Source organism: Amblyomma maculatum, chromosome 4 (assembly GCF_055883805.1).
Source record: "Amblyomma maculatum isolate TAMU_Amacu chromosome 4, ASM5588380v1, whole genome shotgun sequence".
Taxonomy (NCBI): Eukaryota; Metazoa; Arthropoda; class Arachnida; order Ixodida; family Ixodidae; genus Amblyomma; species Amblyomma maculatum.
Window position 1 is genome coordinate 172,904,671 of NC_139347.1, and position 72,089 is coordinate 172,976,759.

Genomic DNA, 72,089 nt, shown 5'->3' on the forward strand with positions numbered 1-72,089 from the left:
GCAACGGGTATACATCTTTCTTTGTCACATTATTCAATTTCCGATAGTCGACGCAAAATCGAAGAGTGCCGTCTTTCTTCTTGACCAGGACTACTGGTGAGGACCACGGGCTTTGTGAAGGCTGCACAACACCATCATCCAGCATCTCCTGAACCTGCGTCTGGATCACTTCTCGTTCTTTGGCAGACACACGATAAGGCTGCTGTCGTATAGGGCGAGCGTCTTCGTAAGTAATGATGCGATTTTGCGTGATTGGCGTTTGACGAACCTTCGAGGAAGAAGCAAAACAGTGCTTGAAGTCCAGCAACAGTAGCTCTAAGGCCCGCCGTTTCTCCTTCGACAAAAGGCAGTTAATGTCGATGTTGTCAAGAGATGGCTCATTAGTTTCGACTGCCGTGGATGTAAAACAGACCGGATCGTGCGTAACAGGGTCAGCGAAAGCGATAGCAGTTCCCGGAAACAAGTGCCGGTGCTCATTAGAAAAATTTGTGACAAGGAGTGCAGCCCGGCCATTGTGAAGCGACAATAAACTTCGAGCAGCGCAGATGCCTTGAGCAAGCAGGAGTGAATGGTTCGCTTCCGCTACAGCATCGCCGGCACGGAAATCGTCACAGGTGACTTCCACAAGAACACTGCTTCGCGGCGGCAGCGAGACGCTCTCGGCGGAAACGCGAAGTGCGGCACTGCAAGGACTGTTACTATCTCGTTCGGCAGATTGTCCCATCGAAAATGTGACACGTCTATTTCGCAGGTCGATAACTGCTCCGTATTCTCGCAGAAAGTCAATGCCGAGGATAAGGTCACGGGAACAGTCACTCAAAACGGCGCAACTAACGATGAACGTATATCTGTTAATCTGAATACGAGCCGTGCACATCCCCTTTGGGGTAACTATATGACCGCCGGCGGTTCGAAGGTACACATCTGGCCAAGCAGTGAGCACCTTCCTCAAAACAGTCGCCATGCGACCACTCAAAATCGGATAAGCCGCACCGGTGTCCACTAATGCATTGACTGGAGTGCGACCGTCTAAAATAACAGGAATGTCCAGAGAAACGCTTTTGGCTTCCCTAGGGGACGGTACCAGCAGCTCGCGGTCGGATCAAAGCGGCGACAACGGGAGGTCTTCAACGCAGCGACTACCAGCGGCCTCGCCCCCGAAGGTCGCTGTTTTCAGTTTTCCCGACCAGGGCTAGACGAGCGGCCTTGCCCCTCTCGCGAGGAGCCTTGGGTGGGCGTCGATGAGCGCCTTGGTGAAGGGGAGCGGGAGTGACGCTGCGAACGAGATGAACGCTGTTCCGCCAGGTACTCTTCAATAACGCGGGGTCGTTGACCAAACCGGGGAGGAGGCGAGTCGATGCGGAAGCCTTGAAGACCGAGGCGTCGATAAGGACAATCCCGGTAGAGATGGCCTGGTTCACCGCAGTGGAAGCAGAATGGACGGCGGTCAGGCGTGCGCCAAATGTCGGCTTTGCGTCGGGGCAGGGGACGTTCGTTGAAGTACTGCACTGGTTGCACCGAGGGCAACGGAACTGTAGGCAGCGCGGGAATGGGTGGCGGTGAAGGAGGAGCCTGACTCTGCAGAACTTCCGCATATGTGGGACGGTTTTCGGTCCCCGACAGCAATGGCGGGCTCGTAACTAGAGGCGAAAGAGGGCTCTTGAGCGCCTGTCGTACCTCCTCTTGCACTATAGCAGAAACGGAAGCTGGCGATTGCTGCAGGGGGTTCCAGAATTTTCTGAGTTCTTCGCGCACGACACTGCGAATTAGTTCGCGCAAAGCATCAGGATGCCGCTCGGAAGATGCAAATGAGTCCGCAGTTGTGCCAGTATGGAGAGGTCGGTTATAAGCCGCGGCACGTTGTTGGAGCACCCTTTCCATTGTGGCGGCCTCCGCAAGAAATTCATTTACAGTCGACGGTGGGTTGCGCACAAGTCCTGCGAACAGTTGCTCTTTCAAACCATGCATTAAGTGCCTGACCTTTTTGTCCTCGGACATGGCGGGATCGGCTCGCCTGAAGAGGCGCGTCATGTCCTCGACATATGCTTGGACACTCTCATTCGGTATCTGGATGCGGGAGTGAATGGCACGTTCTGCACGTTCGCGACGATCCGCGCTAGTGTAGGCCTCGACCAGTTGACGACGGAATTCCTGCCACGATGTTAACATTTGCTCTCGGTTCTCGAACCAGATCCGGGCGCCATCCTCAAGGCTGAAGTAGACGTTCCTCAGTTTGGCAGTATCGTCCCACTGGTTCAAAGCAGCGCCACGCTCCAACTGAAGGAACCAGTCCTCCACATCCTCAAAGAGGTCACCATGAAAAGGCTTCGGTACTCGAGGGGCCTGCAAGGTGTAGTTACAGGCCGGTGCGACGCCCGTTACCTGCTGAGCAGAAGCACTAGATGTCATGGCGGCGGGTGATGGCTGAAACTCCGGAGACAGTCCCTGGAGCCGTCGACTGCAGCGATGCACGGGGGTGTCCAATGGCACAGGGCTGGCGCGACGTCTTTCAGATGGAGACTCTTGCATAGGTGATCTTACCCAGCACCTCCACCAGAATGTCACGTACAAGGTGATTGAGGATATAAAGAATAGCAAAGGGGTTAGCTCCGATACAACAGCGGTGAGCAGCACAGACGCAAAACCCGCAAGCGACACTTCGTCGTTCTTCACTCAGTCATGCGCCACCTGGCAACGCTAGGTGGCAATATTTACATGCCAAATATGAGTGCTAATGCATTAGGAAGAAGATTTAGCACACTTATAGGCTCCACATCAGGCATGATTATTTACGTTTTTATTATTTGGCTGCCTAGCATGGGGGCGCCGGACTGCAGATAATGGCTACCGGTAGAACGGGTCATATTTACCTCCGTTGTACTGAATTGTCCTGGCTCCGAGTTCTCAGGTTTTTCTTCGAGATCCCGAAAGAGGCAGCCGAGAACGTTTCCATCACGAAAGACAATGATACAAAAACCACTGTTATAGAAAACCTCTGGCGCGAGGACCTAGAACGCAATGAGATTTTCACGTCTTCTGTGATGTCATAATTTGGCACTGTGTGAGTCGTTCACATTTGTCACCTGCCAGTGTCAGTGTGAGTACAGAAATCTCTTCAATCCGTTGAGCCTAGAAATATTTGTAAGTACGTGCGAGGACATAGCTAAGGGCGTAGAAAAATTAATGTTTAAAAGCTGCGAGCATGGCTTAGTTTTTGTTGCATAAATTATTTTGACCAGTTATGAGCGGGTGGTTTTCTAAAATCCCGAATTCGCCATGAGAGTAGTGATATTCTAAGAGCAATGGTAAAGTTTATGAACTTTAGTTTAGGGGAGTTACTATAAATTTTCTCCGAAGATATAAGCTCGACGTACTGAGAAGTATTAGGATCAGATAATTTATGATAGCCTAAGATAAATAAACAGAAAATCGAAGCAAATGTTCACCAAATAATTAGCACTCATAGGGCAATTTTAAAGCAAAATCAAGGCGTCTGCAGATAAGAAATTATTGCAATGTCAGCATAACTTTGACCACATGTAATTGCTTACAAATTCTATACTGTGCGAGCAGTTGCCTTGTTCGTTCTCCGATGAAAATGGTTAGCTTCATAGAGTTTAGGTCGTTTCAAGCTTTCGCAGTAGAAGTGCACGCATACGAGCATGCGCAGTGCGCCCATTTGTGTGTGCAGGTGTTTGTTAACTCCTACCTTCCGGAAGCGTCAATAAGTAAAACTGTACTTGACGCCTTGCTGTCCGTCAGCCTAAACGCGAGAATTCCAAAGCAGCACCAAGAACCATATGCAGGCCTCTTGCCCTGAAGAAACTTACACGTAAACACGAACACTTTCCGCCGACCCACTTGCATTCCTGAAAAATCCTTTACCGAATTTTTCAGCTTCTTTTTTCCCTCTTCACTTCAACTTCACTCATTCACGCAACAGAAAAAATAAAACGAAACTGCCATATTAAGTAAAAAAGGCAACGCAAAAGCTAGCGTAGTAAAAGCATCTTGAAAAAGAAGTACTACAAAAGCAGACAATTTGCGTCATACAGTAGCTTGCTAGTTCTTTTTCTAGTAATATTATTCAGACGGGGAAATTTATTCTGTTGCACATCACTTCGATCCGAAATTATCCCGTGTCTTCTACTCAAAACCTCTTCGATCGCATCGGCCGTCATGACTAAGAGGACATAATGTCAGTAAGGATACGAGGTCTCATTTAGAGCTCCTACTCTCAGCAATATAAGAAGGAACCACCATCCACGGAATTCATTATTATAAACAAAGGGTGCTATTTCCGCTTCTTCGTTAAAAATATTGTAAATGCACGTGCTTTGGAGCGTTTTATATATTGTATCGAATATCAAGTATTCTAAATATGTAATCTGCAGCTCGTTTTTTTTATCGTGAGCCCGTTTTAATACTTTTAGCTTTGAGGGGTAACATAAATAAACCGAGTGACACGAAAATATTTTCTTGACACTTCCAGACATCAAGATTGGCCACCTATATGTTATATTGCTTGGCAACCAACTAAATCGCCCAAGAGAAGGCACTGCAAAACTTCTTGGCACTGTCCAATAAAGGATCAAACAAGAACTACGCTTTATTATTTATTTATTTATGGCGCTGAGTTTACTACGTTTTACCTTTTGTTTCTACATGCATGAAAGAAACCCTCCGCTAAGCAGTTGAATCTCTCTAGCTAGAACACTTTGCGGCGACTTAAAGGGCGCTCTGCATAGTTTCTTCCTCGGTTTTATGTTGTTTTAAGGATTTCTGTGCCTAAACAGTTTTAGTCATAGACAATGCAGTCATAATTTAAGCTTACAAAGATAATTACTCACGTAATCTGTTTTTGCGAGAATCATTAACCTCATAATTCTGCAGTTACTAATGAAAGTATCCTGTTAACTCCTAATGTGATCTCTGTTGGAGCTCTTGGGGACGTTGCAAACATGTGATATGACCACTACATATTTCTGGTTCAGGAAGCACGCAACTGTTTCAGTTGCGTGCTTCCTGAGTTATGGTTTAGCTCTGGTTAACCCTAGTTGAATTGCCATAGCAACAGCGGAGGCGCCTTTTTCCTGCTACATTTTCCCCTATCACGCTCTATCAGTGCACAGTGCTACATTATTGGGGAAACGTAAGCTCATCCTCAAGGAAGGCGTAAGCTACACGAAAGCGTAAGCTACTAGCCCACATATAAAGTCACGTTTCAACCAAGCCGAATAAGCATGCCTGCGTGTCGTAGTGGTAACGAGAATGCAAACGGTCAGACAGGCTGATTCTGATATTAATCTCAAATATGAAAGGAGCGACCCGAGTTGGCAGCTCCTGCCTGGGCGTAGTGGTAACGTGAATTGAATTGTCATGGCAGGCTGATTTTTTATGGGGAGGCCATAGCTAAGCCTCTTCACAGCGTAGCTACGCCTCTTCACGGCGCCTCTTCACGGTGTAGCGGCGGCCCCACGAGGTCTCGTTTTGGTTGTTGTCAGATAAGCAGGCAGACGCTCGTGGTATCCTGACCAAGAATGACCCACATTTATTCTTTAGCCATCCAATACATATACAGCCAGGAGAGTCACATGACTTCTGTGAGAGCTGGGTGAGGTAAAGGGAAGGGAAAGGACGGGCGCGCATAGTGCGTCTCAGGATGACGCCACATTTTCCCTTGTTGACAAGCACTGTGTGTGCCCACAAGGAAGGAAAAAGTACTTTTCAATTTACTCATCAAAGCCGAGTATTTTCGGCGGTCGTACGACGCCCGTACCGCGTTGTTATTTGCACTTTGCCTGAAAGTGTCTTTTCGGATACGTTCGCTTCGTTGTTGGACAACTGCGTTGCCACGATTGTATTCCTAGGCGAATTCGAAACAGTTTGTTTCACAACATTGTCGGTTGTTTCTGTAGGCTGACTGGCTTGTTCACCCTGGTCGTCCGGTGATGGTCCGGTATCTTCTCCCTTTGGGAGGAGGAACAGATGTCGTCTATTTCAATGTAGGGCTCCCCCTTGACTCTGGATCCAGTAATACCTGGGTATCGAGGCAGGTCGAAGGACTGTACCTCCGTCACATCTCTCTCGCAGCTACACATGGTCCCCTCGGACAACTTGGGAAGAGTATTAGCAGCATGATGTCTGTCAAAATACTGCTTTTGCTTATGTCTGTATTTTTCGTCTTGCTTTTCCCGAGAGGCGCTTACTACTCGAGGTTTTTAGTGAAGCTGGCATGCATGGGACTCTTGATCGTAAGCGACGACTCATGAGCAGTTGAGCTAGGCTGTAGCCATTTGGGCCCGGTGAATTCCTATAGTTCAGCAGGACAATGCAAGGTTCCTGCGCCTTCTTAACGAACCTTGTGAGTGTCTCCACTATGCGCTAAACATCACCGTTAGCCTGTGGGTAACGAGGACTCGTTGTGACATGTTTTCAGCCGTAATGTCTTGAAAAATTAATCAAAGCAAGTGATACGAGCTGTGGTGCATTGTCTGATTGTCTGTTTGGGATCACGTGCCTAGCCAAGATGCGTTTCAGGTGTTGACCATTTCAGGTGACTTTTCAGGTGACCATGTACGACGATGTTCCTCGATCCAGCTGGGCCAGCTCAGGATGCCAAGAGTGATAATCGACAACGACAAGACAGACAGCACCTCTCATCTCGCATAAATCAACTCCAATTTTTCCCAAGAGAGCTCTGCTGCTTCAGACGGCATCATTGGTTCACAAAATTGGGTGCTCCTTGCGCGCACGCTTGGCAGTTTGGTACAGTTCTTGTAATTTCTTGGCTGATTCCTGGCCACCAGAACGACTCAGAACAGAAGATGCTGTATTGTGCTCGTCCATACAAAACAGTGGGCGAGCCCAATTCGGCTCGCCCACTGTTCCTTTATGGGCTTAATATCTATGGCTGCCAGCTGAAACTGGATACCTGAGAGCGATCATTTCTTGTGTGATATGTGTCTCTCTACTTCAGTGTTTAACTCTTGAATGGTGACGAAATTTTTTAATGCCTGTAGCTTATAGCAAAAGCAAGGACAGTTGGGTGAAAGCCTGAACTCTCAGTCAGGAAAGATACGCGATATGCAAAAATAGCTTACCGGTCAAGCTTCAAGTGAAGGCAGTGTGGGGTGTTTGCACGCTCTTTACTTCAATTAAGAAACTGACCATACAAATATTTCAACTTATCTCGGTGGCCTACAGCATATAGTAAATAAGCTAAAGCAACCAAGCTGCTCTTTCCATGCAGCATAATTATTATGCACTGCTGGTGGAAACTGCACAACATATATTCGTGGAGTTGCACGTGCTGCTTTCCTCAATGCATCTCGCGTGACGCAGCCTACAGTGACACTGAAAAATATGCCATCTTAAAGATATTTACTTGCAATATATGATGATTCAGCATATATGTGTATAGTATATGCTCTCGCAGAGCATCTGTTCACGCACTGGCTCCATGTGCTTCTACAAGCTCGCACAAACACGTGACCAGCTCATTCTCATTCAATATTTCACAGTGGCTGTGCGTGCTTCTGTGAGCTCGCTCATGGGCATATTCAATCTCACAAGAACTTGTACAATCTCATGCATTCCTGCACGGAGGCTCTACGTGCTCTCATAAATCCACGTTTAATCTTCCAAGAACTCACATATTCTTATACATTCTCATTCACTCTCACACTTTCTTGTACAGCTCACGTACAGTTTTTCAGTAGGGACCCCTTAAAGTAAGTAAAGTTTGTCTTCCTGTGGACGCCAGTTGTCACTAAGTAGAAATGCCCTCTCTACTGCAGAAGGAGAACGCTATCGCGGGCATGTTCAAATGAGATAACAGGCATATCAAACGAAACTAAATGAATCTATGTGTATCCTTTAAAGCTTAGATCCTATATGAGATGAAAACAAAAAAAAAGTTAAGAAAAGGTTTAACGCGCTTGAACCGCAGTAGAAACAGTTGTCTGTGGTTTAGCTCTGAGGAACCCTAGTTGAATTGCGAAAGAATGGCTACGATTGTGACCAAATGAAGAGTCGGATGCATAAGCCCGCTTACTGGTGGTAGATCATTTTTATGCCATAGCCGGTCGCACAGACAACACATACTTCCAAAGGAGCTATTCTTGAAGGGACGGCAAAGCTCCCGTGGCCTACCCGTGCTCGCCCTCTCTTTGTGCAAAGTCTGCTCGCCGACCACCTTTGACGTGTCAAGGCTCAAAAACTAAACCGACCAAAGCCCTCTTCATTTCTCTAGACGTGCAGCGCGCTCTTCACCCGTTACGTCTGCTCGCCGTCTTCTGGGGGTCTCGTTGTGCCTTCCAATTGTGGCTTACGGCATACAAGTGTGAGCGAAAGCTTAGGCTCCGGGCGACCGAATGTTTTATCGCACACAACCAGCGTTTCGTTGAATGCATCACAGTTCACCGGAGTTTTGGGTGCTGTTAGTAAAGACGCTTATTACATCGATATATGGAGGACACCTAAGCTCCGTCTTTAAGCGTATGACGGTATGAGGGTATATGAGGGTATGAGCCCACATATAAAGCCCAGCCTTAGCCAAGCCATATGAACAAGCCTTAGTGGCCTCTAGGAGTAAGGTGAATACCAGGACTCTGGCAGGCTGATTCTGACATAACCGTCCATGTGAAACCAGAGACCCATATAGGCAGCTCCTGCCATTTGGTGCTACGGCATACGAGCATACGCGACGAGCCGAGCTGGCTGGCGTAGTGTTGCTTTCGCAACAAGGTCGAAAAAGTGCGATTCCTTCGTGGATGTGTGCGAAACTCAACGGCACTACAATTGGGTCCAGACGACACAAAGGTGTCGACGGTATTTTGAACGAAGAAGTCCAAGGAGCCGAGTCAGATTGGAAGCTCGGTGCCCGTGGAAGGATAAAGGAGGCAGGGGACTGGATTGCTGTGTGCATTTGCGCCAGGCAATGCTGTTCAGGGTAGACAGGGGACTAGAAGAATGTGTGGCATTGTGTCAGACAATGTTTTATATTTGTGAATGTACCGATACGGTTGACGTTTGCCAGGTTTGTGAAGAAAAACTAGGTGCGTTATACAGAAGAAGAAACGGAGCAGCAGCTGAAGATGTGAGAGCTGCCGTCTCAAGCGCGACGCGTGCGAAGATGACACAGGCGGCTTAGCGGTGGTGGTAGAAACATTTTGTGTCAAAATTACAGAGGGTGGGGGTGCAGCCCCCTACATGACGTTTTAGAGCCCCCTCAATCTACAGAGGGCCCTCTTATAAAGGAAAGGAAAGGCCTTGAAGGGCTATCTTAGCGAGAGCGCTAGTAATAATCTTGCCCCGCTCCTAATCGAAGGTACTGGTGAGTAGGTGCCCCCAGTAATCTAGGGCCATCATCTGATGAAGGAGGGTGTGGATGAGGAACAGGTGAGAAATGTGTGTAGAAAGTCACCAGGTTTGTCACTGATCCTGCAGGAACAAGGAAATTGATCGGGAAAGCGGGCGTGGGGAAGGATGGGGTATGGGGTTGTGCGCGGTTGTAGCTTACGCCAATGGGCAGTTTGATGTATTGTGAGAGTCGGGGCAGGAGGTTCGTAAGTTTTTCTATTTTGGCATTTGTAGGTAAGGATGTTACAAAAGAGCAGTATGCACTCCCCGGCATCTAAGGAAGGCCGTTCTTCCCCAGCCTAGAAAAAGATCGCGGGCCTGGGAGTGAGCCTCCCCAGTACCAGGAATGCCCGCATATGCGGGCGTCCAAATAAGGGTGACGAATTGTCGAGGTTGGCAAAAACTGAAAATACGGTGGGTGTTGGGGGACAGTAAACCATTGGCAAAGTTCAGGATAGCCAATTTTGAATCCGAGATTATTTTAGTGGCGGGCGTAGAAGTCAAGGCTAGTGCAATGGCTGCCTCCTCCGCTTTTGTTATAGAATTGGAATGAACAGAGAAAGCAGAGAGATGTTTTGCATGGTTGTTTGTAACTGCTAGTAACTTACGATGGGCGTTTTCATAAGTGGCCGCTACTAAATATGCTACAATGGGGTCTTCTCCATAATGTCTGCGTAAGGCATGCGCCATGGCTGTTCTGCGCTTCCCGTCCAGTTGCGAGCTCATGCTTTATTGCGAAAGCAATACTACTCTAGGTTTCGAGCCTTCAGCGTAGCGCGGCGGTAGCCACGTACGTCTTACCCACGTGACGCTGTAACGTGACACCCAACGTAACACTAGGGTGAGAGCTCAGCTACCAACTCAAGCGTCGACGTAGCGCGGCGTTAGCAAGGTCTTAACCACGTGCCGCTGTGACGTCACAACCCACGTAGCACAAAAGCAAGAGATGGGCTCCCAACTCAAGCGCCGGCCTGATGCGGTTAGCAGGAGCTTCCCACTTGGGTCTCTCGTTTCACATGGGACGGTTATGTCAGAATCAGCCTCCTAGGACCCTGGTATTCACGTTACCCCTATAGGCCACTAAGGCACGCTCATACGGCTCGGTTAAAGTGGGGCTTGCTGAGGAAGAAGAAAATGAGAAGAAAAACGCTCGGTCACCCTCAGTTAATGCTTTCGCTCAATATTTGGTTCAGCAGCGTTGAACTCGTAATTTTTTAAGCAAGGGGGCACTAAAATTTTGGAACGAAATGAAGGAGGTAATGGGGTGCCTCCTGATGGGAGTCCCTTGGGGTTGTGTGCATAGACGAGAGCAGTGGGTAACCTGCTGGTGTACGCAGAAGGCGGGCCGTCTGGGCTGTGGCTTGGCTTCACGGTTGTCTGGAGCCAGATTTGCTAGGCACGTTCAAGGCCATATGAAACACGCGTCACTGTTACTACCGAAGTACATAGTAAAGCTTTCACTTTAAAAAGCACACTCGAAACACGCACAACACTATATGCTAAAGAATTCGTACTTGGCAGCGGTAAAACAGAGGACCAAAGCCAAAGAGGAGACGCAACAGGCTTGAACACTCTCATTGCACGCCACTGTCCTCTATGGTGCCACTCGAGCCATTGTGTGTTATTTCTCAATCTTCATTGTGGTGGTTCTGTGCACAAAATGACCACATAAGGGGCTTTTGCAGCGCGACGCGGACTTATTCGTTTCCAGTGGCGGAACGAAGCACTGTGCCATTGACGCAACGATTTGAAACCTATGACCCCTTTCCCAAGCATTTCGCCCCAAAACTTGCTCTTCATTCACTTTTGTCCTGCGTTGTTTGCGCTTCTAATTATGAATCCTCACAACTAGCCGTATTTTCGGTTCCTATTAGGTTAAAGAAAGGTGTTCATCAGATCATGTGCGTGCGAAGAAAAGCAGGAAGTTATTGCAGACAGCGCGAACACGGATAGATGAACTGCAAGGCGCCCCTGGCGTTGCTTCGAAGAACGCGGCAAGGAATCCAAGTTGTAGTAGGAGTGAAGATGACCACATGACGGCGCGGGTAGGCAAGCATAAGCAATGCCATCAAATTGACATCAGCCAGAAATGCGGACAAATGTGAAAGTGAGCTTAATGAAGCCGATCGAAGGGTATCTCGGCAGTGCTATACCACAGTACGTCGGCTGTAAACTCCACACTTCAATCCTTTGTACTCTTCGGCGCTCTCTCACATCAAACCTGAGTTTCCTGGCACTTCAACACCTCCTCGTGCTCGGCACTCTTCGTCGTCCTCACCCTGCGAGCATAATTTGTACGTGCGCCTGCAAAAAGCTGGATTGGTACGTGCAGTGCTCCGCTATCGATACACTACCATAAAATGGCTCCCGACGAATCATTTTGCAACTCACAGGGGCGCTTATAGCTGCTTCTGGTCCGACGGGGCTGAGACTGATAGGCCACTGCCGCTTGCGGCTTGGGCTAGCCTGTAACTGGAGTTGTGTCTGTTGTAGACCGTCAGTGCACACGCCACCGCTTCGGTGGAGGATGACGGCTGTTGCAACTCGCGTTTTTCTTTCACTCTTTCTCTTTCTTCTCTATTGTCTGTTCTGTCCCCACGAGGTAGTGGAGGTGGCTCAGCTTTAGAGAGTCCAAGCTCAAGTTTAGCGGCGCGACGCTAGCACCCCAGCGGCGAGCCGTGGAAAGTCGGGACATCGCCGGAGCAGACGCTCTGCTAATTTTGTGCGCACGTACGGTGGCAGAGTTGCGCGGGAGCAATATTCGCGATGACTGAAGTGGTCCCGCCAACGCGAAGTGGCGGTACAAGGTATTGTTGTGTCTTAGGCTGTCACAGTTCAGTAGACGGGACCATATAGATTCCCGGGGGTTACCGTGGGTTACCGCAGTAAGGAGATTCAAGTAAGTACTGCCGGTTTTATCTCGCTTAATGCTCTGGCTGTTGCAGCTTTTTGCTTTCTATGTCTGCACCCACTCAACTTAGTAACGGAGGGCATGAATGCAAGCCACGGCTGCGGTAACTGTTGTTCACATTACCTTCTTCCTGTAACAGTGTTGTGAAAGTGGAGTTAGGGTTGCGTGGATAGAACATCGAGTTTTGATAACACGTATTTTATAAGCCGTCGCTAACCTACTGAAAATATTGTACGAGGCTCTGCGTGGTTATCTGTGCGTGGTTATCGACCCGCACAGCGCGAGAATGTGCGAAAGAGAATGTGCGAACGAAAACGTACGAACGAAAACGTACGAACGAAAACGTACGAACGAGGATGTGCGATGAGAGGACGCGCAATGTGTGCACGGTGGGAGAACGTGCAACGTGCTCACAGCGCGAAGGCGTGCACACTGTGAGGACTTTTGTACCCGTGTGTGTGCGGCAAAATTTGTGCATAGCTATCAACATTCAGAGTGCATGGATGTGGGCACTCAAGGCCCCAATATAGTCCGACGTAACACGCGCGCGCACGTCGGCCTCCGCGACGTTACGTCAGCGAAAAACCGAGGTCTATAGTCCAACGGCACGGCGTGATGGATGTAGCGAGCGTGAGCAGACGCGGCCCAACGTCGCCGACGCGCAAATAGAATCTCGCCTATTTCTCGCCGACCGCTTCAGCCGCGTCGGCCACACATTCCAGCATTTCTCACCCGCAGTGAAGATGGCGGCTTGCATGTAGACAGAGACCGTGCTATAACCACGTGCGCATTTCAGACACCGTTGCGGAAAAGCTGCTAGAAGGAATTCGAGGGCGGCCCTGCATCTATGACTATACAGAGACGTTCAGAGGAAAGAAAAATGCCTGCGATGCAAACTGTCAGTAGTGCGGCTAGGCACAGCTGTGAGTTCTTCGCTGCGGTGCGTGTGCCATGCTCGTTTTAATGCATTGTTCTAAGTGGTGTAACGATGGTGTTATTTCACTTATCTGCAGTACATTCATAGGAAGAATACCAAAAACTGTGGAAGCGGCTTCGCATAGAGTTGTGACCGGTACACACCGGAATCGAAGGCCGTACTCGATTTGGCCTTACGGAACCTCAGTGGTTCAACAACCAGGGAATTCGCGAAATTTATGGAATTCTACAGGAACTGCGGCCAGCCGAGAAAGTGATCCTCATTACTGTGTAATCTTTAACTCCTCTGTAATCGTACATATACTTAAATTTTGATTAGTTTTCAGTAAAACACACACGTATACAATCATCGTTCCGTCTGTAGCCGTCGGCGGCGCGGGCTCTGGCCGTTGCTGGGCTGGACGTCTCCATGGCTGGCTGTAAATGCCTTGTGCCATTTGAACATTCGCAGTAAACACATCGCGTCATTGCCTTGATCACAACAGTAATTAGTGCCTTGATAGGCTGCAGCCAGGTCCCTGTAGGTGCCCTGTCGTCTGCTTGAAAATGAACCCCGAAAACGTACCAGCCCTTGAGGGCGTCTTGTGCGCATGCGCGCCGCGGCATCGGGCACGCCAGCCGCGCCAGACTGTCGAAGCGGCAGTTTTTTGACGCCCCCGTCGTAGCCGACGCGCCGTGGCTAACGTCGTAGACTTAGCCAGTCGCGTCGAAAACGTCGGACTATATTGGGGCCTTTAGTGCAAGGAATGAGTGCACTCTGAAGGTACAAGACATTAGTCAGATCTCAGATGATGAGACATTCAGCATAGGAATGCTACCATCCTATGGTGATACTCTGCATGGTTGCAAGGCTCCTACATCACACCTCATGTTTGTGTTGTGCATAGTACTAATATGCCAGCTTTAGGCCTTGTGCAAGGCCTCAATCAGTTTCTGCTACAGTTATGACACAAAATGTTTTGCAGAAATGATGCTCTCCATGAGATGAGTCTCAAGTGCAAAGAATGCAAGCTTCCAAAAGATACATGTGGTCACCTGGACTGGCTTTATTGGCTGATACACTGTGGTCACAAAACATCTGCTTTCGGTCCACCAGGTTCGAGCTTGGATGCAGGTTTCCTTCTTCAGCTGCTCTTGGCCTGTTGGATTCGAGCTTGGATACAGGTTTTCGCTGTGCGACATCTGCAAAATGCAAAAAAAAAGCAGGACTATATTCCAAAATCCGAAAATTCAGCTGTCTTTACAAAACATTCTGAGAAAGGGGTAATTAGGTGCTCTATTTTTAATTGATAACAATTCAGAAAGTTTCGATTCTGAACTACAGAAATATGACGAACTGACACAAGAATACAGGCGTTCAGCATCAGTCCATCACAAAGTCTAATACCTTAGTCGAACAGATATTTCAAGGGTCTTTGAACCATATCCTATCAATCAAAGACATCTGAGCACTGCTTCATGGAAAGCTACAATAACTAGAGTGACCAGAGCAGTCCAGAACTGGAGACTGGACTTTGAGAAATAGAAGTGTGCATTCTAGATATGGCTTAGCACACAGAGCTAGGAATAAAACCAAACCTGAAATGAAAGATTATGCAATTCTACATATATGGTCATAGAAGAAAAACAAAATTGCACACAGAACAGTACGGAAAGTATATCATCATTGCAACTTGTACAAAAACAGTTGATAACACATCTTCAAAAGTGCACGAGTATTACTTGAGCCCAGCAGCGAATTATCAATGGCAACAGCGGGGTACAAGAGCTTAGTGAGATGATGGAATCTTTCAATGGTGATCGAGAATGCCATGTAGAAGTGGCACAACTCTCCCCAAGTTTACTAAAAGCTTGGTTAGGATTCATGACGGCCCCTCAGCCTTCCTTCCAATAAGGTCGAGAAATACCCTAACCACCCGAGGCAGTGGAAACAGTGCATAGGGATCAGGTTAACTGATATTCACAAACATGCCTTGACTAACACCTTTACTCCAAGCGGTCCTCGAGGCCCCCCTTTTTTTTAAATGAAGCTCCACTTGAATTGCTCCTCGAGTGCATGAGAAAACAGAGCATCTATAAGTGGCAATGACACTACTACGGGGACACCTAGACTTCCACTTGCAAACATGGGGCATCGCAGCTTTCACACACTGTGCAGACTTTGTTCTACTGCATACCAAGCCTTTCATGAAAGTGGATACAATAAGGATTCACAGACCCACTCTCTGAAGCATTGGCTCCGAGAACCTCAATCTGACGCGAAAATACTGAAACATCGTTTCAAGTACGACCAAGAAAAGCCTCCCAAGTTTCTGCCGCTGACGTTGAGCATGGATAACTATCGTCAGTTGCAGATTTCAATGCTGTAGTTGATCATCGCATTATGCTACTGTGGTGTAAACACATTTCAAGTCATCACCTGATACCTTAGCAACATTTCAGAGCACGCCGCGTGCCAAGTTGCAGAAAGCATTTGATGGCTAACAGCAAATGAAACATGTGCAGTGGTTTCTGTGAACCACTGTGGACAGTGGTGCAATCGTGCGGAATGTCATATCGTAAATGGGAAAAGAGCGAGGTACCGGAGGTGCAGTTGTGCCATGGAACACCTGTGCTGCACACATCAATGGCTTTCTGATTGCCTCAAATATACTTGTATGTCTAGATGCAGTGCTGAAGGGGGGGGGGGGTCAATTCTGTCTTTTTAGCTGTGGAGAGATATTTGCAGTTGGTGGAAGGCATGGCTTTTCAAGTGCGCTTAAAATTAAAGCTCCTAGCTTGCTTGGACACAGAAGCGGCATTTGCTTCTGGAAAGACAAATTTGTTGGCTTGGGTGCATGCGCTATAACATGCTTCTTTGAACCTCACATGTGCTCAACGCTCGCCGCTGAGCACTCAGAGGGCAAATATGCAACCAGGTCACTAGAGTTCACAGCAGTTCGAGCAGTTCTCAATGCCTAAATCCTGTTCTACATCAGCCATATGTCACTGGCAGTGAATGTTGATAGATGTGAATTGTTTTCAGCCATTTTTCACAGCTGCCTTGTTCATGCAGTCTGCAAAACATATCTTACTAGGCTGTGACTTTTTTTTTAACGTCCAAAAGCGACTCGGGCTATGAGAAATGCTGTAGTGGAGGACTGAAGAAATTTCAACCACCTGGAGTTCTTTAACGTGCACTGATGTCGCACCGCACATGGGCGCCTTGCTTTTAGTCTCCATCGAAAAGCAGCCGCCACAGCCTACTAGCCTGTGACTCTTGAGGCAGCTTGTGGATGCTGTTCACAAGGACTTGGCATTAGAAAATGAGCATGTTACACGTAGTGGCATGCACTTTCCGGGCCAAATTTTGGCCTTATGGCCCATTCGTTTGGGGGGACGAGAGCAGAGGTGCCGAGCAGTACAGAGAAGTACAGGAGCACGCCGAGCGAGGGTGTAATTTTCCTCCCACGGGAACGCTCTCTGCGTGCCGAGAGCAGTACGCATCTCACGGAAGCATCTCGGCGGCGGCGATAGCAACAAATGTGCTCGGGATCGTCGAACAAAGAATGTTCGTCACACTCGTCAATGCTGAATTTAAAGGCTGCTCAGAACACTCTAGATAACGTCGCAAACTGCTACTAGAACAACCTAAAACATTGTAGAAACATACGCGAGTTATCGGAATCTTCGAGACGGATCTCTGCGTATCGTTCCCGACCAAGAAAATGATAACGCGTCGTATCGCGACAACGAGCATCAACAAACACGGGATACAGAATTTATACGCGCGCGAGGATCACAGTGATAAGCCCGCATGCCGGCGGCTGTTAAAAAAGAACAAATACACTTTTGAAGGTTTCGCGGCAACAGAATGAAATCACTGAATTATACCAAATAAATCAAAAGACCTACCCTACCCCCCCCCCCCCCCCCCCGGATCGGTCTCTAACAATGAGGGGCGAATGTGTAGGCGGTTACAAGCCGGATACCACACCAGCCCGTTCTAGATCTTCCCGACAAAGACCGGGGAGGAAGAATATTTGAAATGAAAAAAAAAATGCGGCCAAAACGGCTCACTATATCATATTATTTGCGCAGGCGCCGACTCCGCAGGCGCCGGCATGAACATTAGCAGTAGAGAAGACTAGGAGGTTTCGCTGCGGAGCGGTGACCGCACCTTTCAGCAGCAGGCCACCCGTCTGGCTGCTGAGGCCCTAAAGAACTCCTCTACCTTCACTTGTCCTTAGTCTACGGAGCTTCTGACACCCCCCCCCCCTCCCTCCCGGCCTGCGTGCTGGGGGCCGCTAACGGAGAGACCCTTTTTGATGGAAAATAAAAGTTTGCATTCATTGCTCTTGTCGAATACATCCAGTATTTCATTGAACGCATCAAAGTTAATCAGCGCTCTATAATTCCTTTACAGCAACTTGCAGCTTTGCAACGACTTCAGCAGGTCCTTCCCACTGTACTTCGAGCTTATTCTGCCTTGAACCTCTCAGCAACATCACCTGGTCCCCGATACGAAACGTCCTTTGACGGGCTGACTTATCATAGAACTTTAGAACTAGCCTGGGCTGACTTCATGCTGGCTTCAACGAGTTCCTTAGTGTTATGTAGGCAATTCAAGAGGTTCAGAATGAATTCTACTACTATTGGGTCTTCCCCGCGCCCCTCCCAGGCTTCGCGCACCATTCGCAAAGGTGAGTGCAGTAACCTTCCGTACACCAACTCGGCTGGGCTAAATCCAGTGGATTCGTGCGGCACTGACCGCAAAGCGGAAAGTGCTGCAGGCAGGCAGGTATCCCATTCGCGCTTGTTTTCATAGCACAGTCCCCTCAGGACTCGTTTGAGAACAGAATGCCATCTTTCTACGCTGTTGCTCTGCGGATGGTGGATCGAGCTGTGCACTGCCTTAATGCCGCATCGCTCGAGAAATGAGGTGGTGAGGACACTTGTGAAAACGCTACCCAGATCACTTTGGACCTCGGAAGGGAATTCAACTCGTGCAAACACTGACAGCAGCGAATCCACTACACTCTCGGACGTCACCTCGCGCAGCGGAGCAGCCTCTGAAAACTTTGTGGCTGGGCATAACATAGTGAGGTTTAACGGTACCCTGACTCTGTCACAGGAAGTGGCCCAACTACATCTATTACTAACCGGTGAAACGGCTCGGTAATGATTGGTACTAACACCATCACAGCTTTCCACTTATCTTGCGCCTTTCCAACCCGCTGGCACGTGTCGCATGACCGTACAAAACTTTCCGTGTCCTTAAAACATCCAGGCCAATAGAATTCTTGCAACAGCCTATGCTTTGTTTTCCTTATTTAAAGGTGACATGACCACGAGCTGCCATGGGAAAGTCGCAGTAAGTCTTCGCGGTACTTTTGGGGAACGACTAATTGGTCCCGCTCTACTCCGCGCTTATCCTTGAACAAACGATACCGCACTCTCTTCCTCATCTGGAAAGAAATATTCTTTGCTGTCTTAGTGGCGCGGTGGCGCTCCCTTATCTCCTGTATCTTGGGATCATTGGCTTGCTCCATAGCTAAGTCCTCTCGGGTTCCACTTAAAAGTCTCGTGAGATTACTAGACACTGGCGGCAAGAGGTTACTCTCAAGAACGTCCTCATTCCGCGTCTCATCAAGCTCACTTTCAAGTTGACTTATCTTCTCAAAGTTTTCTGACCCGCTATCTTCCGCTATTTTCTGAAAAAGGTATTAATGATTCGTAATTTATTGCATTCGGCAAACTCAACTAATAACTTCCCCTGCTTTAACTCCTTAACCTTCCATAAGAACTCCTTAACCCAATACCATAGTTGCCTCGGCCTAGTCTTCAGCTTGCTTACTGCCTACAATGGCATTGAAGACGCCAATAAGTATAGTATACTGTGATTTTATCTCTCCATTGGCGAATCTACATATTCATAGAAGGTTTGTACTGCATGGTCATCATGACTACATGTTGGCACGTAAGTTTGTACAATCTTCAATTTATAGGCTTATTAAGCTCATTACAATGCCGGCAACCCTCTCATTATTACTATAAAACTCATCTATATTACCAGATATATGCGTATTGACAATCAAACCTACTCCTAGTTCTCGTCTATCCGGTAAACCTCTATACACAGTACATGCCGCCCTTCAATACAGCGTATGCCTCATTTGGCCGCCTACCCTCACTAAGCCCCATGGTAGCCCATTTCATGCCCTCTAGTTCCTCTAACAGCACTACTAAACTAGCCTCACAAGTTGGTGTCCTGGCATTAAATGTTGCAGAAGCACTTTTCAAATGCGGCCTGTCTGGAGTCAGACACTTTTAGCACCCTTCACTGCCTCACAGGTCTGACGTCCACCGTTGTTAGTTTCTCCGCAGCCGCTGGCGACTGGCCGGAGGATTATTAGTCATTTACCAGCCCTTTTTGTCTCCATGGTGGTTTTCTGTACAAAAAGGCTTATTCAAACACTGGCACAGTTTTCTACTCGTGGTACCCGAGAGCCACCGCTTGTCCGTGCTGCGTGCCATTGAACTACGACCCCACTTCAGTCACCTGAGCGCTGCGCGAATGCTCCAACGTGCCTGCTGCCGATTTTATTGGCCGAAGATGCGCCAGACGGCTGAGTGTTATAGGGCGAACTGAAGTGTGGGCGAGCGGCACAAACCCCCTACGTTCATGCCACAGGGCCTGCTGCATCCTCTAACTCCACCACGGGGTGCATTCGAGAAAGTCAGCATTCACATTATGGGTCCATTCCAGAAGTATTGCGACAGAAATCATCGGATCGTGTTTTGTGCAGGCTACCTTACCCGCTACTGCTAAACCGCAGCTCTTCCTTTAGCAACCGCTCAATATGTGTTCTTGTTCTTGCTCCGTTGTGTCATCCTGCGCCATGGACCTCCGCGAATGATCATTAGGGACTGAGGTCGCCAGTTTACGCCAGATGTTGTAGGAGAGCTTTTCCGTTTTTCCTCATCACATATTTGACACTGCGGTACCTTCACTTCCAACCATCCAACAGTATTGGGTTTGCGCAAACGAGCAAAACAAAATTTTCGCTCTATTACGTTTGTCAATTTCGCGTTACAAAAATGTAATAAGGCTCCATTTCAGCGGCTTGTGACATCAACAATTGAAGTTTGCAGTATTTCACGGCAATGTATCTACTATGTAAGATCTACTATGGAATGTAAGATCTATGACGCAAGGAAAACTGGATGTCGTCAAGCGAGAAATGGACAGATTGAACATTGATATCTTGGGTATCAGCGAGCTCAAGTGGACCGGAATAGGAGAATTTAACTCCGGCGACCATTATGTCTTTTATTGTGGGCATGAATCCAAGAGAAGGAATAGGGTCGCTCTCATAGTAAACAGAAGAATGGGCAAAGCATTGCTAGGGTACAACCCCAAAAACGACCGAATGATTTCACTTCGGATCCAAGGTCACCCTTTGAACATAACAGTTATCCAAGTCTATGCACCGACCACTACTGCTGAAGAAGCTGACGTTGAGAGATTTTATGCGGACCTACAGTGCCTTTTAGACCGCACCGCATCATCAGACTTCGTTTTTCTCATAGGAGACTGGAATGCTAAGGTCGGGAGTGAAGAAATATCCGGAATTATAGGCAAGTTCGGTCTTGGCGAGCCAAATGAAGCTGGGCAGAGGCTAGTAGAGTTTTGTAAAGAAAACAACCTGACCATAGCGAATACTCATTTTCAACAGCACAAGAGGCGCCTGTACACATGGACTTCACCGGACGGTCTGTACAGGAATCAGATCGATTATATTCTTTGCCGGCAGAGATGGAGAAGCGCTATACAAGCAGTAAAAACAAGGCCTGGGGCCGATTGTGGCACCGATCATCAGCTTCTTGTTGCCAAAATTAAGCTTCGATTGAGGAAAACGCAGAAAACTAGAAGGCCTTTCAGGTATGATCGTGATCAGATTCCATTAGAATATGCTGTCGGAAGTGAGGAATCGATTTCAAGAATTAGATCTAGAAGACAGAGAGCCCGAAGAGATGTGGACCGATGTTCGTGATATAATACAAGAAGTTGCTACTAAGGTAGTTCCAAAGCAAAAGAAATGCAAGAAAGCAAACTGGTTATCTGAAGAGGTTTTGCAAATAGCTAAGGAAAGGAGGATGGCAAAAGTTATGGGGGAAAGAGAAAGATACAAGGGTCTCAATGCGGATTTTCAGAAAATAGCAAGGAGAGATAAGAATGCCTTCCTGAACATACAGTTCCAAGCAGTTGAGGACAACAGCCAGTTAAGGAACACAAGAGCTCTGTATAAGACAATCAAAGACATCAATGGAAGCTTCTGTGCTAAGCTGGGCGTGATAAAGGACAAACGAGGCAAGAACTTTACTGAAGCCTCAGAGATAAAGAAGAGGTGGCAGGAATACACAGAACTGTACAAGAAGGACCCGAATGTGCAAACCCAACATAGGACGGTTGTGATTACTGATCTCGATCCGGGCATCCTGAAGAGTGAAGTTGAATGGGCCCTAGCCAGCCTTGCTAAGAACAAAGCTAGCGGAATTGATGGCGTTCCAGCTGAGTTGCTTCAAAACCTCCACCATGACGCTGTTAACATTCTGCATACATTATGTCAGAAGATTTGGACAACCCTGCAGTGGCCACAGGGTTGGAGGAGGTCAGTTTGCATCCCCATCCCAAAGAAAGGCAGTGCCAAAGATTGTTTCAACAACCGCACGATCGCGCTTATTTCGCATGCTAGCAAGGTGATGTTGAAAATCCTTCAAGGTAGGCTGCAGCAGTATGTGGATCGGCAGCTTCCGGACGTGCAAGCTGGGTTTCGCAAGGGCAGAGGAACTAGAGACCAAATTGCCAACCTTCGCTGGATCATGGGAAAAGCAAGAGAGTTCCAGAAACCCATCTACTTCTGCTTTATTGATTATGCAAAAGCGTTTGACTGCGTAGATCACAGCAGATTGTGGCAAGCTCTCCAAGAGATGGGAGTTCCAATTCACCTGATCTGTCTCCTCATGAACCTGTATAAAGGGCAAGAGGCCGCAGTCAGAACTGGGCATGGTCTTACTGATTGGTTTCCGATTGAGAAAGGAGTGAGGCAAGGCTGCATATTGTCGCCCTGCCTATTTAACCTATATGCAGAGTGCATCATCAGGAAGGCCGGTCTGGACGAGTCTTCAGCTGGAGTGAAGATTGCTGGAAAACGTATCAACAACCTTAGATATGCGGATGATACCACTTTAATGGCAGAAAGTGAAGTGGAACTCAAGAGACTTCTGATGCGCGTACAAGAAGAGAGTGAGGAGTTTGGGCTTAAACTGAACATTAAAAAGACAAAGATCATGGCGTCTTGCCCTATGAAGTCCTGGAGCATCAATGGACAAGAAGTGGAAGCTGTGACAGATTTTCTCTTCTTGGGCTCCAAGATTACCTCGGAAGGAGACTGCAGCCATGAAATTAGGAGACGCCTGCTTCTGGGAAAGAGAGCAATGGTTAGCCTTGACCGCCTAGTAAAGAGCAGAGACATTAGTCTGCCAACCAAGATCCGTATAACTCGTGCTATGGTCTTTCCAGTTGTGATGTATTTATGCGAGAGTTAGACTGTGAAAAAGGCTGACCGCCGAAGAATTGACGCATTTGAATTGTGGTGCTGGTGAAGACTCTTGAGAGTTCCTTGGACTGCCAGAAGATCAAATCAGTCGATATTGTCGACCATAAACCCTGACTGCTCATTGGAGGGTCAAATTCTAAAGTTAAAGCTCAGCTACTTTGGTCATCTGATGAGAAGAGAGGAGTCGCTGGAGAAAGATTTGATGTTGGGAAAGGTTGAGGGTCGCCGGAGAAGGGGTAGGCAGCGAACGCGATGGTTAGATGGTATCCTCGAGGCACTGCAGATGAACTTATGTGATGTTAAGAAGATGGTGAGAGACCGGAAAGCGTGGCGTGACATGGTCCATAGGGTCACGAAGAGTCGGACACGACTAAACGACTGAACTGACTGATCTACTATCAAGCGACGCTCTCACCGCTAGTTATACTGCACTCGAGAGCGCTCCTAGTGACGCTGGCAGCAGTGTTCCGCAGATATCTCGAAATCAGTTGAGTGGTTGGGGCTGGAGTACTGCTTATTTGATGAGCCCTGTTGAAGGGTGAGGAGTGATAACTGAAAACGTTTTTTGAAAGCATTTAACTAATTTCCATCGGTCGTGAGCGTCTATTGTAATTGTGAATCATCCGCACACTAAGTTCAAATATGCTTTTATGAACCCGAATTTGGATAATTCTTTAATCATTTCGAGGGCGACAAAATTTTAAGAATTTTTATTTTAAGAATTCTGTCTTACTCGCACCGAGCAGCGCTGCAGCCATTAAAAAGCAGATTGACTTTATATTTATTCAGTAAGTAGCATACTTCTACAAACTACAAAGTACAGAGATAACCGAATAGGAGCAGTAAACTAGAAAACTACTAGTCAAGACAGCTGACTGTTGACAGAACACGCAGTTAAAGTTTCACCGCCGCAGATCTTCGTAGCGCTTTCTTTTGTTATCACATCTACTTAGCGTACATACCAACATCGTTTGCTGAAGCAGAATTTTTATTTGGGCTATTTGGTAAATATTCATTATTACAAAACAGCGCCTACAACAGTGGACAAGAAAAAGAAAGACACGGGACGAGAGCTTACTCTCGACTAAGTGTTTAATGACATCACCTGGCGCTTATAAGGAAAAACACAATGTACATCGTACGTCACAATAAAAGTCGATAAAAACAAAATGCAGAAAGACGCGTGTTACTTTTATTCCTTAAATTCATCGCATCATCCATGGGCTGAAAAATATGGCAGGTTGATACGAATTGAATGTAGCTATATCAGCTCCTATCAAACTAAAGCAGATATGTCCGGCAATCTAAAGAGAGAGGGAACGGTCGGAAAAAAGTACAGGGTGTGGCACCGCGCGCAGGAAAAACGCTAGTCGCCTGTCGCAAAGGCGTTGTTTACAAAATTTTCCTCTCCTGCGGAGCCTGGTACATCGAGCAGACGGGACGTTTCTTAAATAAAAGGTTGCTTGAGCATAAAAACAATCTAAACAGCAAGAAGGAACTTTCTCACCTGGTAAGAGACTGCAAAAAGTGTGAAACAAAGAAAACGAAAGAAAATTTTCACAGCCTTGTGGCGTAGCACAGATGTACTTTACACACACTGCAATCAGACAAAAAGACAATTAATGGAAGCCTTCCATATAAATCAGGACCTAAAATATATCCAAAAACCATGTGTCACTCTCAATGACAAAGCTCCTTTCCCTTTCAGCGTTGCGCGTTTCTCTGCCTTTTGTTTACATAGAATGTACATTGTGTTTTTCCTTTATAAGCGCCAGGTGATGACATTAAGCACTTAGTTGAGAGTCAGCGCTCATCCCGTGTGTTTCTTGCTCTTGTCCACCGTTGTTCGCGCTGTTTTAAAATTATGAATCGTTTGGTGGTAGTATGCATGTTAATGTTGTAGTTTTTCACAGAAAGAAGTAAGCTGCAGACACGTGATTCGTAATTTGTAATAAACATTGTGCGTTATATTAATAAACGATAGGACTGAAAGAGAACCGATCAAGGGGCGTGATATAACACTAGTGCAAGCATGTGGGGCATTGGGTTGATCAAGAAAGAGCAAGATGAAAAGCAAGGGGTTACGCGTGATTGTGTTACAGTTCGCTGCCCTGATAATGATATGCATTAATCACATGTACTTCAGGCAACAAAATACCACATTGCAAGGTATGAGAGCCTTCGTGCAGCGCAACGACAGCCCAGGGATCTTATCCTCTATTAGAGGGTAAGGGTCGAGGTGGCCCCGAAAATATGAGGTCTCATTCATCCCATGTGGCATTGTCTAATTACATGCACATCTCTCTCCAGCAGGGTTGTAGACCATGAGAACCCGAACTTTCAAAAGCTTTATAATAATAACATAGAACTCTAGATGTCTTAGATGTTGCTTTCTGATGCGATATATTACATGGTAGAAGATTTAGTAAATTGAACAGTGGGCGTAGGCACAGTCTGAAAATCTTGCCCCTTCTCTGCGCTGCAAGTGTTTGGTTCTATGCTGCCTCCCTACGATGCCTAGCCATTGTTTTGAGGGTTTGTATAGGTGTATTTACTCCTCCGTTCTCCGTTATTGGGGAAGCTGGCCTCGTCCGCTCCTTTGTCTCCTGCATGCAGGAGTTTCCTGGTTTGCTGTTGAAGGACACCATGATCTTTAGGAATTGCACCATGGTAAACATCAAGATTTTTTTGACGAGTTCTTGATGGTAGTTTTGGCGCAGTGTAGGTTGTAAACGATGGGCGAAATTAGAAGCAACAAAGCTTTTCCATTTTGGCTGGTTCTTGGTAGTCATTAACTAAACTGCACCTCCAAACGCAGCGAGACCCGCACAACTAAATTGCATGTTACGGGTTACAGTCATCTTGCTGGGGAGTCTAGCTCCTACGCGTCTTTTAATGTTTTTTCTAATGCCTGCTTCTCACTCTTTTCCCTCGGTCTTGTCTCGTACGCAGGTAGAAGAACTGCGTCTGTACAGTCTGTTTATCGTGGTGCGTGACACGTGATCGAAGCTGCAGTTAGGCTTGATAAGGGCTACGAAAGAAAGGAGCGGTACTATTCCAGCCGGGGTGTTGGTGGTAAAAACGCTTATTAAAAAATAGGGAGTTACATGGAGGTCGCTTTGGGGTGAGGCTTAGTGCCTTTCCCCTCACAAACACTGGGTGGAGTCCATGGTATGGGACCCAAGTGGCTTCCGCTGCCGCCATCGCTCGTTTGACCAACGCCTTTTGAGCTTTCAGGTCGGATCAGGCGAGTAGGGTCGCCTCGCAGTCCTCCTGGGTGGGGTTTGGGTTAGGTGCAAAGGCAGAGTTGGAGGGGCACACCCACACCATGTGGAAAAGGTCGGAGGACATTTCCCCACAGTGCGGACACTCCCCGGAGAAGGCCCTGTCAAAGTGTCAAACTGACGGCGACCAGTAGGCGCTATTCTGATGCACATGGACAGTGGGGCAACACCTTAGGAACATGAATGCAGAAGACCGAAACAGTGCCGCGAAATGAATCAGGTATCTCGCTTGAGGTGCTGCAGAGCGGCAACTCTTGTTTTGTGCCTCGCTAGAAGCCCTTTTGCCTTGCAGCATCGCCCTATTCACGTCGCAGCGTGTTTTGGCTTGCAGCTTTGAAGCTCACTATGCTGGAATCTAAACGTGAATGTGGTCGCCAGCCTCGACCCTATGCTCTGTTCTGCAGCTGCGTCCGATATTGTGCTTCCTAGAACAAATTTGGAGACCTCAAATAAACTGTGGTTTTATACAGACTGTATATCTGCCGCCTTTTGGGCGACATCTTGGCTTACAACCCGTTGTCTAAAAGACGTGCGCTTCAAGATTAATGTTGCCGGCGTGGACACTAATCATGCGGAACGTACGGAGTTAGTCAAGCTGCCGGTGTAGGTATATTTACAGCAAATGCAGTTTGAAGGAAAATTTTCCATTGCGACGATTCTATGATGAACTAATGAAGAACTGGATATTTTCGTTGCTCATGTTACACAAATAGTCCATGAGATTTGGTGCCATATGCAAAAACCGTGTTGATGGTCTTAAAACTAACATACGCTTCCAAAGTAATTGCGATCAATACCAAGAACTATGCCAACCGATGAAGCGTTTTCATGGAATGGAAGAGGGCATGGGAGTCTCAAGGATGGGCGAAGAATCTGGGATGCACTTAAAATTCACGCTTAAGCGTTTTGGGAAAATAATCTATACAACAGCTTGCGATATGCAGGCTGGCAATCTTAGCTGTAAGTGCGGAAAGTCGTTGGCATAACAAATTTTCGATCTAAATGAGGAAAATATTTTAACCTGTCCAAGTTTGTTATGCACCCTAGACTTTAGTCCTGTAGTATTGTCTTCGTAGCGCCGTTAAGGTTTTAAGCTAACGTAAATAATTGCAAAAGAGCGCTGATATTTTGTTTTTGTCTCGCTGGAAGCAGAAGTTAGTCTACTTTGGTATAAGGAGACGTGAAATCAAACCATTCATAGCCAAAACAATCACCCATAACACACGTGTTTCTACATCTGAAAATTGAGACTATTTTTTCTGGCATCATTTTCCTACGCACGCTCTCTAAAAGTGGTCGTACTCTGCCTTATTCAAGTTGAACCTTCGACTCACTGACACAATTGCGAACCACTATAATTAAGAGCTCCGGTTGAACCTGGTCTCGGTAAAAACCAGATGGCATTTTCGAATAGGCGATATAGAATTTTTCATAGGCCACGAAACTGCAGATCATGCTTCGATTGGTGAGTTAGACTCAGGTCTCAAACTATAATGCACGGCGACACTACGACCCCCTTCACTCCGCAGACATCTTGTCGCTCTGCAAGTTTGGTGTAGTCTTCCACACCAACATATGGTAATTTGCAATTAACAAGTCGACTTCGAAGCAGACGAGGACTTTAGCATCAACTAGAACAATAAAACAAATTCAAGGAATTGTACATTTCGGCACCTAGAAGAGAAATATCTTCGCCGGCAGAGGATAAAAGGAGAGAGAGGCTACAATTCGATAGCTCGAGCGGTCGCCGTTCATGTTGTTCAGTACCACGCTTGAATTGAAAAGCTACATCCGCCCAAAGAATCGCCTTCTTTAAACCGTTTAATTAAGCTGCACTGAAGTTTACCATGCCGATTGCAGCGCCGTACCACATAGCCCAGCGAGAGGAGCAAGCAGTTTTGGTGCCCTCATAGTGCTTTTCCACACCCCCTTTTTGCGCTACTTGGCATCATTTCTCCGCTGTGTCGAATCCACACGTGGCATGCGTCAGCTATCTGGGATACGCTGAGCAAGCTAGGCAAATATGTTAACGGTCAAACGTGGGTCTCTAATCGGCCAAAATGTGATCTCGCGCTTGTATTGGCTCACATGACTGACGGAAGCCGGTTTTAGCCGTCGAATGGAACAATTCAGTGACACCTAGGCAGCACGCGCGCGCGCAGGGTCTCCAGATCGCCGATATGTTCTAACAATGAGACATGACACACTCACCCGCCAAGTATCTTCACTGGAATAATCGCCGTGAGCTTGAGAAATGTTATGACATGAGCGGGCTACAGCTATCAGCCACTATCGCTTTTCCCTTTCCGGATTCCATGGGCATACGTATAAGAAATGCAGTCTTGCCAGGTCTGGATTTTTACGTGGTTTAGCGGCCGAAATTGATGTATGCGGAAAGTAGGATTAATAGCGGTTTTAGGTCCTGTTGGAGTTTTCATTGTTGCTTTCCCAATTGCAGTTTAGAATTGTGCGAACTTGTTCAATTTTACTCACTTCTGCAAGAGAACGTTGCTGTGAGTGTGCGAAATTAATGATATATCAAGCTGACCAATATTCGAGCTCGCTAAATATGCCTTGAATTGATTATTGGGGCAGTTTTTAATGCAATCGCCGTGAAGAATGCTGGCTTTCTTGCGGCGGAAAGTATAGGCAGGAGGCTAGCACGCTGCTGCTGCTGCCGCTGCCGCTGCTGCTGCCGCAGGTGGTGGTGATGGTTGGCGGGGTGGTGATGATTTGATTTTAATTGCGCAAGGGCATGTTGGACCAAAGAGCACCAAAAACGAGGTAAAAGGGCAGCTCAGGTCAATAAAATATGCTTGGTGCGATGTGTAAAGGGACTATGAAATGTGGAAGACGGGCGGAGACGGATGTGGAAGACGAGCGTGCGAGTCGCACGCGTACAAACATGCCGTCGTTGTTTTTAGCCAGACCGATCGAGCTATTATGATGGTCGCCGAGAGGCATCGTTTGTGATGCATAACAAATGGAATGTTCGCGCATCATCGGCGTGGGCACGGGCTTGTAATTTCAAGAAATCGCTACAAACTTTCGATATCGGATTGCAGGTGAGCACGAATTACTCGTCCTCGAATCACGAGTATTGAGGTTAACAATAGGGCAGTGCAGGGTTTTTTTAGCACTTTCGCACATCGTTTAGGAAGTGCCAATGCGAAACGTGCACGCGTGTTTTATCTCGTGTATGCAGATCGTCCGAGCCTTAATGGACGGCGCAAAAGATCAGCAAGCAGTTTGGCATATGCTTTTCGGCAGCGCAGGTTGTCACTGATTTCCGCAGCTACACATACAAATCGCGCACAGCAGCACGCGAGCGGCTGCGCAGGAGACGCAGCAGGGCGGCCGATCTCAAAACGCCGTCCGCCGTGTCTTCGATGCGAAACAAACAAGGCCTAGTGACGACCACGGTGCAGCGCACGGCCGGAGTACCGTCGGCCGGAACGTTCGCGAACGGCATCTCTGCGGTATCCTGACGGCATCCGGTGCTGCACTTAACCGGTGCGAATTTGTGTACTTTTGTGATGCAGCTGAGGCAGGCCTTTTTTGACGCGCGTTTCATATACGAGCATGCCGCTCAAATGATAGATGCTGCAAAGACGAGACGGGACTACAGTATACGCTTTTGCTGCGCAGCGGCTCGGTACATCAAGGTTGACACCGCCTGTTTTTTAGGCTGCTCCTGAAATATTACCTGAAGCAGAAGTGTACAGTCGGTTAGACTTTGGACCGGACCAGCTTGCGCTCTTTTCGCACTCCGGCGCCGACGCGCACTTTCTTGCAGACGCCACCAACCTCTCGGTTAACGACGCGAACCGAAGCGCCAGGTTCAGGGGCTCACGTATGCTGTACATGCAGCACTCGAGCAGACGACTTTCGCAGCTACCGGAAGTGTGTCCATTATGTCATGACAGTTGCGGCTGCAGCCAACGGCAGCCTGTCGCTCACTGTAGTCGTGATGTATGTACTCACGGCCGAATAGTTCCCAAACCGCCACGCGAAAACCGAGCAGCCCACGAATTTCAAAAAATGCTGTTTTAAGAAATAATTATAAATCGCTGCCTTAGTTTCAGAGCCCCGCCGGGGTGCTATAGTGGTTACAACACTCGACTACTGCTCCCAAGGATGCGGGATCGAATTCCGGCCTCGGCGGCCGCTTTTCAATGGAGGCGAAAAGCAAGGCGCTTGTGTGCTGCGCGATGTCAGTGCACGCTAAAGAACTTCAGGTGGTCGAAATATTCGGAGTCTTCCACTACGGTGTCTTCATAGCTTGCGTCGCTTTTGGACGTTAAACCGCACAAACCAGACCAACCAAAGCAATCCTAGTTTCAAAGAGTTGTACTTTGGGAGAATTCTCGGAAGCATTCGTTCTTCACGTTCCAAACGCTTATCAGTGGTTTTTCTAGCCATTTCATAGTTCCTTTATGGTATAAAAACATAGTGTATAACGCCTAAAAGTTCATTCGCTATGTAGAATGTCTACAAAGAGGGGTGTATAGACCTTATTCACTGTCAGGTTTAGCAGGCGGCAGTTGTGGCAACCCTGCATTGTGGAGACGCCATAACGTTGGGTGGTTCGAGACTAAACAGCATCTACCAGCGTCCTCCCTGCTGCACGCCGCTCATTTGTCGGATACTTGAAACGCTGTTTGGAAGGCCGTCCAACCAGAGCTCGGATTTCACCGACGACGTACCTGATTCGCCGTAGGTCCTCTCTCTCTCTTTCTTTCTCCCTCTCTCATGTTGTGTTATGCGTTCCATGGTTGCCAGGAGGGCTGCAATGACGTCACGTGAATAAACTTTATAGGGACTAAACATTGATTTTATTTTTATTTATTCAACAAATGATTGAAACTCAAGAATGCAAAGCAAAAATGCGTAAGCACCAAGGTGCAATACATAAATACAGAACAAACCACGAGTAAAAAACAAAAACAAATAACCTGCAATATACATTATAATTCACACGAAAAGAAAACAGGAAGTGCATCAGAGGCTTAATTACCCGTTGGAACAAAACATTGTAACAAAACAGCTGAATGTAGCATGTGGCACAATCAGTGAGTAATGCTAGACAGACATTTGGGTTAGAAGGTGCTGAAACCTGTAAAGGTTCCGTTCTGAAGCGATATGAGATGGTAGATTATCCAAGTCTACGATCGTACGAGGTACGAAAGAGTTCTCAGAAGAAGTGTGGCATGATATGGGGCGTTAGCGGCTGGTCGCGACGTGAAAAAACTGATTCAGGTGATTGAAAACAAAAATGTCAAGTTTAAGAAGACCAAAAGAGCAGCGCGCTTTCTAGAGTTTATCTTCACTATAGAGAGTGTGAAATTGAGAACACCTCCTTGAGGAACACCGTTTTCTTGTATGTGCTGCTTGTACGAGTTTAAAACACAAACTTTGAGTGTACGATCAGACAATTAGCTTTGGATAATTTTCATCATGTTCCCGTAATGCCAAGAGAGAGGAGGTCGCGTATAATACCATAATGTCACGTGATATATACCAGGTGTCCCAGCTAACTTGAACCAAGGGATACAAAATAATACATTTGAGGTAGGTCAGTGAAACCAGTTGCATTCAACTGCCAGCCTCCTTGCGCACTACAGACATTAGAAAAATTAACATAATTAGCTAATTAAGTAATTGCAAAACAAAAAATTGCCTGTAGTGCGCAAGCATGCTGGTAGTTGTATGCAACTGATTTCACTGACCTACCTGACTGAAATACATTATTTTGTAACCCTTGGTTCAAGTTAGCTGGGACACCCGGTATATATATATATATATATATATATATATATATATATATATATATATATATATATATATATATATATATATATATATATATATATATATTATACGCCTTTTCTGGACCGAAAAAGACAAATAAGTATGGCTGTTTGTGTACAAAATCATCCGATGCATAAGCCTCGAATGCAATGAGCGGATCAACTGCTGACGTCTGTCACGAAATTGGCACACATTTTTATTAATCCGGCGTGGCGCGAGGCCCGCGCGTCGCCGCATGATAACTTCCACAAGATTCGAGAAAAACCCCTTTCCCCGCGCGAGAGAGCGCGTAGCTTTGTACGCGTCGCCGCCGCCCTCTTTCTCCCCACCTGGCTATGAAGGTGACTAACCAGTCTGGAATACACCAGAACCATCCAGATATTTCTACGGGTCCTAGCCAATGACGACGCGTGGCTCGACGGGAGGAAAAGGGAGCGCTTTAACCAGCGAAGCCAAATGTGTGTGCGTGATAGCTTTAGCGCGCCTTAATAGACAGACGCGGCACGCCCTATTTATAGAGGCCGCGCCGCTTGTGTAGTCAGTCAGTCAGTCAGTCAGTCAGTCAGTCAGTCAGTCAGTCAGTCAGTCAGTCAGTCAGTCAGTCAGTCAGTCAGTCAGTCAGTCAGTCAGTCAGTCAGTCAGTCAGTCAGTCAGTCAGTCAGTCAGTCAGTCAGTCAGTCAGTCAGTCAGTCAGTCAGTCAGTCAGTCAGTCAGTCAGTCAGTCAGTCAGTCAGTCAGTCAGTCAGTCAGTCAGTCAGTCAGTCAGTCAGTCAGTCAGTCAGTCAGTCAGTCAGTCAGTCAGTCAGTCAGTCAGTCAGTCAGTCAGTCAGTCAGTCAGTCAGTCAGTCAGTCAGTCAGTCAGTCAGTCAGTCAGTCAGTCAGTCAGTCAGTCAGTCAGTCAGTCAGTCAGTCAGTCAGTCAGTCAGTCAGTCAGTCAGTCAGTCAGTCAGTCAGTCAGTCAGTCAGTCAGTCAGTCAGTCAGTCAGTCAGTCAGTCAGTCAGTCAGTCAGTCAGTCAGTCAGTCAGTCAGTCAGTCAGTCAGTCAGTCAGTCAGTCAGTCAGTCAGTCAGGTTGCGGTGTGATCGCAAGTGCGACAACTGGACGCCCGGGGATCACCCGCTGCTGGAAGCCCACGGACCTGCGAGGGAGCGGCGCTCGTCTTGCATGCGGACACATCGTGACTCTCGAGGCGTCGGACTGCAACAGCGCCCGGTGAACAATTTGGCGTTTGTTTTTGTAACTCTCTCGTGTTGATATGTTGTAAATCCTCTGTGTTATTGAATACCTCTGTAATTGCATGCTTAGCGTTTGTATTCTGTGAACCTCTCGTCTGGGCATTTCAAGTGTTCTGGTGTATTCCTTTGTATCGTCTCTTGGTGTGCATAAATTGTGTTTTGTTTGTTACTCCTGACTCCGACCCTTACTCTGGTTTGAACCGGCGACAGCTGGGTACCAAACGGCCACCCCCTTGTGTCACTACAAGGTAGTTGAATTCCGGCTGAGCTTGCCACGCAGGTCGAGGGCATCTCGTGTGCGACCGGAACAGCTACCCCCACTCACTCTAAGGGTGTCTGGGAGTGTGCGCACCGTTAAGGGCGCATCGTTAATGATGCCTCTCTAATTATTAACGGGTGACAACGTCCCAGTCCTAGGTCAAGAATGCCATTGTGCTCAAGGAAATAAAGCAGGCGACGATTTATCCCTTCGTTTTAAACAGCTGGCATAGATAGCTAGCTGGTTTGGACAATTTTTTGCAAGTTTAGCTTCTTTGCCCGACTTTATTATTCGTATAATGATCGCTTCCTTCCGTCCTTTAGAAAAGCATCCTGAGGTTCATATTTTATTAAACAGGCAGAGTACGGTTTCAAGCGTGTCCACGTGCAGATGTCTGAGCATTTTATATGTGATCCTATCAGGACCTGCTGCTGAGTTTCCACGTGTCCCTAGTGCAATCTTTAGCTCTAGCATGGTGAATGGTTTATAGTAACCTTCTGTGCGCGGTCTGTTATCGTGTATAGACTTCCTCTCCTCAGTTACCTTGTGCCGCAAAAAGAAATCCGTGCAGTGCGCAAAGGGAATATGTATTCTAAGTTTTGCCCTAGTTTGACTGCTTGATGTTCGATAGAGTCGCCAAAGGTGCTCACAATGGGTGTTAGGTGGGTGCCATGTATTTTTAGGGCCCTTATTCTGTTGTAAACCTTGTGTGCACCGGAATACGAGTATACAGGTGGAAGGAATGATGCCAAGGTCTCTCCTTCGTAAATGTGTCGGACATGCCTGTTATTTGCCTTTGAACACTTAAAGGTCAGTGTTTGCTCTGGCGCCAACATGCTACGTCTTTCTTATGGCGAATTCAAATCGCAGAACTGGAGCAGCGCGCACGCTCCATCACAGAACGCCTCAATCCGGCGGAGAGCACGCTTCCAGACTCTGCGTTTCGAATACTCTTGCTCTGGCCGGAGCAAGTAGGTGGCGCTCGCGAGCAAACGGAGACGGAGAAAGTACCCATCATTCCTTGCACTTGCCCGCGCTTCTCGTGCGCTCGCGTCGTCTGCTTTGCAAGCCTGCAGCCTTTCTTCCCTTTGATGTGGAGGTTACATCATCCGTTTACGCAATTATATCCCCCGAGCGCGGACACACACGGTAAGACTCCTTCAGCACTTTCTTTAATATGGAAGAAAACTTCGGTTCACGTACCGAATGTTTGCAGTCTTCCAGAGCCGAGCTGTAACGTGCGCGGCTTTGAGTTTACACGGACGATTGACATATAAATAGTTGATTCTTCGACAGATGAGTCGGAACTGCTGCTCTCCGACTCGCTGTCCTCAAGCAAAGCGAGCGCAAGAGCGCGACGCGAATCACCATCCATGGCGGCGGCAAATACTGATCGTCTGCTATGGAGCGGCGCGTTGCAGAGACCAGAAGCCAACGCGGCGAGCCACCGGAAATGGATGTGCTTGCTAGCGCATGCGCAAGCGTCGCTCGAAAAGTCACGTCACGCAAATTTCCGGTCGGTTCCCCCGATTTCGGCGGAGCAATTTTGACTGCTCCGCGGAGCGACCCTTGCTCGGCAATTGCTCCCGTTCTGCGTTTGGAAGACGCGATCCGTGTTCCGGATCTGCGTTTGGAAGACAATTGCTCCGAAAGGAGCAGAAAACGTTGCTCTGGAAGTGCTCCTGCTCTGCGATTGGAATTCACTATTAGGAAAAGGACATCGCTGTTCACTCTTCGCCTAAAACGGCGCCCTGGGCTTCTTGCTGTGCTGAGCTGGGAAGAATCGGATCACCTAGCCACGCATGCGCGGACACCGGACCCGCTCATCGCTTTTGCATGGACTACGCCCCCGGATGAAGCTCTTATCTGGGACCCACCAAGCTATTTAAGCAGCTGCAGCGGATCAGCCGGTTGCAGTCCGACGGAGTGCTTGCTCTGGCACTACCATGCTACGTCTTTCTTTGGTGAGCATTGTTGCTTTCATTGTGAAAATTCTGTTTCTGCACTTCGTCGGACTGCGATTGTGCCTATTTGGTGCTATTTATTTCGTTGATTTTTCTGTTGCTTACCATCATGTCTGCTGCAACCAGTGATACAAATTGTCCTACTTGCTCAAAACCAGTGCAGCGGGGCAAACCGAGCTTACAATGCAGTGAGTGTAAATGTGCTTACCACAGCGGAAAGCGCACTGGCGTGTCTAAAAAGCAGATAAAACAGGATTGGATATGCAACTCGTGCGTAGATATTCAGTCATCTGAGCTTGAGGAAGAGGACGATGACTCTCAGCAGCCGACTCTTAAACAGGTCATGTCCGCAATCCGTGCATTGAGCACCAAGCTTTCAGAAGTCAGCTCACGAGTCGACAAGCTTGATAAGACCATACAACAGCAGTCGGCTAAAAATGACACAGTAACTGAACAGATCCAAGCGCAAGGTAAAATTATTGAAGGAATTGAACAGTCAATGGTTCTGCTTTCAAATAAATATGATGAGATGAAGACTGCTCTCAGTGCTCACAAACTCGAGGTTGCAGCTCTTGATAAACGCGCAGCGGACCTTGAATCTTTGCTTACCGCAAAAAACCAAGAGTTAGCGGAGCTTCACAACGCAGTTACGAACCTTGACGCATACTCTAGGAGGAACAATGTAGAGATACATGGGGTTGCTCAGACAGACAAGGAGGAGCTCCCTGTCGTGTTAAATGAACTAGCGTTGAAACTTGGCGTCTCTTCGAACACACTTGATCAGGTTGATTCAATGCACAGACTGCCTGCTCAGAAGGGAAAAATACCTCCCATAATCGTGAAGTTCAACACTCGCGCCCCTCGAGATGAATGGCTCAGTAAGAGATATACGTTAAGTATAGAAGATATTTTTATAAATGAAAATCTACCGCAGTGCACGGAACACCTGTTCTGGAAGGCGAAACAGACAGCTAAGATGCTGTCGTTTAAGTTTGTTTGGATCCAAAACGGCAACGTCTATATGAGGAAGGCGGCGGGTTAGGGAGCTGTTAAGGTTTAAATGAAGTGGACTTGTTGAACCTACACTAAAGATGTTCAATAAGTTTGATTCATTTTCTAGTTGGACTGAAGTAAGAGCTGAATCTAGAGTTCAGTGCAAACCAGTATTGGACCTCGTTCACGCGAATGTCAGAAGTATTAAACGTCACTGGAACTTACTAAACACCTATTTGGCTCAGCCACTTACATATATCTGGATATTCTGTTGCTGTCTGAGGTCAATATATATCAAGCCGAATCTGATACATTTAGACTTAATGGCTTTAATTCCTTTTCGCGCTGTCGGGAATCGAGTAAAGGTGGAGGTATTATGGCGTATGTTAGAAAGACGTGGCTTACTGAAATTATTCCATGTGAATTCACCGCAGCTGAAGCCATCGCTTTCTCAGTGACCAATTCTGAATTAAAGTTTTTTGTCTTTGTTATATACAGGCCCCCAAGCTCCAATCTTCACACATTTTTCGATGAACTGTCATCATTGATTGGTTCTTGTGCGAACGGGAACTTAGTGATGGCTGGAGATTTAAATATAGATATCAGCTAAACTGGAAAACGAAGCACTGCCGTTTATTTGGATTTACTTGCGAGCTATGGAATTGAAAACAACATTCACAGTTACACTAGATAGGAAATCATGGGCAATAGGTTGACCAGGTCGTGTATTGACCACATCGCCTCTCGCTCTAGTACTTTAGAAATATCTGCTGGTGTTATACATAAAAAGGTTGCTGATCAATATTTTACAGCTTTATTCATTTTTGATAACTCTCATCAGGATAGGAGTGAAGCAAACACAATAACTATTATCGATAATGCGATAGTAGATGAATTAGTTCAGACTTCGGACTGGGACGGTCTAATTCTAGTCACATAGAGGCATACGAGGGCCTTGTAAGGACTTTTAATAAAATGTATGCTCTTGCAACGCGTCAGGTCAAGATAAGACGCCGGAATCCGGAAAAAAAATAGATAACCAGTGATGTTTTAAAGTTATCATATGAAAAGGATAGATTACGGAACTCGTGCAAAAAGAACCCAGATGACTGTGCTCTCAAGCAGGAGTACCGTGCAATTAGAAACAGGCTCACCGCTTTGTTAAGGCTTAAGAAAAAACAGTACTTTACAGCTTAATTATCGTATTGCCGGCGTAATGTGCGAAAGACGTGGGACACTTTGAACGACCTGCTGGGCAGGCCCAGTCAACAATCTTTAGACGAAAAACTTATTAGAGCTTCTCCACATGAATCGCCTCAAGATATCGCCAATTCATTTAAAATTTTTTCTCCGCTTCGATAGGTAAACTGAAACATAATGCCCCTAAACCCCATCCGGGTTATATCGGATTGCCATTGCTCAACTCTGCTTTTCTTCCGTCAACTGATACAGATGAGCTGCGCACAGTGCTTGCTTCTCTTTCTGCCCACAGACCTCCGGGATATGATAAAATTCGACAAATTAAAAAAGTTACTGCTCTTTATTCTGAATGGCTGCACTGGAACTGGGGAAATACCTGCCGGACTGAAGATCTCAGTGGTTAAGCCAGTGCCGAAGAAGGGCTCTAGGACGGATAAAAATAATTACATACCCGTAGCTATATTACCTACTTTAGGCATTATTTTGGAGAATATTGTTTATAATAATACGGAAGCATTCTGTACAAACTATGCCGTAATCCATCCTACTCAGTATGGCTTTCAGCGCGGATTAAGTGCTATAGACCTGCTCGAAGACTGCTCGGACCACATAAATGAAACTATTGATCATAATGAAATTTCTCTCGGGCTTTTCTTAGACCTGGCTAAAGCTTTCTATACTGTTGACCACTCTATTCTGATATATAAGTTAGATAAAGTTGGATTCAAAGGACCATAGCAAGGTTTCTTTAAGAACTATTTTTTGAATCGCTTTCAAACCGTTATGGTAAAAAATCAATACAGTGATTTTGTCCAAGTTCAGTTTGGGGTCCCACAGGGATCCATACTTGGCCCTTTATTATTTAATATTTATATTAATGACTTAAGCAATCTTGCACTCAATTCCAAACTTTTTCAGTATGCAGAAGACACAGCACCACTTATGTCCCATCGAACCTTTGAACAGGCCAGATACTTGCTACAAGCAGATGTTTATAGTATTGTGCAGTGGTTTGCTTCGAACCAAATATATTATAAAAGCAAAAGTGTCCTGTTGTGCTTTAGAAACCTTCACAAGAATGTACCCGTAAGTGAAATGATTTATCTGCATGATGCTGGGTGTAGTGGATGTCAATGTGAGCCTTTGCCATTCCCATCTACAGTAAAATACCTTGGCCTTTACTTCGATCAACATTTGTCATGGGCTACGCATATCCAGCATGTTGTCAATGGTCTTCGAACTGTTTCAACCCAACTGTACAAACTAAGGTTCACGTGCCCAATCAGGCACCGTAAAATGGTTTTTAAAGCTTTGAGTGAATCGGTATTACGGTATGGTGTCAGTGTATGGCTCTTGTTCGAATTTCAGAATTTTTCAGGTGAATAAACTACTGTACCGAATTGCAAAGAATATTATGTATGGGACTGTCCCAGAAAACTTAGATGAGAATGCTAAACTAATCAATGCAGAAATCTGTCCTCTATCAGATCTTTTTGCTTTAGTATTTATCACAAGAAAATTTTTTTTCGAATTAATTCAAACTCCCTCAGGATAGACCTAGAGTGTTTCGCAGGAATGAACGTTTTAGACAACCAAGGGTGTACACTAATTACGAACAAAGGTGTCGTGCCTATTCTGTTCCTGATCATTTTATTAGATTGCCAAATGAAATTGTACAGTTGACGACTCTTGTTAAATTTAAGCGAGAAGCACAGAAATGGTTATTCAGTAATTCTACACAGCATGCTACGTGAAAGTGTTTTTGCCATGTACTATATTGTATGATGTACCTTTAGTTTATTATTGTTTATTTAGGCGTGGAGCACGCGCCCGTCGATTGCCGTGGCCCGCCCACAAGCGCTCCTGCGCTTCTGCGGGCACGAGAATGTAATCTGTATTGATGAATGGTAATAAAATTATGTATGTATGTATGTATGTATGTATGTACGTATGTATGTATGTATGTATGTATGTATGTATGTATGTATGTATGTATGTATGTATGTATGTATGTATGTATGTATGTATGTATGTATGTATGTATGTATGTATGTATGTATGTATGTATGTATGTATGTATGTATGTATGTATGTATGTATGTATGTATGTATGTATGTATGTATGTATGTATGTTGGTTGGTTGGTTGGTTTGTGGGGTTTAACGTCCCAAAGCAACTCAGGCTATGAGAGACGCCGTAGTGGAGGACTCCGGAAATTTCGACCACCTGGGGTTCTTTAACGTGCACTGACATCGCACAGCATGTATGTATGTATGTATGTATGTATGTATGTATGTATGTATGTATGTATGTATGTATGTATGTATGTATGTATGTATGTATGTATGTATGTATGTATGTATGTATGTATGTATGTATGTACGAGAAGCTAGGCCGAAGAAATGGTGGTTGCAACAGAACTGGCCGATGAGAAAAATGTTATAGGTGGGGCCAAGCCAGGCGCCGAGGAGTATGTGGTGACAGCGAATTGCGCACCGAGCAAAGTTCCTCGAACGTTGTGGGCTGGGTGTGAAGCCGAGAGACACACCGCATAATCATGCCGTTTCGTCTTTGCTGTATGTTACAGTCCCCCCAACGTGGACACCTTACGAGGGCCTGATTCCGTTGCGCAGGCTAGCTGCCTGATTCTCCTAAAACACCACATTACTAAATCGTCAGTAATGTGGGGACGACAGAAGACAGCACTTGCGACACCTATAATGAGGGCCTGTTCATGCTGTACTGTAGGGAAGATAGCGTTAAAGCCCTCGGTACAGTCAAACGACTGGCTGACTTGTTGGAGTAACATGGTGTTCCAGTCACTATGTAGCTAAACATGAGGCTGCCTGTTTCATTTGTTCAGGTAGGCAATATTTTAAAACATGATCTTGCGGCAAGGCCGGAGCTTCACGGCTTCGTTACAGTCAACGTCTTTCTCCAGCAAACTTCCTGTTCGCCGACAGTTGAAGTGGAGGTTTCTCTAGGAGGCCGTATTGTCGAGAGCTCTCACTATCCTGGGTTGCGAAGGGCCCAAGCTGTTCGGCCGCGACCTCACTAAGGCTTTAACCTACTCGATGTACCAGTTGGCAGCATGCCAGCCAAAGGTGAACCCTGCACTACAGGCTCAACAAGGAGCGTTGACCTTTAGGCGCTGCTGGAGGAAAAACCTGAGGAATTCGAGCCTGGTCTGGGACTCATCAAAGGTCGCCACCCCACTTTCAGCTTAAAGAAGACACTCTCTCAAAGAAGCCGAGGAAAGTAATCGACTTGTAGATAGGGCCATTCTCATGCCTGCGCCGTCCTCTGAATGAGCTGCGTCTATAGTTCCAATAATCAAATGAAACGGCAGCATCGGGCTTTGTGCAAATTTCAATGTCACAGTTAACCACGCCTGTCAGACTACGTTGTATCTTCTTCATCGCGTGGATGTTGGATTATATACTAGCTGCGCTAAACTAAACAGGGCTGAAGTTTTCACTACTGAAAGAGGGTTTTTACTGTGCTTTAACAGGGATAATAGCCCTGTCGAAGTTTCACGGCGAACTACACAAGAACACAGCCAGTCTCAGTCTCCACAAGCGAGCACGAGCAGCGCAGCGGCACTTCGTCGTCCTTATCCTCGTCTTCGTGATATTCTCACCTACTTAATCCTCGTCTTCGTATATCCTCGTGTAGTTCACTACAATTTCCCCCGGAGCGAGGAGGAGCCATCCTGGCGACCTATGGTGAGGGCAAGAGGAGCGGATCGTAGTAGGTTTTGAGGCGGCTCACGTGCACAGTTTCGCGGCCGCGGTGACGCATGTCCGAAGAGGTAGTGAGTGGCTCCACGATGTAATTCACAGGGGAGGTTTGACGGACAATGCGGTAGGGGCCGTGATACTCGGTTCGAAATTTTGATGACAATCCCGGTGGGGTGCCGGGAACCCAAAGCCAAACAAGGGATCCTGCAGGAAAAACGTGTGGCGTCTGACCTTTGTCGCGGTGATGCTTTTGGCGGCCTTGAGATTCCGATGTAAAACACCGGGCCAACTGGCGACATTCCTCCGCATGTTTGGCAACGTCTGAAAGGAGAGTACACTCGGAGGAGTCGGGACGATATGGTAAAATAGTGTCCATCGTGGACGACGCCTCACGCCCATAAAGGAGGAAGAAAGGGCTAAATCCAGTAGTTGACTGCGTGGCGGTGTTATAAGCGTATGTCACGAAAGGAAGGACAGCGTCCCAGTTAGTCTGATCGGCGGCAACGTACATCGTCAGCATATTTCCGAGAGTGCGATTGAAGCGCTCAGTCAACCCGTTTGTTTGAGGGTGGTAGGCTGTTGTGGTCCGGTGTATGATGCGACATTCGGCTAGTAGAGATTCAACGACGTTGGAAAGGAAGACGCGTCCTCGGTCACTCAGCAGCTCTCGCGGCGCGCCGTGGCGAAGAACAAAATAATGTAGCAAGAACAGGGCAACTTCACGGGCAGTAGCGGCGGGTACAGCGGCGGTCTCGGCATACCGGGTGAGGTGGTCGATGCCGACGATAATCCACCGGTTCCCAGAAACCGTGCAGGGAAGTGGCCCGTAAAGGTCAACGCCAATGCGGTCAAAAGGGCGCGCCGGGCATGGAAGTGGTTGTAAGGGGCCAGAAGCACGAGGTGTGGATGACTTTCGGCGCTGACAGGCGATGTAGGAGCGGACGTATTTGCGAATATACCCGTACATGCCGCGCCAATAGTAGCGTTGAGAGATCCTTTGAAACGTCTTCACTACACCAGGATGGGCACACTGAGGGTCGGCATGGAAAGAGGTGCAAATTTCATGTCGTAAATGGCGGGGAATGACGAGAAGCCACCGTCGACCATCAGTCATATAATTGCGGCGGTAGAGAAGACCGTCTCGTAGGGCAAAGTGTGGTGCTTGACGGCGTAAAGCCCGAGAAGGCGCAGCAGCGTTAGGAGAAGCGGACACGATCTCGATAAGAGATGCGAGCCACGGGTCTTTTCGCTGCTCCGCAGGCATATCAGCGATGGTTAGAGAGGAGAGGACGGGATCAGCCGCCGTAGAGCAAGCAGGTTCGTTGGAGACGGGAGAACGAGATAGTGCGTCGGCGTCCATGTGTTTACGGCCAGAGCGATATATAACGCGGATGTCAAATTCCTGTAGGCGGAGAGCCCATCGTGCGAGGCGGCCGGACGGGTCTTTAAGAGAGGACAGCCAACATAACGCGTGGTGGTCCGTGACGACGTCAAACTGGCGACCGTAAAGGTAGGGTCGGAATTTTGTTAATGCCCACACAATTGCCAAACACTCCTTTTCTGTAACTGAGTAGTTGCGTTCAGCTTTAGAGAGGATACGACTCGCGTACGCGACGACGTATTCGTGAAAACCGTTTTTCCGTTGTGCCAAGACAGCTCCGAGGCCAACGCCACTCGCATCAGTATGGACCTCGGTGGGTGCTGTCGGGTCGTAGTGGCGAAGGATTGGTGGCGAAGTCAAAAGACGGCGCAATGCGTTGAACGCTTCGTCGCACTCGACCGACCACGCAGTTAAGTCACTGTTTCCTCCGAGTAGTTTCGTCAGGGGTGCAATTATCGAAGCAAAATTCTGCACGAAGCGCCGAAAATAGGAGCATAGACCTATGAAGCTTCGAAGTTGCTTGAGAGAAACCGGCTTAGGAAACTCCGCCACTGCGCGCAGCTTGGCCGGATCAGGGCGAACACCTTCCTTAGAGACGATGTGCCCCAAAATAGTCAACTCCCTGGCACCGAAGTGACACTTCTTGAGATTCAGCTGCAGGCCGGCGTCAGTAAGGCAAACCAAAACTTGCCGCAAGCGCTCTAGGTGCGTAGCGAAGTCGGTGGAAAAGACAACAATGTCGTCCAAGTAGCAGAGGCAGATGTGCCACTTGAACTTCCGCAAGATGTTATCCATCATCCTCTCGAATGTGGCGGGCGCATTGCACAGACCGAAGGGCATCACATTAAATTCATAGAGGCCATCCGGCGTCACAAATGCGGTCTTCTCTCTGTCACAGGCGGCCATTGGTACTTGCCAGTAACCTGAACGTAAATCAAGAGATGAAAAGTACTCGGCACCTTGGAGGCAATCAAGAGCGTCGTCTATACGCGGAAGGGGGTAATTGTCCTTGTGGGTAATTTTGTTGAGGCGCCGGTAATCAATACAAAAGCGAAACGAGCCATCTTTCTTTTTCACTAGCACCACTGGTGAGGACCAGGGGCTTTGTGATGGACGAATTACACCACGTTGTAGCATGTCCTCAACTTGTTCATTGATCACGCGACGCTCTGCCGCTGACACACGATAGGGGCGCTGTCGAAAAGGCGAGTTAGAGCCGGTCTGAATGTAATGCGCGACTGTTGAAGTGCGGCCGAGAGGTGTGTGGGCGGCGTCGAAAGCAAAGCGAAATGTCTGTAAAAGGGCCACGAGCTGAGTCCGGTAGGTGGAAGGAAGAGCGTCATCGATGGCGGTTCGGAAGAAGTCGTCTGGCAACGAATCAGGCGTCGGATCGGACTGCAGAGCATCAATGTAGTTACTGCGGTAGGTCTCGGAGGCATCCAGGTCAGAGAGAAGGTGGGCTGGTTGAATGGAACCGGGAGATTCCCCACGTAGCAGAGTAATCGGGCGTGGGGACGGATTGTAGATGAGTAGCTTCGTGAAGCCACCGTGAACATCGAGAACAGCAGATGGCAGCGGCAGGTGCTTGCGGTGGATGAAGGATGCAGACGGTGTAAATAAAACACTAACGTCTGACGCGGCAGGACACGAAAGAGGCACAAGGGCACAAGCCTCTGGTGCTACGTCGACATCTTCAGCGATGGTCAGCTTTTGAGGACACACTGAACGGTTGTCGTCGGGCAGTGCGTCGCACAGTGCAGAAAATTCTACTTCAGCTCGGGCGCAATCGATCACGGCGTTATTTTTAGACAAGAAGTCCCATCCGAGGATAACGTCGTGAGAACAAGATGACAAAACTACGAACTCGACACTGTACAAAATACCTTCAATGACGACACGCGCTGTACATGCTGCTAAAGGTGCAATCCTCTCTTCACTGGCAGTGCGGAGCGACAAACCGTTAAATGACGTCGTAACTTTTCGTAATCGTCGGCAGAGTTGCTCATGAATCACTGACACTGCAGCACCCGTATCGACCAGCGCATATACGGACAGACCATCGATAGAAATCATTATAATGTTCGTGGGTGGAATATGAGGCCTTGAGCTTTTCGCACAGTACGCAGTTCTTGCCTCAGGAACCGCGGAGCTTAGTTTCCCTCGTCAGCAGGTGGTGGTCGCCGGCGCATTGGTGACAGTGACCGGCGACGCGGAGAAGGAGAACGACGCGTTGTATGTGAACGCTGTTCTGGGGCATACGCAGGCGGAGAGTGGGCAGAACGAAGCAGCGGTGGCGAGTAATCAGAAGACGCAGGCTCGGCCATGCGACGACGACATCGGCGAGCCACATGTCCAGCGAAACCACAGTAGTAGCAAATAGGACGATTGTCCGAAGTACGCCAAGGGTTGTAATAGCGCGCAGTGGGCGGATGAAGCGGGGCCGTTTGAGAAAGCGGTGCAGGGCGTAGAACAGGCTGCATGGGTTGTGACGGCTCAGGCGGTGGCCGCGCAGCCACAGCCGCGTAGGTCAAAGGGGCTGGAACAGCAGGTTGACTATACTGGACTGGTGCTTCGACGTATGTCAAAGGAGCAACAGAAGGAGCTTCAGGAAGCGTGGGGAGTGCTTCCGCAACTTGTTGGCGGATGACTTGCTGCAGCTTTGGCACTAAAGGAGTGGGAGCGTCAGGACGTTGGCGAACGAGGGATAGTTGACGGGCAACTTCTTCTCGTACGAACTGCTGTATTTGTGGCAGCAAGGTGGACTGGTCTGCTTCAGGTGTTAAAGCTGCAAGCGGCGCGGGGTTTGAGAGCGAAGAGCGAGTGATGTTACGGCGCTTGCGTAATTCATCAAAGTTGTGGCATGCGTTGATAACGTCGACGACGGTGGCTGGATTTTTAGCCAGAAGCATCTGGAACGCGTCATCATCAATGCCTTGCATAATGTGATCTATCTTGGTGCTCTCTGACATTGAAGCGTCCACGCGCTTGCAGAGGTCTACGACATCTTCAATATAGCTGGTAAAATTCTCACCAGGAAGCTGTGCACGGCCGCGCAGGCGTTGCTCAGCGCGCAATTTGCGCACTGCAGGCCGGCCGAAAATATCGGCAAAACTAGCTTTGAAAGTAGACCACGATGTGATATCGGCCTCGTGGTTGCGGAACCATAGGTTTGCAACGTCCGTTAGGTAGAAAATGACGTTATTGAGTTTTTGGTTGTCGTCCCAGTGGTTGTGAATACTGACCCGCTCATATGAGGCCAGCCAGTCTTCCACGTCATGGTCGCCGGTTCCGCTGAAGATTGGAGGATCACGCTGGCGCAAAGCTCCAGCGCAGAACACCGCAGATGAGGGGCCGGTTGGACTGGGGGTAGTAGCGTCGGTCATTGCTTGTGTCGGGAGTGTGCGGCTGCGGAGCTCCAGGGCGGCAGGAAATGCTCACCTCCACCAAGTGAAAGAGGGTTTTTACTGTGCTTTAACAGGGATAATAGCCCTGTCGAAGTTTCACGGCGAACTACACAAGAACACAGCCAGTCTCAGTCTCCACAAGCGAGCACGAGCAGCGCAGCGGCACTTCGTCGTCCTTATCCTCGTCTTCGTGATATTCTCACCTACTTAATCCTCGTCTTCGTATATCCTCGTGTAGTTCACTACACTACCATCAACCTCCGTGGCTCGTACAGCCTGCTTCCGCTGGACACACAATGGCAGCTGCTTACAACCGTAAAGAGACGCAGAAGGGGCGTTTCGGCGGCACAGCTGTTATTCCAGAGATGTATGAAGGCAATACTGCAGAGCTGACCAGATGTGCTAGTCTAGCTCCACTACTCTATCATTGCTGAAAAAGAAATGATTGCAGCATGCTTCGAAAACATCTGCAGCATATGTTAGTCGGGAGCAAGTTCGCTCTAAGAAAAGGAGAAATTTCGACAGCCTGCAGTGCCATCGTGGATTACCGAATCAGCGCTCATGGGGTGCAGCTGAAGACGGAAAACATTTATGCAACTCTTGAAGTCCGCAAGCCGCAACGCACAGGTGAACTGCAGTCATGCTTCGGACTTGGCACTTTTTACCACACATTTCTCAAGAACGCGCAATCTGTGATGGCTTCGCTGTATGAGCTTCTGTGCACAAATTACGATTAACGTGAGACCACAAGCAGCAGAGGGCCTTTGACAAGATAAACGTACCGCAAAAGAAGCCAAATGACTACCTCCTTTTTACGGCGATATGCGACAGATTTTCAAATCACCGCGGCCCTGTCGCAGGCTATGGGCAAGATGGTGTGACGCCCGACAGAATGCCGCTCCCGCATACTCACTCAAGGTGAGATAAATTATTCACAGCTAAAGAACGATGTCCTCGCTTTTGTTTTTGGTGTGCTCAAAATCCTAGCCTATCTGCTAGGTAGAGTTTCCAGCTCCTAACAGACTACAAGCCCCTCGTAGGCCTCGTCTGGCCTGACAAGAATGTGCCTGCTGTGGCTGGGGGCTGGATACAGCTCTGTATCCTCATCTTAAGCGCCGAAACTCGACCGTGGACTGGAACGTTTTCGATGTAGGTGGAGGTTGCACATTGGTTTTATTGGTCCTGTGGAAGGCTTCATGTTGCTTATATCAGTAAATGCTCATATTGAGTAGACTGAGGTCGTGCCCATGAAACTCGTCACAGCAGGCTCAACTATAATGTTTTACGCAGAATTATCAGCATCTTTGGCAATCCCGAAACAGTCGTTCGATAACATTCATTAGTTCACGGGAAAAGAGTTCACTGACTTTCTGCGGATAAATAACGTCGTGCATTGACGCATCGCTTGGTATCCCTGGCAGAACAAGCTATGGGGACAGTAAAACATGGTTTTATAAGACCCGCCAAGGGTCGTTGGAAACGCGCATATCCAGCTATCAAATAATTCCGCTGGCCTGCTGAGATACATTGGCAATGCGCCGTTTGGAATTCCAGCCGCGTTGCAGTTCAGGCAACGCTGTGGTCCCGCGGCCCCTGCTGGTCGTAGCATCCACCGTGCTTATGTGCCCGGTATCTTGCAAAAGGTCTATGCAGCGTGAGTGCGTTGCTTTGGATAAGAAGAGCCCTTGACTCCGGCCATGGTACAGATACCACAATGAGCCCGGATGCGAAAGCCAGATGGCGCTACTGGGGAGACCGTCCGCCATCACATGTATCCGGTGAAGTGGAGGCTTCCGGTAACCCTGTGACTGCCAACTTACCTGCCCAACGCTCCACCGACATGAAGCTGAAAGGTACCACGGGTCTCCAAAGAGTGGGCCTACCTGCCGGTAATTCGCTTAAATCTAGACACCTTTCGCCCTGGATTTCAAACCTTTACTATTTAAGTCTAGATGAATCCGAAGGCCATCACAGCGGTTCTTCCTATAGGGAAAAGCAGATATTTATGACCTCAATGCTTCGCAGGTATCGACGTGTATTGCTAAAACTTTTTCTGGTTTTCTTTTTCTCTACCTGGCCATATAAAGGCTCCACATAATAAAGTTAGCTTCTGCCTGGCTGGCATCTCCGCAAGTTGGCATTAGATCACGAGAAAAAAAAAACCTGATTTGCTTCACATATTTATTGAATTTCTGAGATAAGGGTGGCATTATTATGAATATATGTTGTCGATGTGAAGATAAAAAATTATCTACTCTTCAGATGACGTATTCCAAAAACTTCAGGCAATCAGTGAGGTAAAAGCGGCATATAATAAGCACGGCTGTTTATTTTCTATACAAATCTATACTTTAGTTATCGCCAATGTAAAAAAAAAATCTAAGATAAGCACTGCTGCCAGTTTTGGAATCATTTTATGTGTGGTGGCGATTTTCTATTAGATAACAACGAACGCACCAACGCCCAGCCATATGACCTGCGAATTACGAAATGCGAGATAATACTAAATATTTCCCAACAGTTCCACCCTTCAAACTCTGGGTGCAAATTGCCCATGTGTGTTTGATTCGCCTATCGTCCTTAAGCAAGTGTTAGCACAAACTGGCAGCTAACACCATATCGAACACTACTGCCTGTTTCCTGATGTGCCGAAACCCACCGAAATATCAGTGCCCCTCTCTATATAGCCTGCCAACTGCCGCCTGCCAGAGGCATGGGTCCCGATTTTCTGCGCTTGCAGTCTACTTACGAAAGGCATGGTCAAACGTTCTAGAGTATATGGGACTTCAAACGACCGAAACCAAACGTCGCTCCACAAGTTTTAAAGACAAGGAAGTATTAATGGTACTGCGGTAAGAGCGCGCCAGTGGCGTGATCGGGATTTTCAGGCTGACGATTTCAAATGGTCGACGACTCCAGAGCTGTCGATGCAGACGCACAATTTTGAGAAAGTGGAGTTACCAACTCCCTCGCGTTAAAACTAAATTCGCAGCACACAGCAAAAATGAATGCGAAGGTGATGACACTAAGGCGCGCCTAAGCCAGAATTCAGAGGAAGCTATTCAGTGCATGTTATCGCTAGCGATTGAAATGTTTATTTGTTCTTTTTCAACAGCCGCCGGCATGCAGCCTAGCTTATCACCCCGATTCTAGTGCAGGGATCAATTCTGTATTATTTGTTTGTTCATCCTCGTTGTCATGAGGCGCAGATTTATGATTTCCATTGCTGCGGCAGATGACTCGAGATGTATCTCGACGGATGCCACCAACACGCTTATATTTGTACAATGTTCCAGGTTATGCTAGTCACCGTTCGTCTTTTTATCTAGATGTTTCTGGCCTTTTAAATTGAGCGCTGACGAGTTGAATGGGCAATCCCTATTGTACGACCAGAGAGCAGGTCTGCTTCTATCGCCACGCACCGAATTGCATAGTTTTTTGGCTTGCGCGAGTTAGCCCAATCGTTCGTTGCAGTGCTAAACATACCTGTCTGTTCATTTGTTGCCTACGGCATTGTCACCAGCACGTCCCATCTGGTGGAGGTGCGACATCCAGTCAACGTGCCCAAGGCCGAACAGACTGAGCCTCTAGGTTTCGTCCAACTGCTTCCAAAGGTGATCAGATAAGGTGTGGAAGACTGGCTCGATCTGTTCGAACGCGTGACAACGTTCAATGGTTGGGACGATGAAGCGAAGTTAAGAAAACTATACTTCGCGCTCCAGGGGTCTGCCCAAATATGGTTTCAGAATCATGAGGCTTATTTGAAGTATTGGAACTTACTCAAGACAAAAATTGTGTACACTTTAATGAGTACATTGAGAAAAGAAAGAGTCTAGTCTCCCTTTCAATCAAGGATTCAGCTTCCTTATGATTCGGTCCTAGCTTACTTTGAAGAGATGAAGCGTCTATTTTTCGCGCCGATCCCAACATGAACGAGGACACTAAATTGAACTTTCTTATGCGCGGTGTCAAAGAATCACTTTTTTGCAATCTGTGCCACAAACCCGCCGACAACAGTGATCGAATTCAAAAATAATCGTTGTCGAAAGAAAGGACTACAGAAGCTCGCATGTACCAATACAGTTGACCGCTTGAGAGCGGTGTATGCAAGTCCCTATACGGAGCACCTACAAGCGGAGGCAGCCTGCGATACCTTATCCGCAAGGTCATTCGAGAAGAGCTGCGCCAGCTGCTGCCATCATTCCAACAGCCCCAGGTTGGCCACTCTCGCGGACGTCGTCCGCGAAGAGCCCTCCAGACACTGGGCGTTCCTAAAGCGACGGCTCCGACTGCTCCAACGCAGGAAGCAACATTGATGAACTGTGCTGTTCCATTACGTCGTCCTGGATACCAACGCCATGGATACCAACGCCTTCAAGCCATTATCGCTACCGTCCTTTTCGCGAAAGACGCCCCTTGACCCCCGCCCGTCAAGCCTACAAACGACCCTCAAGCTCCAGGAAATGAGATGCCTGGAGGATGTTTGCGAGGTGCTCTTCCAACTGAGCTACATCGGCCGCTGTCCCACCTGCTACTTTATTGGGTATTAATGTTGCCTGTATACGAACCTTGAAAATGTTCCCCAGCGCCACCCTCAACCATAGCGGTGGACGTGGAACATCCTGTGTTTCCGCCAGCGTCACGTAGAACGGGATAATTACCATTCTGTTTCAATTGTGGTGAGGCAGGACACAGCTTACGTCAGTGTTCCTACAGGCGTATCGGTCTACGTGGTTTCGCCGTCAACGCCCCAGAGCCCCGTTCTGGCTAGCGACAAAAAGAAATTGACGACTTCCTCCGGTGGGAAGAGCGCGTGTCTCCAAGACGTCTGTCAGGCTCCCCATCGACGTTGAGGTCCCGCTTTGCGTCGCCGGGGCAGAGCTACGTGGTAGAAAGGCCGCCTAAACCACGCAGGGGGAACTAAAGTGGACGATCTTTGGAGGTGAAGTTGCTATACGGTGAACAAACGAAGATCGTCCGCCGCCGACGACGACTGACGACGATGCCGCCATTACGCCGGCGCTCCTTATGAAGACGGCTTCAATGGTCACGCATCCAGACTTCAATGTGGCACCGCCGCCACGCAACGACAACATCGACGACAAAACGACCAGGCTTAATGCTTGCAGCACCGCCCAGCGAAGTAACGGTATGACCCGGCCGCTACCTCAGCACACAAAGAAGTAGAGATCGGACTCCGAAGTCAACATACAATACGAAAATACGAACAAGTTATCTCGCATTTGCTGTCGATAGTCAGGCGGTTACCGCCTTAGTGGACACCGGAGCCAACTATTTTGTCATCAGTGGAGCTTTCACCGCCCAGTTCAAGAACATGGCAACCACTCGGGATGGCCCGCTGAAACGCACCGCGGGGGGCAACCTTATTGCGCCGTCAGGACGATGCACGTACCGCAAGAGTAACAGTGAATGCTCAAACTTATCCTACCGGCTTTGTGGTCCTGCAGCAGTGCTCCCGCGACGTGATTTTTGGCATGGATTTTCTGAACAAACATTGGGTGATCATCTACCTTCGCTCAAAGCTCATCAAAGTTTCGACGCACAAAGCCATACCTGTTGCGGCATCTCCACATGGCCGTTGCTCCGAACATCCTCGACGAAGAACTGAGCCTACCGCCTAAAACAAGCGTTGTAATCTCTGTGAGTGCCGCATATATCGAAACTACCGAAGGCATTGTCGAGGGAAACACCAAGTTGCTACTGGATCGAGGACGGGTCACCGCAAGTTGTATCACCCATTCATAGACAATGTCAGGTAATGGTCGCGAACTTCCACGAGGAATACAGGCACCTGAACAAGGGCACGACGATCGCTTTTTTCGACGAAGTAGCGGACATAAGAGATGAATTCGCCCTCCCCGACGAACCCTTGAAAGACGCGCCTTAACAAGCCACTCTACGTTTGACATTAACCCGGCATTACCCCAGCGTAAAAACGTCATGCTCCACATTCTTCTTCGATTCAACGCCGAGTGGTTCCTGTCACCATCGAAGGTGCGACTAACACCACTTGCCAAGCACCGCATTATAACGGAGAAACATGCCCGACCTATGTGTCAAAGCCCCCCCCCCCCCTCCCTTGTCGCCTCGAGAATGCTATGCCATCCGCGAGGGAGTGGATGAAATTCTTCGGGACGACGTTGTCCAGACACTAAAAGCCTTTGGGGGCACCAGTCGTTATGGTGAAGAAAAGCGGGACACTCGTTTCTGCATCGATTACTACCGCCTAAACAGCTTAACAAAGAAGGGTGTTTACCCTCTCCCTCGCATAGACGACACACAGGACCGGCTCTGAAATGAAATGTACTTTTTATCTATGGACAGTAAAGCTCCTATTGGCAAACTGAGGTCGACGGAAGAGATCGCGAGAAGACCGCATTCCCCACTCCGGACGGCCTTTTCGAGTTCAAGGTGATGCCATTTGGCCTCTGCTCCGCATCAGTGACATTTAAACGAGTGATGGACACTTTTCTGGCGGGCTTGAAGTGGAAGATTTGCCGGGTATACTTGGATGATGTCGTTGTCTCCTGCTCAAGCTCTGAAGACCACCTGAAAAGGCTTTGGACAGGGCTAGAAGCATTGACGTCATCAGGGCTAACTTTGAAACCAGAGAAATGCCCCTTCAACTACGAGGAAGGGCGGTGCCTAGATCAAGTCGTTAGCAAGGATAGTGTTCTCCCGGATTCAGAGAAAAGAGCTGCGATCGCACAATTTCTACCGCCGGCCAAAAGAAAGCAGTGCGCAGGTTCATATGGATGTTCGCTTACTATCGACGATTTGTCAGGAACGCTTCGCACATCGCCGAGCCGTTGACGCAGCATACAGACTGACATATATTAAAGGGGGAGCACCGCAAGCAGAAGATTTCGCCGAACTTAAGCACCACCTACAGTCCCCTTCTGTCCTAGCCCGCTTTGATGAAAACGCCGAGACCGAAATTCAAACCGGCGCAAGCAGTGTGGGCCTAGGCGCTGTCCTCGTTCATATGAGTGCCGTACAGAAGAAAACTAACACGTACGATAGCCATTCCCTGTCGAAAGCTGAAGACAAGTATTCGACGACGGAGAAACAGTGTCTTACCATCATTTGGGCCACATTAACATTATTCCCCTATTTTTAGGGATGACCCTTCAGAGGTTGTGAGCGCCCACCGTGCTCTGTGCTGGCTCGGCAACTTAAATTATCCCTCCAGCCGCCTTGCCAGATGGAGCTTGCGTCTTAGAGAATTAACATCACAGTCGTCTGCAAATCTGTCTGCTAGCATTCCGATGCAGACTCCTCCCGTTGACGTGCCGCCGAACGAAGACGACGAAGAGGCCTTCTTTGGAGCAGTAAGCGCAAGCAGCTTTGTTCAGCAGCAGCGCTCAGATCCTGAATTGAAAAACCTGGTCGATTAATTCGAAGGAAAGATCGTTTCTCCTTCTGCTTTGTTCAGGCGTAATTTATCACTATATCGCCTTGAAAAATATCACGAAGTAAAACTTCGCATCTAACAGGACCGCAAAAATTCTTGTGCCCAAAAACCTCAGACAGGTGATACTGCAGGCATTGCACGATGAGCCCTCAGCAGGGCATCTTGGGTTTGCGCGGACGTTGTACCGAATACAAGAGAAATGTTACTGGCTACGGTTGCCTGCCGACGTTGCACATTATGTGAAAACGTGCCGTAAGTGCAAGCGACGCAAGACACACCCGACGAGACCTGCTGGGCTACTGAACCCTATACCACCTCCAACCAAGCCTTTTCAACAAATAGGCGTTAGCAATCAATGAAATATTGCAACAAATATCTAGATGGTCACTATAAGCTAAGAGCTGTTCCCCCAGCTTGACAAAGGCTCAAGGTGAGCAATACATGGCAGTTGCGAGTATAAGACAAACGAATTCTCATTGTTGCACAACATGAATGGTACGCCAAGTAGCATAACATATTACAACCACTTGTAATAAAGAAAACAGAAAGGAACAACACACTGACAGAATATTTAAAGTGTCAGCGTTACACTATAATACTAAAATTAAAACATCAGCACTTAAATATCATATGCAGCATTATGATACAAAATATAAGAACACATAACAATGCGAGGAAAAAACGCAAAAACAGTGGTACAAGCACATTAGGAGGTTACACTGACATTTCGACAAAGTGAGTTCTCAGCTCCTTGGAACTAAAAACCTTGGTGTGCTTATATTTGTTTACTACATATGGTAGATTATGAGCCAGCGACTGCAGTTTATAGTTTCTTATAAAATGCGGTATTTCCCATGCACCAGTGCTCCAGGTGTGAACATTTGTATTTCTGTAGCCCAAGGATCCGTGATTTTCTAGGATGTTTTGAGCACTAGATGTAGAGAAATATATAACCTGCAATAAGCGAAATTTATATATATGATCAGCACGTATGATGTTATAAATACGAATATCAAGCATAGCTGTGTGCGTTGCATGTACATTCGCAACGTGACGGATAGCTTTCTTTTGTAGAAGTAAAATTTTATTTAGGTTTTTCTTAGTTGTCGTAGCCGAAACTAATGCGTAATAATTTAAATATAAAAGAAACAATGCATGATATATTTGGAGTTTAAGAGATTTAGGAAGCATCATTCGGCAGCTCGACATTCTTCCAGTAAAAGCTGAAAGCTTCTTAAGCAGGTGGTCTATATGTTTGTCCCACTGTAGATGGCAGACGTATACGCCGAGGTTTATGTGTGTTCACTATTTATACGTTTTGATTTTCATATGGAATAAAGTAGCCTGGAGGAACAATTTTATTTTTTTGCTCGAAAAATAGCTTTAGTCTTTGTTGGGTACATCCTTATCCTGTTTGCTTCTGACCAATAAGATGAAAGTTTTGACAGGATGGTCATAGTTCCTTAGAATGAGCTGATTCATACTACTATCAAAAAGCAGCAGGGTGCTGCCATCAGCATATATGGCAAATTGAACATATGGGTGTATATTTACAGTGTCATTTATATGCGTGCTAAATAAGAGGGGACGTAAAATACTACTCTGTGGTACGCCACCTGTAATTCGTAAAAGCGCCAAGCTTTGATCCCTGATTGAAACTCACTAATTTCTGTTCTTGAGGTAAGTATGAATTAAAGATGGTGTCCAGCGAATAAAATAACAATTGAGTTTGTTGATCAGAATATTATGATCTGTGCAATCGAACGCTTTGCTGAAATCGATAAAGATAGCGAGTGTTAGCAGGTTGTGCTCAATGTTATGTAAAATTGTTTTATTAAGCACTAGGATGGCTACTACAGTCAATCGCCTTTCCTAAAACCAAACTAAGAGTCGGTTAACATAACTTTCTTGTCAAAGAACTTTGTAATTGGAACAGCGATCTGCTTTTCCAACTCCTTCGAAAATACAGAAAGCACAGAAATCGGCAGATAACTCGAGGGCAGGTTATGATCGCCGCCTTTATAAATCACACACGCCCGCGCTTTTTTCATGCCGTTTTCTTTCATGGTATTCAACGTATGTGCTTTCATCAGACTGATTATTCCTGACACTATCCATCACTTTGCTTCGAAAGGGAAACATCATCGGCACCCAGGTTGTGAACCGATGCAGCATTGTTCGATTACTTCTACATAGCCGTCTGAAGTACGATACGTTTAAATCACTACATCAAGTCAAATACCGCGCTCCCAAGTGAGCCGCTGCAGCCGCGCGTACAAAATGCCTCTGTCAGTATGTTGTAACTGCATGGTAGAAGCTTTGGAGGGACATTTAACATTCACCTTTAAGATCATGACGCGTTAGTCGATACAGTCCTGTTGAGGATCCTTGTTCGCGTAGATGACTGTCCTATTCTCTCAATTATTATCCCTTAATTTTCTCACCTCATGTATCAAACATACCCTTTATCATAGAGTCCTAAGGGAAAGAGAGCCTTACGTAGACATAAAGGCCCCCTTAACCAACCCGTATGAACGAGCCTGCTTGGTTAACCGGTAGCGTGCCAGATGAAGAAATCAAGGGTCGTAAAGGGCTGGGTTCTCGATCTCACCATCCCATCTAAAATAAGAGGTTTGAGTGAGCAGCTTGTATCAAATTGGCCATATCACGCTGCCAAGAGATGTCAGGCAAGCCTATGTGATACCAGTGTCCGGTCATTTAATATCACGTCTGACTGTCATACCCACGACTTTTCGGGAGAGAGACCGCTGGCGCTATGGCTTTGAAAGCTCGAGGACGGCCATTCGTGCTCTATTTCTACATTGAAATTGACGATGACTTCAAACTGCCAATCTGGCAGTGTTTTCTGTTCGTCGTAAGTGCCGATCATATGTCCGGCTGTGAATAACACATCCTGATGCACAACATTCCATCGAGAAAGTGACAAGCAGTAAGAAATATGCAGTGACACTACGACTTGCGAGACGCTTGATCTCGTGGCGAAGTGATTTGGCGAGAACGGCTATGCTATCACATCCGAAATGCAGACTACGGTATAATTTATTCCCCCTGAGCGCGTCCAAAGACGCATCCTCTTACGAGACATGTTTGTGGTGCACCTAGCTTACAGCTGGCATCTCAAAGTGCATCAAGAACCAGGTTATTCATGTGGGAAGACGGATCTTGTTTCGCATACCACGGCTGTGTATAGCAGCTTTGGTTTGAATGGGCCCCTAAAATGATTTCATTTCCGTTTTCAATGCTGTTTATTTCATGGAAGCCTTTATTAGCAAATGAAAATCCACACGGGCTAAACAATAAAAGGTTAGATGTGAAAAATGAAGAACAAAATCCAATGTCGCGCACGCCAGAGTAGATAGCCTCAGCAACCAGAAAGGTTTGCTGTGACATGCCAACAATCTATATTTTCTTTTGACAGTGCCGTGAAGCCAAATAATTATTGCTAAATGCACTCACATTATGGCCCTGTTGATGCGGATACGTTTCCTTGCAAGGGGCAAGAGCCACACTGAGTGCAGCCCGTCTGGGCCGCGTCGGTTGGTAAAGTGTACCGTACATTCTTCAGCGACGCATTGAGTTTTGCGCAGCTTTTGTAAAGTTCAGCAGGCTGCTTTCTAGCCAGGCGGTCGCACGTTGCACTTTCTCTTTTGCAAATGTCAGATGCTGCTCTCACGCCAGCTCTCCAATAAAAAGATCAATTCTAAGTTACGGAAATCTTTTCTAGCCAGTGGCCATGAGCTCAACAATAAGCCCAACGACTCTGAAACTGGAAGCCTTTATTCGTGCCAACATTCTGCGGTCAATGAATTTATATGGTCGTTTATCAAGTTTGCTACCCTTGAGGAATTTTTTAGATAACCTATGATCACGAATAGGTGTCAGATCAAAAGCAAAACTAGACAGAAGATAGCTGAATTCACTTGCAGAGACAAATCACGGAAACGTTACTCATGAAGGGGGGGGGGGGGAGGGGAACGAAACAATGAAAAACAAAACCTCGCAAGCAGACAACACCAAACTTCCAACCTAACGCTGTTCTGACATTAGTATAAAAGGCATTATTGTCTACGCATAGGGATACAGGAATCAGTTAATATAGCACCCTTCAATATTTCAATAATCGCGTTGTTTAAAAAACAATAAAATTGCGCATGTCATGAACAATGACGACAGATTTTGAAGAGGTCTTCAACAAAGCTTGGCTAAAGTCAGATGAAGACCGTGGTTCAGGAAACTTGTTAAAATGCTACGGCCTCTGAATACAAACAAAAGAAATGGCGGCCGCCTGAAACGTCATCATGCTGCTCTGGAAACAGACGACATGATATTGGTAAAGGTACGGAAAGTAAATTTCCTGGCTTTTATATTTGAAATCAAAATAGATTTTGACGAAATACTAATATTTGGCGAATAATTTTGAAGCGAATAGCTTAACTATTTGAACCGCTCGTTTCTTCGGAATATTAGGCACAAAAGGAAATGAAGGATTCAGCGGGCATGTTATAAGAGATTTCCATGACAACCAAAAGCACAGTGAGACTAAAGTTCAGTGATTTTGCTTACAAATTTCACCAGCAAAAAAACTAATTCTAAAGTTTTCTATTCTATTATTAGATTACAATTTACATTTTATCTATGATGCTCGTTCAAGCTAAAATTCGAATTTTGCAACCCGTAAGTGTAATTGAAGCTTTAATTTTAACACGAATGCGTTTCTTTATCTCCAAGGTCACTGGCCATCTTAACCTACGCGCAAATTACATTGCAGAGTTGAATACTCTGTAAAATTCAAATTTGAACCCTAATAATTCCGAAGTTCAAGTTATTGACAGGTCTCAGTGCATTGTATATTGAAAATTCAACACTAATTGGGATTCAAATTTTGTGAATTCTAATCACTGGTCACCGCGTGGTCGCTTCCAGGTGGCCATCCTAGCCCAATCCCCAAAAGTTATTTTTATTCTGTGCATGACAGAACACCGTCCCTAGCGCTGCCCGCCGGGTTTTTGTCCACATAACGCAGCATAGAAAACTAACCCTTATAAAATAGTTACAACATAGCTGAACCCTTATAAAATAGTACACAACCCTTACCTAGTTTAGATTTTTGTTAGCGGTTCGTGCGTGCTTTTTCAGAAGATAATTATCAAATTCGCTTTGACGAACTCAAAACTGTTCACTGTGATCAACTAAAATGATCTTCGATCTCGCAAATGAGACAATTCATGTTTCAGCGAAATCAGCGGAGTTATTTTTGTGCAGTCTTCACCAAAGCTGTATGAAAGGGCCTAAAGCGATACATCAGTGAGCACCAACCTTACAAAACTCGGTTAGCCTGGCGCCCTGCCATCTACACGGCAGCATCTTGATGCGGATTCTTCTGCCTGAAGCTGAAGACACAAAATATCTTTGCGGCACTCTGCATACTGTCCACTTGGTCGCTACAGATTAAATATTATTTGTGATAGTCTTCTACCAGCATCGCAAGCTTTGGCACTTCTCTTTTTGTTGCGAGCAAGCCGCTTTCTCAGCTTATCTGTCTGCGGTGTTAGAAATCTGCCAGAATTTCTTGGTCACCTGCGCTTCGCTTGTATCACTAAACACTAATTATGATACTCCTTTGAAATTTAGGAACACCACATATGTGGACGGTCATTGGCGTAGTGTAGTATGGGATAGGCCGACCGCGATTAACCACCTTAATGCTGGTGAAATAATTATTGCATATGCATTATAATTATCCTTTGCTTTGAACTGTAAAATACAGATGAGCTTACGTCATCTTGTGAAACGTTTCCAGCATGAAAAAACAAGGACAAGAAGAAACATACACGACAGAAGGAATGACGAATGCAGCATTCGTCCTGTCGTGTGTGTGTCTTTTCGTCCTAGCTTTTTTTTTTCATGCTGCGGACGTTTTTCGAGATCCATCAATACCAACTGGGCTTAACAATTGTTGCATAGCTTACATAAATTCTATGTGCCTGTTTGCCTAAATCGAAGTCGGCACGTAAGTTCAGCGGTTTGATATAAATATAAATTTAAGGTAAATGTATTAAGCGAATAAATATTAGGTTCCCAGGTTGCGTGCCCTCACTATTCTCTCATTTGTCCTATGCTCTGTAAAACTATTACCATGCACCAATCTGTCTAAAACCTGTACAGGACCTTGCATCCACCTGAATACATCAGAAAATGGTTCTCAAGTGCAGAGCTCTCACCTCCACTCTCCTATAGAAATCTGTGCGCTGGCCGTGGTGGCACATTGCGATCGTCGTTGGAATACATATACTGCGATCATTAGTTACGGCAAGTTACTCCTGAAATCAGCAAGTTATTTTGCCGCGCTGGTTCAGAAAGTTAAAGGGAGTAGGAAACGGCTAGAAAGGTCACTGATAAACGTTTTCAATGGGTAGAACAATGCTCCCGAGCATTCGTCCAAAGTAAAACTCCTCGAAAAATATCTAGTGATCTATTATTAATTTTAAAAAACACCGTTTTTTTTTTAAATTTGCGGGCTGCGTCGTTTCCGCGTGACGGCGAGATTTGGAACTATTCTGCAATGATTACCTATGTCACAAGTGCCGAGAGTGACAGGCCACGACAGGCTGCCATTGGCTGCAGCCGCGATGGCCACTACGTCACGGACCCACTTCCGGTAGCTGCGAAATTCGTCTGCTTGAGTGCTCCATGCATGCACTGCATGCGTGAACCCCAGCTTGGCGTTTCGGTTCGCGATATTAACCGAAAACGTGGTGGTGTCCGACTGAAAGTGCGAGTGCGAAAAGAGCACCGGCTGGTCCGATTCAACATCGTACCTTAAATAGGCAGCATCAACCTTCATGTACCGAACGACGGCGCAGCAGCGTAGAGTGGTCCCGTTTCCCGTCTCGTCTTTCCCGCATCGACCATTTGTGCGGAGTGTTGATAATTAAATAAAACGTGCGTCAAAACAGGTCTGCCCTCAGCTTCATCACGAAAGTACACAAATTCGCGCTGCTTAAGTGCAGCACCGGATGCCGCCATGTTACCGCAAAGGTGCCGTCCGCGGGCGCTGCGGCCGACGGCACTCCGATCGTGCGCTGCACCCATGGTCGTCGCTAGGCCTTATTTGCGTCGAAACCATGGCGGATGGAGTTTTGGAATCGCCCGCTTCGCTGCGTCTTTAGCTCAGCCGCTCGCATGCTCCTGTGCATGATTCTTGCGTACAGCTGCGAAAATCAGTGACAACCTGCGCTGCCGAACTGAATGTGCCGAGCTGCTTTGCTGATGTTTTGCTTCGTCGACTCTGGCTCAGACGATGCATACACATGAGTTAAAACACGCGTGAACGTTACGCATTGGCACTTTCAAAACGATTTGCGAAAGGACTTAAAAAAAAAACACTACACTATCCTTTTTGTTAATCTCAATTCTTAAGATTCGCGGACGAATAATTCGTGTTCACCTGTCATCCGATATTCAAACTCAGTAGCGATCATCAGTCCGTGCTCTCGACGGTGATACGCGTATATATTCCATTCGTTATGCACAAGAGATGCCTCTCGCCGACCATAATCAAAACGCTCCTAGCTAAAAACGACGAAGACAAGTTTGCGCGCGGGCAACTCGCACGCTCAGTCGTCTACCAGCATCCATGCAGAGTCGATGATATCGCGTCAATCCGCGAGGGGTCACCGGCCGCCGTTGGTCAAACCGCATAAGACGGTACCAAAGCTATTGACACCGCGGAGACTGACCCTGGCAGCGCGAGAGAAGAAAGCGGTCCTGTAGAAAGCCGTGCTCGGCAGGAATGCACGCTAAGTTGCGATGAATGGGACAGGGATATGAAGGAAAGTGCTACTCTGCGGCGGCCGCCGGTATGTTTCGACAGCAGCCGGCCCACCTGCAGGTATGCGCTCGCGATTGACCCGAGTCGTTCGGGCTGCTGTCGCACACAATTCCGAGAGGTCAAGAAACTGAAGAAACCAGCGGCCGAGGAAGACAGCAGAGAAGGTTGAAACCTATGCAAGCGCAGACGGGACCGGAAAGGCAGAGACCGTGAATGTGTGGGCGACGCTCGGGAAAAACGGCACGGCAATCGGAAGTTTGAGAATCAAGCGTCACCTGATGACGCTTCGTGAGCGGGGCCAACGGGGCGGGTTCCCGATCTATTTTCTTCGTTTTTTTCTGGTGTCTCTGATTGTTGAGTTGAGGGGAGAGAGGAGGAGCGCAATTTATAATCGCCGATATCTCCAGTGTTAATGAAGCTAGCTTAAAAATTCTTGCGGTGAATTGACTTCCGAGGGAGTACCCATCTCTCGACCGATTTGCTTCACCTCATTTGAGGCATTGCGTGACCCCTTTAGTGCGCTTGACGGCGGAACCAAAAGACGCGAGATCCCACTCAGCCGCGACGGCCGATTACGGATGGAGACAAAAACCAAGATGCTTGCCAGCTGAGAGATGTCAGTATACAATTAAAACAACTTCAAATGATCGAACATTTGGCGTACTTCCATGCAGCATCTCTCATAGCCTCAGTAAGCAGCTTTAGCACGTTGAGCCCTAAAAGCAGACATAGCCAAACTCGCAGCCGTTTGCTGCTATGTATGCCGCCTTGTGGAAGGCTGTTAATTACCCACAGTGACCATACACTTTTCTTTGACATAGCATGACCCTTAATGTCAATTTAGCGCTGATTTATTGTGACACATAATAAAGCTGTATTCCCTTCACGACATACGTCGCAGCCTTGCAGTCATTTAAATTGGCAGCTATAATATTTCTGTCAACAGATTTCTGCATCACGCTTGATTATGCTTAGGATATTTTCCTACCTAAAACGTTTCTGCTTCGGTTAACAATACTGCTGCAATTTTAATCGTTTCATCCGCTCATGAAAAACGAAATTTTAGATATCTCTTCCCTGGTATACGTAGATACGCTGGTTAGGTTTTGTAATACTGATAGTAGCATTTAATGGAATTGATGTGTATCAGATTAAGTAATACGGCTGGTACGTAATCCAGAAAATAAGCTTTTCAGCTCCTATTCATTTGCTTTTCCTTCATGGCTGAAATTGCCGCTGATGCTTAGAAAAACAATAACACTGTTTACAATTTCAAATACGGCAAGCTTTCTATCCATCATAAACCATTATTTGTCCGTCGCATGCCCTATTCGAAAATTATGCGACTTGGCGCCCCGTGATTTGACGCCAACGCGCGCACGACACTTCGTGGCGAACGTATCTAGCGACCTTCATTCTCTCGAATTGATCCAGCAGCAATCGTCGACGAAAGTAGCAAGAGCCGTACAGCTGGCAAAATAAGTAAAATCTCATAGCCCGTACGACGCCTTGTGATGGCCATGGCATTCTGGCGAAGCAAAGACGCGCACTGTTAGAACCGGGCACGTGACTGCGTAACTTCCTTCATACTTAGCGCTGACTACGTTCATGTTTTCTAAGTCGTAAAACTGATAAGGCTATTATCACCACACGGGCGCAAATTGCCGTGGTATGCGATTTGCAATATTTGTAAGGAATAATACCAGTAATAACTAGTTTACCATATATGTTAATATGAGAAACCTAATTGGGAGGTTTTGCGGTTTCCTAACGCTAGTGTTATAGTAGCGCAGATACGGTCTTGCTAGCACAAAAAAGCATCTACACCAAGAACTATTCGGTTTCGTGAATTTAGCTGTCTTAAAGGGCCCATGAAAAACTCTTCGCTATAATTATGGACGCACACTAGCAACCAGTACCGCATCAATCCTCCCTTTTTTAAGCTATCTGCATTTTCGATGGACATATAGGCGATCGAAAATCATGCTCCTCCTCTCCCTCCTCAACTCAACCCACGCCGGCGCGCAAGAAAAAAGAACAAAACAAGCTGCTACAGCGCCACACCATGCACGTCCCGCTCGCCTAACTTCGTAGTGTCCAATGAGGGCGCCCAACAGCCCCACTGATGTCACTGGGGAGGCTTGCGCGCGGCGGTGGGTCGCCCAAATCAACGGAGAGCTGCCGCAACGACCGCTTTTAAAATATTTTTTGCAATTTATTGACCATCACCAAATCTCGTTTTGCACATTATTGACTGTCGCTCTCGTCGACTGAGAGCTGTCGCCAGGATCACTTTTAAAATCTTTTTTGCAAATTATGACTCGCGCAAGGACGAATTTTCTTGCAATGTTTGCAAGAACATTGCTTGCAAGAATGTCTTGCAAGCAATGTTTATTGTGCCGCCGTTCACCCTTTGGACCTATTGCTCGCCCTATTCGCTCCGCAGTGTGTTTTGTCTCGCTGCGGTAAAACTCTGACCTTCTTTCCGCTCTATCTTTGGTGTTCTGTTGTCAGGCGCATGTACAATATGTTTTCAGCTCAATAGCGCCCGATGTTGTTTCTTTTTATTGAATGCTTTTTAGTGCATCCGGAATAAACCGGTCTTTTTAAAAGAGACTGGATTTGTCACTCGTCGGGCGAGACCATGGCTCGCGGACCCGTTTTGAAGGCGAGCAATTCATTTGGTGCCCAACTGAAGTTTCGCTGTAGCTTTGGTTTTTCCCCGCGAGTGTCGCAACTTTAGTGACAACATTACATGCTTTCGTGCTTAGCTATGACGGATTATCTCAACTTAGCTGGCGCAAGCGCCCAGGTGACAGCTGAATTTCTGCCTCCCACCCATGCGGGTTCTGTGCATGAGCAATTTGGAGACCGGAACAGCGAACCGTCAGATTTTGATAGTGGAATGATTGGCTTACTGCCCAGCTACTTCAATCAAAGGTACATTTCAGAGAAATGGTTGGAAGCGAGCCAGTTTCGTTTGAGCCCACTCCCTTGTATCGCGAGAAGCAGCTGCAGCTTAATTTTCCCGTGCCGAGTTTGAAAAATACACCGACAAAAAAATCTGTTTGCGATTTTCTTCATTAAATTGATGACTTTAGGATGGCAATGGAAATCTCGGACAGCGCTCTGGACATGCGTGTGATGCCTGTATATTTAGTAGTTTTGGCAGCAACCTGGAGGCTTCGACAGCGGCCATTCACAAAAAAGCAGCATTTTATAGGCGTTTTCGAGAAGAGTTTTTGCCGCCTGACTACGTCGTTCGCATCAAGAATGAGCTTTGCGCCCGGACGCAAGGCAAAAAAAAAACAGGGGTTTGCTCGAGTTGTTGCGTAGTTTTCAAGAGCTGCATGAGCGGGCACATCCGAAATCAGAGAAGGTGACTTATTGCATACATCACTGCCATCCGCCATACCTCCGGTACCGCCAGTTCATGGACTTCGACAACATGGCCAGAGAAGCCTCCCGCATCAAGGCATCTTTCCTGGCGGAGCTCCACTACAAGCCACCTCCCCCAACAGATGCCGGCCTCGAGCCGTACTGAACGTGGCTCGGATTATCGGCAACACACATCATGGTACCCCCAGCTGCAGTATGGAAGCAGGGGACTTCCACGAGGTCACAGTCCCTGGTGCACCTTCTCCGGTGCCGAACCGCCTGCGTGGAGTGGCAGGCCAGGCCGAGTCTCCGCCGGTGCCGAACAACCTGCGCTGGGTCAGGCCAGACCGGGCCACCTCCGGTGCCGAGCCGCGTGCAAGAGGTGGCAGGCCCGACCGGGCCTCCTCCGGTTCCGAGCTGCCTGCGCGGGGTGGTAGCCCAGACCGAGTCTCATCCGGTACCGAGCCGTTGAGTGGGGCGACAGGCAGGACCGAGCCGCCTTTGCTGACTGGCCGACTGCAAGGGGTGGCAGACCAGACCTGGCCTCCTCCTCTGATAGGCTGACTGCGGGGGTTGGCAGGCCATACCGGGCCTATTTCACTGACTGACCGACTGCCGGGGGTGGGTGACCAGACCGGGCCTCCTCCGCTGACTGGCCAGTGCCAGGGGTGGCAGGCCAGCCAGGAATCCTCCAAATACTGGCCGATTGCCAGAGATGGCAGCACAGACCGGGCTCCTCTACTGACAGGCCGACTGCCGGGGGTGGCAGGCCAGACCGGGACAGAATACCACATTCGTTAACCCTTCAAACTACTTTTCCTATTACATTTAATGGTGGACGAAAACACACTACTTTGTCAGCAATATCGAACCTATACGAGAAAGGTTAGCAGCACGTTAACTTTTCGAAATATCATTGTGATGTCCAACGTGCCGTGGGAAAACAAACTGGCTCCATATGGCTACGGGGTATAAACATACCGAGTTCATGCGCCCTACCATTCGCTGCCATCTAACAAAATACATCATGATTGAATCGTGTGAAAATTAGGACTTTATTTTTTTTTTCATTTATAAATTTTTGAATATAACACATTTCAAACAAACTATGATATATAAGAATACTCAGAAGGTTTAACGATTTGCTTCAAGTCGCCACACTCGCCTGTGTTGTTGTTTTAGACGGCTGAGGTATCCAGCCATATGCACCAACAAGCCGAAGTTTCTGGGCTGATAATTTTGCGCCAGTGGATGATAGCTGGAACATAAGGATTCATCAAGGGTGCACATGTACCCACCCGCCCCCTCCCCCCCTTCCCGCCAACCTTTCCTTTCTCAAGTGCGACCTTCTAAACCTTGTTAAAATGGAGGTGGATCAGCACTGACTCTGCGCTGAAAGTCCATTCCTCAAATACCAATACAAGACACAAGGATAAAAGAACTTAGTGTAGGAAATTAAAGGAAAAAATACAAGAGCATACCCCAGCCCGTACCGCATAAAGCATAGAGGCTTGGAGCAATGTTACATGTAATATTAAGAAAAGGGACAATTTCGCACTGGTGGAAAGGAAAAAATAAAAATGGAGAGTCTACGCGAAACATTTTAAAATAATAGGGCGGGAGGTGGGGGAGGGGGGGGGGGGGAGGGATGGCTGTGTAGCTGGCATCATTTTAAAAATGCGTGTTATGATTCGGCGAACAATTTTCTAGTTCTTAGATATAAAGTATCAGCTTTTAACGCATGACTCTTGACTGACAGTGTTTTCTTTACTGACTGTATGTATTTTTACTATAGTTCTTTATTTTATCTTGACTCAACACATTGTTGACGTCTTGATGTATTCGCAGTTTTACATGGGATTAGTTTGTGGACTCTCAATTGGTTGTTCTGTTCTTCAGACTGTAAGGACTGGTGTTTGGTAGTCAACTTCTGCTTCGCCCTCCATGGCTCTGAAAAGCGCCTGAAAAGCTCCTAACAGTTCAAAAAGAGCATTAATCTCTGTGTAAGAGCGTTGGATATGTCTGATGACAGTGGCATGTATTTTTTTCCAAGACTTTACCGTGCGTCGTTTGTGTACCTAGTTTCCATTCCTATTTGTGTAACGTATTACTGCACGATAATTTGCCCTTTTGAATTTTCCGGAGCTAGGCACTATGATAGTTTAATAATATAGGTATTGAACTAATCTTTTTCAAGTAAAGAACTACTACTCAATGAATGAAGCACAATGGGTCACTAAGCATTTAATTAAGCGCTAAAGGGGTCATGCCATGGCATCTAACATATTACAGTTTTGTAGTTTGGGTGACATTACTGGGTCTCATAATTTTATCTTCGAAATTTGAGCGCACTAGACGCATTCTTTACTTTGAGATACGTTACTGAAGCTGAGCCAGCGAAGCTCCTCCCACTGGTAGCGATCGCCATGTTGAAATGCTTGCTGACATCACAGACATACACCGCGTCGTCTGCTGCTGTGCTGGCTTCGATAAGATCCTGATACACTGTACTGTGTTCGCGCTTGCTTAAAACTACAGGTGGCTCTCATTGACTGCACTTGGCGTGTTTCTGAAGCCAGAACAAGGCCTGTAGGCAAGCGCAATTTAGTTATTGCCTCCTAAATCTACATGCGGGGCGACCGCAGCCATCTGACGTTGACAACACTGCCTCCACCGCCATAAACAACGCTGCACCGGCTGAATCGACTGTAAACAACGCTACGCCGGCTGAATCGACTGTGGTTTTCGCAACTGGTTCGTTACCATCCACGCCAGCGATACGAGAAAAATTCGCTAAAATTCCGTTTTCTTGTAATGTAATAGGTACAGCGTTTTGCTTAAAGCCACTGAGCAACATCCGCCGTTGAGGAGCCCGTGTTCAGGTACGCTAGCTCCGCTGCAAAGTTGTCGCCCCGAAAATAATTATTTCTTATTACGAAACAGCGGGGTTCAGATTCGGAAGGTGATTTTTGGGCGAATTGTTTGGACATTATGTTGAAACAGCGCTAGAAACATCGGACAGATATAAAGACAAACACACATTGCGATGAGCTTATAACTAAAGTTTTATTTATGAAGCATGTCTTTAAAGACCGAGAGTGATAGAAAATGGACAACCAGTTCCGTCGTGTGACATAAATGGACACCTCTTACTTCCAAAAAAGCCCTTTCCTTCGCATGAAGTATTAGGAAAGTGCTGTTTACGCATGTTTCTTTATCATCTGCTATCACTCTATCACGAGGATAGAGTGATCCCTGATGAGCACTGCTCGTATTTTCCCTAGAAATGTCTACTGAAGACATTGCTAGATTTGGGCAGGTATCCATGTACCCAGTCTAGTCGGCATCATAAAATCCGTTAGAAGATAAAAGTCCGCTTGCGCAGCCGCTTGCTCCAGGTTCTTGTGTTGTACGTTAAAGTTCCCTAACAAAACAAGGCTTTTATCATTGGATCCTGCTGTCTCGAATAATATCTCCAAGTCAGCATACCTTTGCCTGGGCGGTCTGTACAAATTCATTAGGAATATTCCCTCCTTATTTCTCTTACGCGGTAAGATCTCTGTCAGCAAGCTTTTGATTTTGGTGCTGAACGCCGAATGTTGAATATTGCCGCAAAACCTTCAAAACTGCATTTGTTGTTTTTTAACAGCCTCCGGCATACGGCCTTATCACTGATTCTGCATCGCGTATCAGGTCTGTAATCTTTGTTTGTTAATGCCCGATGTCGCGAGTGGCACATTTATTAGTTCCGTTGTACCGCAAGACGCACCGAGATCTGTCTCGAAGATTCCGGCCAATCGTGTGTCTTTCTACTGTGTTCAAGCTTGTGCTGGTAGCAGTTTGCGATGTTATCTAGATTGTTCAGAGCAGCCTTTAAATAGAGCGTTGACCAGTGTGACGAGCATTCTTTGTCCGACGATCGACGAGCACATTTGTTGCTATCGCCGCCGCCGAGTTGCTTAGTTCTTTGGCGGGTGCAAGTCAGCCCAATAAAAGGTTTCTTCGGTGGAGGTGCTGCCCGTGATCCTTGAAGCGAAGACCTCAGATGTATTCCTGTCGCCCTGGAAGACCAGCCTACAGGTCACCGAGCCAGCCGCCGACTACAAGGCCTACAACCCGAACACGGTCTGATGCCTGACCCCGTTCGACTCTGGAAGGCATCAATTTTGGAAATGGCCCAGTCAACAGCACCAGTCGTCTTCGTGCAGCCCAGGGAGCCCCCCATCTTCCAAGGATTGCCCACTAAAGATGCGTAAGACTGGATGGACCTTTTCGACCGTGTGGCAGAATTCAATGGCTGGAACGACGCCGCGAAACTCCGGCAAGTCTACTTTGTTCTTCAATGACATGCCCGAGTTTGGTTCCAAAATCATGAGGAAGCTAAGAAGGATTGGGAGGTTTTCAAGGAAGTGTTTTTAACTGCCTTTGCAACTTGTCTCCGAACGGAAAGAGCCCAGGCCCTCCACCAATCAAGGGTTCAACTCCCTAACGAGCGAGTCCTGGTGTATGTTGAGGAGATAAAACGCCTCTTTAGCCGCGCCGACCATAACATGACCGAAAGTGAGAGAGTCAAACCTTTAATGCCAGGCGTTAAAATCGCTTTTTGCAGGTCTTGTCCGAAATCCGCCAGAAACCGTGGTGGAATTTGAAGCGGAAGCGTCTACCATCGAGAAGACGTTGGACACCCGGATGCGCCACTATGAGCGACCACTTCAGCTGGACTACTCAAGCCTACTACCCCATCGCATCTGCAAGCGGAGAGAACCTTCGGGACCTCATCCGGGAGATCGTGCGAGTGGAGCTCCGCTGATTGCTGCCATCATTACAACAACCCAAGGTGGCGACGCTCGCGTACTTCTTCCGTGAAGAAGTGTAGCAGGCGCTGGGCGTTCCTCAGCGACGGCGGCGACTGTTCCAGCACAAGAGGGAACAGCGTTGAAATACGCTGCTACAATACGTCGCCCTGGGCCCTAACGTGATGACGTTTCGAGCCCTCGCCGCTACCGTCCTGTTCCTGAAAACCGCCCTTGGCCCCGTCCGCCAAGCCTACCAACGACCCCCAAGCCCCAGGAAGTGCGACGCCTGGAGGACAGCAAGCAACCGGGCATTATCCTTCCACTGCGGTGAGGCCGGCCACATTCTGCGTGACTGCCCGTACAGACGAATCGGTCTCCGCGGATTAGCAGTCGACGCTCCACGACACCCCCCCCCCCAGGTGAGCGACCGCAAGAAACCAACAGCTATCTGCGTAGCGGTGATATTGCGCCCCCAAGCCGTCGGTTCAGGTCTCCACCATCGTACAGGGCCCGCTTTGTGTCGCCAGGCCGTAACTACAATGAGTGTACGCGGCAGGTCTCCAAGCCCGCGCAGGGGAAACTAAATAGAGCAACCTTTGGAGGTGCGGTTGCTCAATGGCAAAATAACGAACATCCTCTGCCGCCGACGACCACTAACGACGACACAGCCATTTCACCGCCACTCCACACGAAGAAATCGACGACAACACGTCCAGAGTGCAAGCCGACACCGCCGCCCAGCGAAGGAACAATGGTATGCCCCGGCCATGACCTGACGAAACGACGGAGCCGAGATCAAACACCAAGGGCCAGGTGCAATGCTAGGACGCGAACAAGTGACCTTGAAGTTGATGTCGACGGCCGCTGAGTCACTGCTCTAGTAGACACTGGAGCTGACTATTCAGTCATCAGTGGACCGTTAGCCTCTCATCTCGGGAAAGTTACAACCGTTTGGGATGGCTCGCTGATTCGCACCGCAGGTGGCAACCTGATTACTCCATCGGGACGATGTACTGCAAGAATAACCGTAAATTGGCGTACGTACCTCACCAGCTTTGTGGTCTTGCAACAGGGCTCCCGCGACGAGATTTTAGGCATGGACTTCCTAAATGAACATAGGGCTATCATGGACCTGCGATCAAAGCTCATCAAGCTCTCTGTAGAGAAAGCCATACCTGCTACAACGACTTCGACTCAACACATCGCTCTAAACGTCCTCGATGGATAATTGACCGCGCCGCCCCAATCAAGCGTCGCAGTCTGCGTTGGTTGCGCAAACATTGAAACCGCTGAAGGCATCGTCAAAGGAAACATCCAATTGCTCTTGGAACGAGGTGTCGGCATCGCAAGAGGCACCGCGAAATTCCGGAGGGGTCAAGCTCAGGTGCTGGCAACAAACTTCACCGAAGAATACCGGCATCTCAACAAGGCCACGACGATCGCTTTTCTCGACGAATTAGCGGACCTGAAAGATGTATTCACCCTCCCCTACCAAACCCTGGAAGACGCACCGGACCAATTCCGTCAGCCCACATTTGACATCAACGCGGCATTGACCCACAGCAGGAAAGACCAGATTCTCAGTTTTCTTCGAAGCTACGGGTAGTGCTTCTCGTCATCATCCGAGGTGCGACAAACAGCACTGGCCAAGCACCGCAATATAACGGACGAACACGCCCGACCTCTGCGCCAAAGCCCCTATTGTGTATCGCCGCGAGAACGCCAGACCATACGCGATCAAGTTGAGGAAATGCTGCGTGATGACGTAATCCAGCCATCGAACAGCCCCTGGGCGGCACCAGTCGTTTTGGTTAAGAAGACGGCACACTTCGCTTCTGCGTTGATTAACGCCGCTTGAATAGCATAACTAAGAAGGATGTCCACCCGCTTCCACGCATCGACGACACTCTCGACCGGCTCGGCAATGCAAGGTACTTCACATCGATGGACCTGAAGAGCGGATATTGACAAATTGAGGTCAACGAAAGAGATCGCGAGAAGGCCGCATTCATCACACCGGACGGTCTTTTTGAGTTCAAGGTGATGCCATTTGGCCTCTGCTCCGCACCAGCCACATTTCAACGAGTAATGGATACAGTCCTGGCAGGCTTGAAGTGGCAAATTTTCTTGGTATATTTGGACGACGTTGTTGTCTTCTCGTCAAACGTTGAAGACCACTTAAAACAACTGCAGACAGTGCTGGAAGCCATCAAGTCATCGGGACTAACGCTAAAAGCATAGAAGTGTCACTTCGCCTGCGAAGAACTGCGGTTCCTAGGTCACATCGTTAGCAAGGATGGCATTCGCCCAGACCCGGGGAAAACAGCTGCAATTGCACAATTCCCACCGCCTGCCCACAAGATAGCTGTGCGCCGATTCATTGGGCTGTGCGCTTATTATCGGCGATTTGTCAGAAACTTTTCGCGTACATTTTAAGCGGGAAGCGCAGCAAGGAGAAGCCTTTGACGAACTCAAGCACCGCCTGTAGTGCCCTCCTGTACTTGGCCACTTTGATGAAAACGCCGAGACCGAAATTCACACCGAC

General features: G+C 47.5%; 1 long non-coding RNA gene across 1 annotated transcript; it reads right to left on the reverse strand.

Moving 5' to 3' along the window:
- Nucleotides 1-14,240: 14,240 nt before the first annotated feature.
- LOC146193502 (uncharacterized) lies at nt 14,241-57,102 on the reverse strand. The gene is made up of 3 exons (XR_014706855.1): nt 56,996-57,102; nt 30,803-30,883; nt 14,241-14,392 (listed from the first exon to the last, which is right to left on the reverse strand). It is a non-coding gene; the product is annotated as an uncharacterized LOC146193502 (long non-coding RNA).
- Nucleotides 57,103-72,089: the final 14,987 nt, after the last annotated feature.